This window comes from Zingiber officinale, chromosome 9B (genome assembly GCF_018446385.1).
Source record: "Zingiber officinale cultivar Zhangliang chromosome 9B, Zo_v1.1, whole genome shotgun sequence".
In the NCBI taxonomy this organism is placed as follows: domain Eukaryota; kingdom Viridiplantae; phylum Streptophyta; class Magnoliopsida; order Zingiberales; family Zingiberaceae; genus Zingiber; species Zingiber officinale.
In genome coordinates, this window is record NC_056003.1 from 63,943,370 (window position 1) to 64,015,458 (window position 72,089).

A 72,089-nucleotide genomic window follows, 5' to 3' on the forward strand; every position below is an offset into this window, starting at 1 on the left:
AAGTCACGGAATCACTGTAAAAGGAGTCACGAGATCACTATAAAAAATATCACAAGATCATTGTAAAAGTTATCGCAGAGTTGCCACAGAAGGTATCAAGAGGTCAGAAATAGACTTAGGTCTAGTAAGTCGGCTACACCTCCTTCGACTAGACTTGAAGGGGAGGCTAGTGATATGGGTTATGATAAATAGACCCTTTGCAGGTGAAGGAAAGGGGATAACAAGGACCGGGAAGGCAGAAAAAGGCGAGATGAGGGGCCGTCTAGAAAAGGTCTGACCAAGTAAGGGGGTCACTACATGTATGACAGACAAAGATCGATCGAACGTAATAGACCGACCGAACATATAAGTTCAACAGGCAAAGGTTGACCGAGGGAGGGTCGACCGGGAGAGAAGGCTTATATACGCTCGACTGATTAACTTTGACTGATAAGGCATGCCCGGTCGAGCTCCATAACCGATCGAGCATAGTGGATCTACGGAGCATATGAGACCGGCAGACGGAGCCCAACCGAATATATAAGACCGACCGAGTAAGTATGGTTGGCCGAGTATAAAGGATTGACCCAATGTAAAGAAGGTTTAACCTTACGTGTTTCGAGGCATGGTAGGGTCATTTGAGCATATGAGTTTGGTAAGTAAAGACCGATCGAACATGAGTGCTCGGTTGGGCATAAATAACCGACCGAGCATAGAGAGTTGGCAGAGCATAGAAGTTCTTAACCTTGCGCACAACAGACAAAGATCGGACGAACGTAATAGACCGACCAAGCATATGAGTTCGGTAAGCAAAGACCGGCCGAGTGTAAGAGACCGATCGAACGTAGAAGTACTTAGCATTAAGCTATCCTGAAGGCCTATACACGCCCGACTGGTTAAATCTCTATCGATAAGTTAGGATCGGTCATGCTCAATAGACCGGCCGAGCACAGAGGCATTTAGTAGCATACGATCGACTGAAGGAAGGACTACCAGACAATAGTGTTTGTATACGCCCGACTGGTTAATCTCGATCGATAAGGTGTAACCGATCGGGCTCAATAGACCAGCCGAGTATGAAAAGTAGATCAAGCATAAAGGTCTTCAACCTTGCACGGTTTCAGACATATTTATAATAGTAAAGTCCTGGTGAGGTATAAATAACCAATCGAGTAGAGAATACCGGTCGAGACTAGTACAAACAGAAGATATTCCTCATATATACAGAATGGGCTTATGTGACTAACCAAGTGTATGTAACAGGTAAACCATGACAATATGTGATCATATGACAACTTAATTAATTTGGCGACAAATAGCTTCTAGAAGTCTCCATAAGTATGCTAAACGACAAAGAAAGTACATCTAGGGTAAGAAAAAGATTGCTTAAACTATTATTGCAGTTTTGGCTTATGTCATCTCTTAACAAACTTTAACAAATCGAGGTTCACCTCATGACTGTGGAGGTTAGATGAGGTGGAATAAAAAGGAAAATCCTCTCCATTGGCCAGGTACGCACATATACGCATTGCATCAGAACAAAACCCTAATTTTCATCTTCTTCCACACTACTTCTTCTTCTCGCTAGAGACTAACTTGAGCGTTGGAGGGCCTAGCCAGGGATTCCCACCCCGGTCTTAGGTCACTAACGCTTTGTTGGTTGGTCTCATTGTGCGCAGGAAGAGGAGGTCATCCATTGGATTGCTAAGTCTTCACCGATCCATGAGGGTACCTCGCCGGAGTTCATTTTTGTGAGGTATTCTTCATAGATCCGCTTTGGTTTTCTCAGGTCTATCATTTCGCCTTTAGGCTCTCGTGAGGTTCGCTATGATTTTCTCGGATCCTCTCTTGTTCGTTGGTATCAGGGTCATTATTCACCATCGCTCATCATCGCTTAGCGCTTCATCTCGCAAGCTTTCAGATAGAATCAATAAGATAGATTGAATTCAACGCCTTAATTTTCCATCTCACCCAGTCTATGTTATCAACCATGTTATACCTATGGGTGATTGTGAGATGGTTAATTTAGTTTAACTTAAGGTTAATTAGATTTAAGATTAATTTGATTTAATTAGTTGATTTTAATTTGATTTAGATTTAGTTTAGATTTAATTAAGTTTTAGATTTAATTTAGATTAGATTATATTTAATTAATTTAGATTTAATTTATTTTTTAATTAATTTAGTTTTAATTTAATTTAGATTTAATTTAGTTTTAATTTAATTTAGATTACATTAAATTTAGATTAGATTTAATTTAGATTTTAATTAATTTAGATATAATTTAGTTTTAATTTAATTTAGATTTAATTTCATTAGTTTTGGTTTTACTAATTTTTATTTTAATCTAAATCCATCTCACCCTTTTTTCTATATTATCAATTAGGGAATCTTGTGAGTTTTGTGAGATGATTAATTTTAATCTTCAATTTAGATTAACGTCTAAGGATTAATTTACATTTGAGTTAGACTAAGATTAATAGTTAGTTAATTAAATATTCATTTCAATAATTGGCTTCCAAGCTATGGCGAGACATTAAGTCTTCTTAGATATTGGAACAGCAACCACTTCTACACAAAGTCTTTTAAAGAAATTCATAATTAATTTTCTTTCTGAGAGTCCTTAGTCTAACTAATCAAGTGTCGATCAAACCTAAGTCCTTATCTATCATAATCTAAGTATGTATAAGGAAAGTGTTAAATCAAATATCAAACAAATTTATTTAATAATAAAGATGATATTTCTATTGGATCCTCCTAAATTATATTCTCGATAAGGTCTACCAAGGTAGTGGATTTGATCCTTGGAGACCCAATATTGATCAAGTCTAACTTAGTTAACCAAGTTAGACTTGGGGACCCATGCTTGGACCATTTTACTATTTGTTCGATTAACAAGAGATAGGTAGGATTTAAATTTTTGTTTGGCCTTATACCCAAGTTCGGATCGGTTATATATGACCCTTTGTTTCCCAAGAATTAGGACAAGGTTCTTGTAATTAACTCAAAGTGAATCGTTCCAATGAGTCCCTAAGTTCCTTGACTTGAATTTTCAAGGTAGAATTTTCTTCCTCAAGTTATTGGACTTGAGTTAAAGTTCTATCTTAAAACGATTCAGTCAATGAGCTTGGGTTAGTCACTTCCTTGAAGGCTTTGACCTCCTCTTGGAGTGACTTGACTCGGAGGTTGGACTTAGCTAACTTTCTTGACAAATAGGAAATTAAGTTATGAGATCTTATTAAAGAGATACTTATATTGGTTTGAGAACCTTCTACACCGGATACAAATTAGTGGTTTCGCTCGGACTCAGCTTCCGATTTTATCTCAAACTCATATTCGACGACTTTCTCTTGGGCTGGAAGTACGAGGAGGCTAGTCTGTCTAAGATCTTCGTTAGAGTCTTCTAATGAAGATTCATCCCACGTTGCTTGCAGCGTCTTCTTTTTTCGTTGCTTCTTTGTTTCATTCTGGTTTGGACAATTTGCCTTGATATGTCCCTTTTTATTGTAAACATAGCAGATGACTTCAGACTTGACTTTTGGACTTGGTTGCATCGTCTTTGACTAGACCACCTTTTTTATCTCTCTTTTAGTTAATCTCTTCTTTTTCTTATATAGCTTTTGAACTAGGTTCATGAGTTCAGCAGTAATTTCATCATCTTCTTCTGATTTTGATTTGTCTTCAGACTCAAGTTTAATCAGCTACTTTTTCTTAGTCTCCTTTGTCTTACTTATACCTACAACCAGAAGTGTTCAATGATTAATGCTTATACCTAGTTGCTCTTTTAACGACTAGTCCATGAAGAATGACATCACTTTGATACTACTTGTTAGAACACTCCGGGAGTTAGAGAGGAGGGGATAATTAGCTCCAATTGCTTCGTTGATGATGATTTGTAGCAAAAAATTTAAAGCAATGTTAACACCCTTAATTTTAATTGGTATTCACATCTTTGAGGTGACTAATCCAATGATCAACTCTTCTCACTCATAGTACACCATGAAAGCCTCCTTCTAGGAGGTAGAGAAGCCTTGTACAAGTAAATACACAAGCAAATACAAGAAATACAACAAGAAATGTAATAAGAACAAAAATAAATAAATATAATAATGAACGACCTTTACTTTTGATCTCTTGTTGTTGTATATTGTCTTTTGATATTTATAAAGCGTAGCAATTATAATGTCTCATGAGCCAAGTTAAAATAATAATAATAATAATAATAAATAAAAACAAATAAATAAGTTTAAAAACATTAAGTAAGAAATTAATTCATAAAATTTTTTAGGGATTTTAAAGAATTTTTAAAATTTTAAATAAATTCGTATCACATGTTTTAAGTGAATAGATACGTTAAGTCGATGAAAATATGTTTGAACATCCAATTAAGTTATGGATATATAAACCTAAAGTTTAATAGTAAACCCTAACTCTTTAATTGCTTCGTCGCCCGCCCCTTGCCCGATTCTTCCCTCTGCCACTTCCCCTTTTGACGGCCCACCACCTCGTCGCCAGCGATTCAACACTGCCCCCTGCTGAAGCAGCCCGGAGCCAGCCGGCTGCTTCCTCGTGTGCACCCGACAACAGCAACAAGAAAAGGGAAAGGCAAGTAATTCCTTTATAGATACGGACCGGCGTTTTCGGTAGGCTAGCAGTAAGGTTTGGGGTGTTGATTTCCATTTTGTCCAGGGCTATGTGATTACGGTTAGGGTTTCGAAGATGTGGATGTTTTGCTTCTTGTTGTTTCCTTTGTTTTCCGATGGGTTTCCTTGCTTCCTTGTTGTTTCCGATGAACTTAGTTGGCGGCGATTTTAATTCCTGATTTCTCACATTGTCTGCTGCTGGATTGTTGTCTTTGAGTGAGTCTTGATGAGTTCTGGTTCTTGGTGTTGATATGCAAATAGGTTTTTGAATAGCTAATGGCTTCCTTGCATATGTTTTTTATTTACTGCTAGATACAGGTATGGGTTTGTTGCATTTGAGAGGGGGGTCTCTGTGAGTTCTGAACTTGGGTTTTGATGCATAATTTGGTCCTGTTCAGTTTTCATTCTTTTTTTTTTTCATTGTTAAGATTTGCTGCATTTGAATTTCTGCATTAGTAAAGACACAAGCCTTGTTGAGGGAGTTGGAAGTGAGCATTAGATGAGGTTCTGTTTTGTTCACGTTTTTGGTTGTGATGTTTGTATTTATGCTATATGATTCTGCTTTGTTTTGTTTGACAGTAGATGCAGATAGAGAGGATCTAGAATGGTTTTGCGATCGAATAGTGATTCATTTCCTGGGATTGGAATTTGCATGGTTTTAATAATTGCCTTTCATAGTTACTTAATGATACCTATAGTGTATGAGTACTGTTAGCAACACTAAATAGATCAACCAATGAATGACAGTAGAAAAGTGTTGCATGATTACTTGCGTGTTTAGACATGATTAAATAGAGTTTCTCGATATAACTAACTAAATGAACATGGGCATGAGTGGTGACAATATGGAATGAGTGCATTGGGATGAGCTCTGGGGAGGACCCTTCCAAATATGAATGATAAGGATATGTAGAATGGATATGATTAAATGTATTCTTTTTATTTTCCAAAGAGGTACCTCACAACTGGACATAAATAAAGACTGAAAGTATGAGCTTAATACATGTAAAAAGTTGCCACTATTGTTTCATGCTTACTTTAGTAAGTATATTGGAGAATTTCTTTTTTGTCCAGCGAGTATGCTATATTATGCTTAAGTTAACAGTACTTGATATATTCATGTATGCATGGTCTGTAATGATAGTTAAGTTTCCATGTCTTATATATATTGGAGAATTTTCCTTTCCAGCAAGCATGCTCCACCATGTTTAAGTCCACAGTACTGGATATCTTCATGTGTTCACGTCTTATAATTATTGACTCTGAATGTTACTTTATTTTATTGCACCAGTTTGTATCGATACAGGAAATATACTTGCTTGCTGGGTTGCGAACTCAATTTAGGAAATGCAGGTAAGGAGATTAGTACCCAATACCCAAGTTGTGAAGGGGGATGCGGAGGTGGGAGTAGCTGAGGAGCAATGCATGACACTATTTTTTTTTTTTTTTTAGATTTGATCGTTCAGTAGTATGAGTTGGAAACTTTGAGCTGTCTAGAGAGTTTTATGGATTTTCCATTTTAAAGAGACATGATGAGTTTTGAGGTCCATATGAAATAATTAGAAACAAATAGAATGTCTTCCTTTTGATGCATGATTTTAGCGTATTTGATGGGAAGGCCTTGAGTAAAGGTGTACGGGCTGTTTTAACAATACTTGTCTACAAGGAGTTTCAAAAACTGACAGTGATAAATAGACAAGAAGATGACCTCATTTGAATCTTCGAATGCCTTTATATCCCACGGATTAGGGTTCCCAATCGATTGACCTTATCCTCAATCGATTATCACGTTAGATCCAAGCACATTAAGCTGTTCAAACCTCTTAATGACTCTTTCTTCTCCCAATTGATTACCTAATCAATTAAGAGGCTTTAATCGATCACTTGATTGATTACGAAGCCCACAATGCGTGACAAAAAACTCCCCTCAATCGATTAGTCAATCGATTGAGGATGCTTTGGATCAATTGCCCAATCGATCGAGTGGCTTAATGTTCTTCATGAAAAACTCCTCCCAATCAATTGCTTAATCGATTGGAGAGTGTTGAATCTATTGGACAATCGATTCAGCACCTCTCTATGCTCGCGATTTAAGCTCTCAATTGATTACCTAATTGAATGAACTTTGGGCTAATCGATTACCCATGCCTCTATGCGAATGCACTCCCAATCAATCCATTGATTGATTGAACTTGGGTAATCGATTACCCATTTGATTGCCCCAACCCTAACTTACCTAATCCAAGTCTAAGATTTCATCTCCTAATATATGGTCAACTGTGACTTGTTGGAACTTTCCACCTCTTGCCAAATTTCTCATTAGACTTTAGATCATCCAGTGAGGTCCTCTTTGATATACTTGGAGTTTTCTCTTGTCCAATCGTAGTTAGGGCTTTTCTATTACCAACGTACAGTCCTCCTTGACCTACTTAGACTTTTCTTTGTCTAACTGTAGTTAAGATTTTCCTTTGTTAACGTGTAGTCCTCTTTGACCTACTTGGACTTTCCTTTGTCTAAGCGCAGTTAGGATTTTCTTTTGCCAATGTGTCGTCATCTTTAACTCACTTAGACTTTCTCTTACCTAACCGTAGTTAGTACTTTTCTTTACCAACGCATGATTCTCTTTAACCCACTTGGACTTTGTCTTACTTAATTTCCAGTTAGAACTTTACAGTCAAGTATACGGTCTTTCATGATTTATCGATTAACCTTGACCTACTTGACCTCTTACAAATGCTTTCCAAATATATTATTCAAATATCGAAACTCAAGCTCGAATACATTCTAATTTAGTCAAACTGATCAATTTTGATCCGAGGATATTTACAACAATAATCTTGTAACAAAATTCAAATTCTCTAAGTCCATTAATGAATTTTGATCAAAATTCATTGATAGATCTAGAGAGTTTCAATTAGACTCATTTTAATTCTTCTGGATTTTATCGTTCTTTAGAGTTCAAATATATCTTCTTTTTTTTATTATTTTTAAAGTGAAGTTGATTTTTAGAAATTAATACTATATAGTGTTAATTTTTAGAAATTAATACTACTACCGTGTTAATATAATTAAATTGTGATATTAATTTTTAAAACCAGCATCATATTTATTAGTGTTGGTAGGAAAACGAAAATAGAAAAGTTTAATGGAGGAAAAACGAAGAAAAAATGGTTAGGAGATCGAGAATAAAAAATTAATTTTGAAACGACATGGACCACACGTGACAGTTCATTTGACACAACGAGGCAGTAAGTGACAAATTGAAACGATCATTATAGAAATTGATTGGCAACGTCTCCAAATCCTTCCATCGCGCTATGTTTATCCGTGTCTGTGAAAGAGTGGATGCATCAACTCCGACTACACGTCGACGTCATCTACTTAGATTTGGAATCTTTTCTTGTCCGCATCGCATTAATTGCCGACAGAACATAGGGACAGCGAACAATTCAATTCAATGGCGTTACGTATTGGTTGGATGATTGGGTTCGGGTTCGGTGGCGGTGGCGATGGCGAGGTTCAGACTTCAGAGTGAATAGCAATAGCAATAACAATATCCGGTGTGAATGCCACCTATCGTACGTCCTTCCTTCCAGCCCTCGTTCACGCATCCTGCGTTCTCCTGTATTTTTCATGGATGACTCACCCCAGCTGCGACTCTTCTTTCTTCTACCACAAATAGCAACCACTCCATCCTTAGAAATAAAAGTAGCTACCAGGAAAGAAGAAGCAGACAAAAGCTGACTGCGTTGCTTCCCCTCCCAACTTACTACATTACGTACGCATCTTCCTGTTAACCACAAACAAATACCCTTCGATCTCTCGTCGCAGCTGGATGGAGGGAGGGAGTTAGGGAGGGAGAAGATGGCACCACCACCGCTTCTACAATTCCTGTTGTTGCTGTTGCTTTGCTGCGACCTTCAGCTCTGTGCCGCAGCCAATGTGTCGTACGATCACAGGGCTCTGGTCGTGGATGGCAGTCGGAGAGTGCTCATCTCCGGTTCCATTCACTACCCTCGCAGCACTCCTGAGGTCTCTCCCACCTCCCCGCCCTCTGTTTTTCACACTTTCACTAGTAAATAATAGTCTATTGCGATGCCTCTCCGGAATGAATACCGCAGATGTGGCCTGACCTCATCGACAAGTCCAAGGACGGCGGGCTCGACGTCATTGAGACCTACGTCTTCTGGAATCTCCATGAACCCGTCCAGGGCCAAGTCAAATCTTGCCTCTCACTCTTCCTACCAAATGTATGTTGATAAAATTATTTGTTTTGGCCTTCGTCACAGTATGATTTCGAGGGGAGGAAGGATTTGGTGAGGTTTGTGAAGACAGTAGCGTCGGCCGGCCTCTACGTTCACCTTCGGATAGGCCCTTACGTCTGCGCTGAATGGAATTATGGGTAAATTAAAATTTGGGTTCTTGATTTTCTCTTTTAGTGCCAATTTATTAGGCCTGGGGATTTTATTTAGTTGTTCATTTGATGCAGGGGATTTCCAGTTTGGTTGCATTTCATCCCTGGAATTAAGTTTAGGACCGACAATGAGCCCTTCAAGGTTTACTTGTCTCCCCATCAAATTCCAAAATTCTAGTGTGTATAGTTCATAATTTCTAAATCATGACTGCAGAGAGAGATGCAGCGGTTCACAGCGAAGATCGTCGATATGATGAAGCAGGAAAAATTGTATGCATCACAAGGCGGACCCATCATTTTATCCCAGGTAAATATTTAGAAAGTGAAACGAATGCAGGTTTCATTTCTGGAACAGGTATGGTTGATCATTGTAGCTGATTTGGTTCTCTTTTTGATGGTAGATTGAAAATGAATACGGAAACGTCGACGAACATTATGGTCCTGCAGCTAAAACATATATCAATTGGTCAGCATCAATGGCTACCTCTCTAGACACTGGTGTACCATGGGTGATGTGCCAACAATCTGATGCCCCTGATCCAATTGTGAGTTTCATGCTTGGGCTTGTGTTTTCTTAATTTTTCTTTATACTGATATTTCATCTACACTCCTTCGCCATATTCAGCCATACTTTCAAGTTTTCTATTGAAGATGTTACCGACTTGCATTATCTGTTGTATAGATCAACACTTGCAATGGATTTTACTGTGATCAGTTTACTCCAAACTCAAATCAGAAACCAAAAATTTGGACAGAGAATTGGAGTGGATGGTGAAGCATTTGGACTCCATTTTACGCTCAACTGTATATTGTTCAATGCCACAACCATGTTTTATATGTTTGCTTTCATTGTCGCTTTACTGTGGGATGGCAGGTTTCTTGACTTCGGTGGTAGAGTGCCATATAGACCTGTTGAAGATCTTGCATTTTCTGTAGCTAGATTCTTCCAACGTGGTGGTACCTTCCAAAACTACTACATGGTATATAACCTATACATAAACTGATTTTAACTTTTCCACTTGTTAAATAATTGCATTCTATAATTTTCACAACTCTTGAATAAAACAAGAGTAACATGGTGGATCTTGACTTTGCTAGTACCACGGAGGAACCAATTTTGGCCGTTCTTCAGGGGGACCATTTATTTCTACAAGCTATGATTATGATGCTCCTATTGATGAGTATGGTGAGCTTATGGTTTGGTCTAGATAGTTTATTGTCATTAACACTAATTGTAAAACTCTTGGTAATTTTGTGACCATTTCCAACTATTGTCCATCCTGGAATTAGCACTTATTAACCACTGAAATTAAATATCTTTGTCATGTTACACAATTTGATAATAATTCTTTTGATACACCTCTCAGGAATTGTTAGGCAACCTAAGTGGGGTCACCTTAGAGATTTACATAAAGCGATTAAGCTTTGTGAAAAAGCATTGATTGCAACTGATCCAACATACACTTCTCTTGGTCCAAACTTAGAGGTAAGCAATTATGCATATTATCCAACATCCTGTATTTAATACCATTTACTTTGTTTGTTCTTGCTCTCAACTTGTTGCCATCAAAGATTTTTTTTCTTGCTTAGGTTGAGATTCAAAATCATGTTAAGAAACATATGAAACAAAAGTTTTTAGTTTAATAGAGCTTAGTTAAGAAGGCTGAACAAATCCTATCGTGGTGTAATACAGGAAAAGAATGTAAAATGATGTCTTACTGTTTTTCTAACTAAATTAATGAAGGATCGAATCGACGTTGGGTTAATAGCGTTAAGATTTTTTTTTAAACAAATGAGCAGGTAGTAACTAAATTAATCAGAGTTAGCACAGTAAAAATAACAAATTAACTTAACTTGATCCAATCAAGTAAGACAAAGATAAAAATAATATCTAATAGTTTAAGCATGCAAACTGATCAACCAAGCTAGAAAAATATATATTCAACCGTTTTAAAAATTTATTCTTATTTCTAATTTCTCCTAGATGGAGAAACCTTGAAAAAAAGAAGAATCTAAAAGTTAAGCACAATAAAACAAATTAAGGTCGAAAGGAAATGAAGCGCAAGTCGCAGCACAGATGGTGAAAGATCACTCAAAGCACAAGAGCAAGAGTGAATTGTTTGTAGATTGGATGTCTTGAAACTCTACCTCGAAACTTCTTATATAGTCTCTCCCAGTCGATTGGGAGCCTCCTGGTCACCTGTGTAGGTGCTGATGTGGCTACAACTTCTATCCGGTAGATACGTTAACTTTAGTTTCCTGATCGCTTGTAGAAGGGTCAAATCTCATCTTGAGCCAACTAGTTCGGTTGCCGATAACTTCAACTTCTTGGTTGCCTGGCCGTAAACTTCAGTCACCCGAATCATACGATCACTTGGACCCTTTGAAATCCCTTTATTAAGAGTTAACACCAACCAGTTGCTCCTGGACTCCACCTAGTTGCTTGAAACCATCGAACATGTTACATGTAATGAGTATAATATAGAATATAAAGTTACTTACATTTACTTGACTAGATTTGATCTGTCTAGTTTGGTTTGCCAAGCAATCAACTTCTAGATGATTCCATATACTTGACTTGTGCTAAGCAATCAACTCCTAGCTAATTCCACACACTTAGACTTTTTGCCAAGGAATCAACCTCCAGCTGATTCCATACACTTGAACTTGATTCATCTAGCCTTTAGCTAGGAATTTGTCTTCCAAGCTTTAATCACTTGAACTTGATTCACCTAGCCTCCAATTAAGAATTTGTCTGCCAAATCGTGATTACTTAGACTTGATTCATCTAGTTCCCCGCTAGGAATTTTGTTTGCGAAGCGTTAATCACTTGGACTTGTTTTACCTAGCCTTTGGCTAGGAATTTTATCTGGTCTCTAACCAAGACTTGCTCATGTCTGATTTTCAACCAGGACTTTAGATGCCTAGATCTACTAGGACTTAGTCACTGCCTAGTTTACAACCATGACTTTAATTCCTGTCAAGTATTCTGAACTTGATACAAGTTAGATCACAACTAACTTAACTTTAATTTTAGTCATATATCAAAACCTTGGGTTACATATTATGCGCCCAATACCAATAATCTTTCCCTTTTTGATAATATGAAAATTAAATTAAAGTTAGTAATCAATAACAAAAATAATTTGGAATATTCAATGTATACAGAAAGATAGAGTTAGTGTAATCATACATGAATAATTGAAATAAGTGAATAAATAACTCCTAAGGAATTTAGAATTTAAAGTTTAAGACAATTTTATTTTTAATCCTTCACTTTCACAATTTTATTTTTAACCCTTTACTTTTCTCCCCTTTTTCATATATTAAATATGGGTTAACATGCAAATAAGCAATAAATAACAGAGGATGATGTATAAATTAGACCATATTCAAAATAATTTCCCAGTGGAATAAGGGTTGATTGTTGTTATTGTTATTGTTATTGTTATTGTTATTGTTATTGTTATTGTTATTGTTATTGTTATTGTTATTGTTATTGTTATTGTTATTGTTGTTGTTGTTGTTGTTGTGGAGTAGGTCATTTCAATTTGTTTAGACTGACGTAGTCTCCTTAATAACTACAACGAGCTGTCTGATACTAGTCAAAATAATTTCCAAGTAAAATTAAGTTAAAAACAAGAAGTAAAACGCAACTCAATAATCAAGTCAAACCAATAACTCAAGTATATAAAGATCAGACTTTAAGTAATGAATGCATGCCAAGTATAGACTTTTAAGTCAAGTCAAAGCACAAGTCAAAGTTAGACTCCAAGTCAATATACAAGACCACAAGGGTGGGTCAACCAAGTCAAAAGGATCATAGTCAAGTTGGTCAACCATTAAGCATAAAGTTAACTACTAGGTCAAATATACAGGTATGTTTAACTAGTAAATGCTTAAAGTAATGAACAAGAGTGCATAAGTTTAGAAGCATTTTGAATAGTTAGTTAAACTATCTTTAAGAAAATAAGCTTCAATGAAAGCAGATAAGGTCCATGACATGATTTTTAAGCAAATAAGCTTCAATGACATTAGATAGGTGATGAATTAATAAACTTGAATTTTAGTCAAGTAAGCTTAACAATTTTGAAATCACATGAAGTCTTAATCAAGTAGAATTGAAAATTAGTGGACTAAAGATATTTAGTAATCAAGTAGGACTTGCAAATATAGTAGTCAACATAAGTAACATTGAAAACATTCTCCAAGTCAATATAAAGGTTAAAAATAGTTAACTAAAAGTCACTACACGTCAATGCAAGATCATATAAGTCAAGTCTAAGAATTAATCAAGCATGTAAACATTAGACTTATAACAAGGCAAGACTTAATAACTTAGGTTTTAAATGATAATTAACTTAACATGACTTGAATGATTCATAGGCTTTCAAATGGTCATGTAGATATACGTAATTTAAGATCTAAGAAACATATGAATTTGAAGTAATCACTAAGTTAAAACATGACAAGATTTAATCAAGTAAGCTTAATAGTCATAATCACCATACAATATTTGTAAGCATAAACATGAGTATCAATTCAATTTGCACAAGTATTAGATGAGTAAACACTTAAGCATTATTATAAAGCAAGTCGACAAGTAATATAAGTGTTGATATGTGAGTGTTAAATGACCTTGAATAAGTGAATAATTAAGCAAGCTTTTAAGTGAGTAATTTAAATCTTTTAAATGAATTCTTATGTAAGAAGGGGAGCCTTGGCGCAACGGTAAAGTTGTTGCTTTGTGACCAAAAGGTCACGGGTTCGAATCCTGAAAACAGCCTCTTGCAAAAAGTAGAGTAAGGTTGCATACAATCCTTCTCTGGGACCCCGCATAGCGGGAGCTTTGTGCACTGGGCTGCCCTTAAATGCATTCTTATGTAAGTAATGAGATTAAGTAAAATCAAGTAGGTAAGTGGCTTTGAAATCAAACGAGTTCAAGTCAAAATAAAGTATGTAATCATGTATCTTGACAAATAAGCTAAGTATCAACATCTAAAGTTAAGTTTAACTTTAAATTCAAAATAAATCAACATCTAAAGCTAAGTCAAACTAGCTAAACCTAACAAGACCTAAATCTTAGTCTGAGTGAAACTCAAAGTTAGCTTATTTCTTTTCGTCCAGAAATTTCTATCTTCTTTTACGTAGCTAGAGTTAATATAAGTTGAATCCATATAATGAACATGATATTTGGGGATCCAATACGAATTATGTCTAGTCGATTATAACTTAATTTCTTATTTTGTCCAAAAGTATCCTCTTGTTGTGCCGTAAGACATTTGTATGAAGCATAAGCTAGGTTAAGTATGTGTATATCATTTTTCTTAACTCCTAATATGGTCAAGTTTGGTTCTTCAATGTACTTAGTTTAAAGACATTTTATTTTATAGCTAGTATCACACAACTTATTCATGCTAAGCAAATTAGACAAGAAATTTTCAACATACAATTTTTTCTCAATAAATAAATTCAAATTACCTTAGTCAATTACCTTTAACTTGCCTTGTTCGAATTCTGACTTGGGCTCGAGTTTTGTGCTTGCTGTCCGGCGCAGGGAGGACTCTCCTTGTGCTTGTTGTCTGGCGCTGTTGGAGGCTACTGTTGGTGTTGTGGCCGGTGGCAGGGCCTTGCGCCGACAGACAACCAGCGTTCATGATGTTTGGCGACAGCGGCGCGTGCGAGCAGAGAGGGCATTGCTCCCCTCTCTCACCTTCTCCAGTTTTGGCCGGACCTCGCTGATGCCAAGGTAGGACCACCGACGGGCGATGGTGTAATCGGCAAAGCAAGAGTCAGCAACCTCTTGTGGTCAGCAGCAGGGGACGAGAAGCCAAACGTGGTCGGCGGTGGAGGAAAGAAAAGATTAGGGATTCTCGATTTTCGTGCACGTCTTGTAAAGGAGAAGACGAAAAGAGATTTTAAAAAGCAAAGGAAAAGGAATAAAAGAAAATAAAAAGAAAAATTAATTTAAAATTAATTTAATTCTAAAAATAAATTTAATTCCAAATTAAATTTATTTCCTTATTCCATCCATATTTTATATAAAACTCCTATTGGGTGTGGATCAAATCCAAACTCATATCCATTAACTTGCAATCCATACCATTAGCCTTAAGTTTAGTTCAAAACCAAACCACTTGGTTCAATAACCAAATCTCTTTTACTTAACGAACCAAACCAATTTAGTTCATTAATTAAACTAAAGAGTACCTAACCTGTCTTCAAAAGACGTGGCCCAACCATGCTTCCGTTACGCTAATCTTTTTTCTATATTTGCCCTTCATTTGGTCCAACCAAACTCAATCTCTCTCGATCTGAGAATTCAATTTTCAAACTCATTTTAAGTCATTCGGATAAACTCATAGTGCGTGTGACCTTATAGGTTCTCGGTTATGTTAGCCGTCCATAATTAACCATTAATTATGGATCAATCATGAGTGACATCTAGTAGTGCATCATGATCCCCAATTGGCTAGAAAATCAAACGGTTGATTCCAGAATCACTTCTAAACCTTTCAGCAACTATAGTAAGTCTTGTCTCGTTCCTTTTACTCGTTTTATACCTACTTGGTTCATGGCATGATTTATGTGTTAGTCCCTACTAGGCTGACTACATCAAGCTAAGTAATACTTCCTCGCCCTGTAGATTCAAATTACTCATACATGTGTCCAAGAGTTTCGTATTCTTGACATGTGATATTTTGGCCAAAGACTTTTTAATAATAATCCTGACAAATGGTCATAGAGTATACAATTTCTTGTAAGGAGTAGTGAATCTTTTTTGGCTATCCAAATACCTTCGGACATTTTGACTTATATCCAATCATCTTTGGTCCACATCTCCAAGGAGACACTTTGCTTAAGATGTCAAAGTATAAATCTCTATGACTAAGGTGACTTGAATACCTCAAATTGAAGGAAACTTATACTCGAGCTGCAGTAAGAACTTTATAGGCATATCCATATATGCAGAGAACCATATGAAGCCAGTCACTCTAATAAACTAGTTATCATAACTAGCATCCACATTTAACTCTTGACATCATAATATCTCTAACTAGTGAGTAAGTGTTGCTTGGTTGGATCAAGGAGTATAACCTGTGCTAGTCTCACAGAATTGATGATATCCGAACTCATCAATTCAACAACTAGGGATTATTTCAATACATTTACAATTATACAAGTAGAAATGTTCACTAGTTGTGATCCAATTACAAGTTCTCTTATGCTATGAATCATATTGCGAATATTCTGTAAATGAGTTTAAGATCTAATCATACACATAGGGAATGCACACTCAAATAGTGAATTTCATTTATCCAATAAATGATAAAATATCTATGGCGATTGCTTTAGGACACCTTTCAAATATAACATACTCCCACTTGGCCTAATGCCAATCGCTACAATATCCAATACCACAAGCCTCTACATAACTCTCAAACTAGTTTTGAGTTAGAGGTTTCTTCAAAGGATCCGCTAGGTTCCTTTCGGTTGGAATTTTTCTTGATTTGTATTTCATTCCTCCTTATGAACTGTCTGATCAAATAATAACGACGAATCACATGTTTAGATCGTTGATGAGACCTGATTTCTTTAGCCTGGTCAATGACCTCATTGTTGTTGCAGTAAACTGGTACTGGAACTTTATCCAAGTTCAGTAACGAACTTCACAATATAAACCAATTTCATTGTTGTTTCAAAAACTATAATGTATTCTACCTCAGTGGTAGAATATGTAACAGTTTCTTACTTGGAACCTTTCCAACTAATTGTGCTTCTATTTTAAGGTGAATATGTGTCTAGACTGGGACCTGGAATCAACCTTGTCCATCTGGAATTTGGTACCAGTAAACTCATGTATAATCATATCACGCCCTCTATAATCATGAACAAATCCTTTGTGCTTAAGGATTGCCTTGACATCCATCCAACAATCTATGCCTAGATTTGATTGATATCTGCTCGTGACACTCAGAACGTACGATATACCGGGCCACATACATAACATAGCATACATGGTTGATCCTATAGCTGCCGCATATGGGATCTAAATCATGTGAATCCTTTTGTCTTGTGTGCTCGGGCACATAGACTTCGAAAGGCAAATCCTTTGTCACATGGGAAGACAACTTTTCTTGAATTTTTCCTTGCTAAACCATTTTAGTACTTTATAGATGTATGTAGAGTGTGAAAGACTAAGCAACCTATCTGATCTATCTATATAGATCTTAATCTCAAGGATATAGGTTGTTTCTCTTATGTCTTTCATGGAGAATGTTTTGGATAACAAAACTTTAACTGACTTTAAAATAGGCACTTCGTTTCCTTTAAGTAATGTGTTGTCAACATATAACACAAGGAACTTGATTAAACTCTCATTAACCTTCATATACACTGGTTCGTTTGGATCTTGTGAGAAATCAAACTCTCATCCATGGCGATTTTCTTCTTGAAAATCTACTTGCACCCAATAGGTACTATACCTTCGGGTGGATTCACTAAGTTCGAAATTTGGTTTTTAAACATAGAATACATTTCCGATTTCATGGTTTTCAAACCATAAGACCCTTTTTGAACTATTCTGAACTTCTTCAGAATCAGTAGGTTCATCATCCTCAATAAATAACATCTCTCGATTCTCTCGAGAATTAGACGTATCCTACTAGATCTACGAAGAGGTGGTGTATCAACAGGTTTGACTGTTACCTCATCCCAATGAGTAATCAGCTGTGGTTCTTGAATAGGCATCTCTATGTCTATTGGAGTCACTTGAACTACTATTAGTTCAACCTTACTCCCATTGTTTTACTATAAGAGAGATTCTTTTTTTAGAAATATAGCATGCCTTGAAACGAACATATTTTATTCCAAGGGATGATAAAATTGGTAACCCCTAATTTTCTTAGGGTAGTCAATAAATAGACACTTATCAGATTTAACATCCAACTTATCTGATATAGTCCTCTTTAAATAACAAGGAAAACCCCATATCTTTAAATAAGATAAATGAGGGCATGTACTAGTCCATTTCAAATGGAGTAATAGAGATTGCCTAAGTCAGGACTCTATTTAACAAGTAAACAACTGTCTTGACTGTGTAACCCCAAAAAACTTTTGAAAGACTTGCATGATTCATCATTAGCCTAACCATGTTCAACAATGTTTGGTCTTTCTTACACATCATTGTGATGTGGCGTGTGAGGCGGAGTCCATTTAAATAACATTCCATTGTTTTTGAGATAATCTTGAAACTCTTGACTTAAGTATTCATTAGGTCAAAGTAATTTAATACCTTTGTCAAAATGTTTCTATACTTTATTTCTGAATTCTTTGAACCTTTCAAAGGCCTCAAATTTGTACTTCAATAAATACTCATACCTAAATCGTGAGTGATCATTGATGAAGGTGGTGAAGTAGCTATAACCTCCTAGTTCATGAGTTGACATGGGCCACATACATCAGTATGTATAAGGGCCAATGTGTCATTCTTTCGTTTACATTTTCCTATAAAAGGTAACTTAGTCATCTTGCCTTTTAAGTATGAAGCATATGTATTATATGAATCAAATTCAAATGATTCTAGAATATTACACTTGTGTAATTCGGACATACGTTTCTTACTTATCGTCTACTATTCTTTTAGCCCACTTATGTCATTACATATATCTAAGGTACACCTGGTATCCAATAATCAAGTGTTTAAAGAAATAGTATTCAATCTCGAAGATATTTGAAGGAGATAGGGCATCAAATGTCTTTATCTTCTTTATGGACTCAAGATAAATCTTGCCATGTTTTCTCTAATGTTCCATCTTACAATAATGGTAAGGTAACATGGATCCTTTAGAGCCAGTTCTTCCTTTTTGGTCTTGAGAACAATTCTCAAGTTGTGCAGCCAATCCAAGAAGTTCGGCCTTGTCAATTTGGTTGTTTACAAAGTTGAGCGCAAATTCAAAGAAAACATGCTTATTCTAATAAACTAGAAATACACAATCAAGCAAATATGAGAGATATGATTTATAACAGAAATGTAAACCATTTACACATGTATATGGATTCCCACTGATTGAATTCAAAAGCCCTTACTTTGAATTCAGAAGATCATAGGTTTTCTCCAAGTGGTTTGATATCCACTATAGATAAAAACAACCTTACTTTGGCTAACAAATCATTCTTGGTTATAGTAGTAGGTATTACATATACCAATTATGTATTGCATATACATAACTATCACATTATGTTATCAATCATTGAATATTCACATAAACATCGGGTTGTTAACATATTAATATGTATACATCAAATGTATATCATCCAATTTGACCTCTATCCATCTTGACCTTGGCTTTAGCATAACAAATCAAAGTTTCAAGTTAAAACAAATCAATTGGCTGAATTCATAGTGGGTATTATAGATATATAGAACGCTACTCTTAATTATTCCTAATCAAACATTAATATACAAGGACAATATTAATGCCCTGAGACTAGCATGTAGGTTAACGGATGACTTAATCTCACAAGTCATGGACATGAGATATGAGGTTGACACATGGTTATATATTAGAGAATATGTACTGAATTGACCGCCATGAGAATGTTTCATGGATCGTTATATGAGTGTCATAAATATTCTCACTATTGGTATGAATAGTCCTTAGACCTGAAGTCACTACGGTTCTCTACATAAGGAGTTGTGTACTTTGATATCGTCAAACGTCGCCTGTAACAAGGTGGGCTATAAAGTCGATCACTGGGTATGCAATGAGTTATTGAGGGATGTGAGTGATGTAGATAAGATCTATCCCTTCCATATAACGGAAGTGATATCTGTGGGCCCTTGATTAGTAGGACACAAGAATGCATGACCATGCTCAAATGAGTCAATATGAGATATTGAATTTATTTATTTTGAGTGTATCTACTTGAAGATCAAGAAACACAAAGATTGATAAGAGGATGACATGGTCTATGCCTCATTGATCGATCTAGATATCAAGGATAGAGGGACTGAATCATACAAGATAATAGCTACGGACAGGTTAGGTCGGATCTTGACTTTCTCGTCACTTGGGTAGCAATGATGCATTGATAGATGCCACCCATTGTTTATGTATCTAAAATGTTGATTTGGATACATTGTCAACGTTACGAGAGTCTATTGGGTCACACACAAAGAACATGTTGGTTTGGAGATGGATATTTTAGTTTGACTAAAATACTGAAGATCTTAAGATTAATGGGTTAATCTAAAGTGTTGATGTCATCCTTGTAATGATTGACATTAGTGCTAATGGGAGATTGTTAGTAATATCCTTAAGAGCCAATTATGAGATGATTAGGCTTATTGAGTTATTAGGTTAATGGTTAATCCAATATAATAATCTAACCTATTAAGAGGAAAACAAAGAGAAGTTTAATCCGAATTAGACTCATTGAGTTAGACTTAATTAGATCCAATTACTGGATTGAGTCTAATGTGAATTAGATTCATTGAGTCAATTTGGATTGATGTCCATGGAGTCAATTGGGATTGATATGGTTTAATGAGTTAGACTCATTGGGTGAACTTGAATTTATCAAGGAAGAGGAAAGGTCAATTTTGACTTGACCAAAAGGGAAAAGGAAAGGTCAATTTGACTTGACCAAAAGACTCTTCATAACAGATGACTAAGAGTCAATTCATGAAGAAGATCAAGAGGTAAAAGGGAGATCAAGAGCCAAATGGACTTTTGGTATTCCATGGGAGTACAAAAGGAGGAATTTTAGTCATTAATTGTAAGAAAGTTCATTTTTTATCTTCTTCTCCTTCCTCCTCTTCTTCCTCTTGGCTGATCCTTCCTCATGGCCGAATCACCTTGTGTGGCTAGCACCACAAAGTTGGTTCTTCTCCAGATCGAGAGTTCATGAGACGAACAGAACATGTTCGTGTGGATACTGTAGAGGCGCGGACACTTGATCGCGCTGAGATTTGAATCCAAAGAAAGGTTGCTGTCGGGATTGCGAAGGACATGCATCAAAGGTATATAACTATCATGAAACTTAGTATAGGATGCTTGTTTATTCTTCCCAATGCATGAATCCTCTTGATAAGGAACTAAATGTTTTTCGCTGCGCTTTCGCGTGTTTAGCGCCCTAGTTCCTTACAAAGACGCCTTCCATCTCCTAGAAGGCACCTCGGATATTATTCACCTGAGGTCTTTTGTGCTATTCTTGCCATACAAAGCGTGTTAGTCCAATAAACCAAATAATAACCTACAAGATAAGTGTTAGCACAATAATGTTAAGTAGTAATTAGATCCTGTCTCCCTGAAACCAAGATCTAGTAAAAGGTCCCAGTTTAGGGATCCGAAATGGACCTCAACTGGGCCGACGTCTGTTGTCCCTCAATCGAGGCGCGTCCTCATCGAGTCACTCTCCTCTAGTGACTTACCTTTACTTAACAACTTGTAGTCGGTTGACTAGCCTCATAACCCACCAGGTCTTCATGTCAGTTGTCAAGTTCGCAGACCCAACTGGACTTTTGTCGATTGTCAGGTCCCGTAGACCCAACCAGATTTCCCGCTAGATATTAGGTCGGCCCGTTGGCCTATCTAGACTTCGCACCAGCTATTCGGTCTCGTAAACCTAGCTAGATTTCAGCTTGCTGTCAGGTCCTTTAGACCCGTCAACTCCTGCACACTTGGTAAAGTACTTAAATCACAAAGACATCTAACTTAGCTCACTTATCATTCATCAAAACCCGAGTTAGACCGTTAGTGCAAACTACACCAATAATCTCCCTTTTTTTGATGAAATGACAATCTAGGTTAAAGTTAGGAAAAATATGCAAAAACATATATAAAATGATTTAAGAGAAGTCTAAAGTAAGACAGTTAGTTTTGTTCTCTTGATCATTTTTAGGGTTATTTTTCTGATTCTTCTTATAATATTTGGATTTCTAACTTAAACCCTAACCTTCAAAAATTCATAAAAAAAAATTACAAAGAGAGAAAAAATGTTGTAAGTCTTGCAAAGTAAGCATGGAAAGTAATAAGACCTTAGCAAAATAAGTACAAAATTTTCAGGTTTATCGGAGGGAGAATAAAATGCACTTAATTTTAAAATAAGTCTAACAAAGTTTTTAACAAGTTTTGAAAGCTAACTTTTGCAAAATAACTATTAAGATTTTAAAATTTAAGTAGCTTCCATGATATTTTCAAAGTAATTGTTAAAATAATTGTTCAGGTTTTAAAAATGACCTGGTTTTTCAAAACTATCAAAATTATGTGTTTTTCAAGAAAAATAATTTTCCCCCAAAATGCTTTTTCAATACTTTAAAATAACCTTAAAACATGAATTTTAAGCATAAATTTTGAATTATACAAAATATTTTTGAAACAAGAATTTTTAACTTAGAAATATTTTCAAAGTAATTTTAAACAAGAATGTGTAAATTAGAAAGATTTTCAAAAGCTTTAAGTAAAGATTTCCAAAACAATTTTCAAACCGTTTTCAAACACAGCTTTCAATTTCAAAAATAAAATTTTAGGAAGTTTCAGAATACATTTTTGAAATTATGCTTCAATTATTCTCCCCTTGAACTTGACATTATTCATTCAAAGACCATAGATTTTTCAAAAATGCTTGTAAGTTTTCAAAACAAAACACAATTTTTATTTTCAATAGTAAAAAATAAAAAAAAAAAATTGTTTGAAAGTATTCTCCCCCTGAACTTGATATTTTTTAAGAAAAATAGTCATATAGAAATTGTCCTTAAATGTCTAATCAATAGGCACTAACTAACTATCAGAAGATAACAGTGTTCACTTGGTTAGTCAAGTTAAATACATGTATCCAGTTAGTATTTGACTAAGATGTATTACTTAACTTGATCACATAATTTGATATTTCTCGCCTAGACTTGTGTTGATGCACAGATATAAACATCTAAAGTCCAGGCAATTAGCCTATGCATCTCACTCCGTTCTAAATTTTTGAATACACAATCAAGGTAGTCCTAGTGTACTTGTGAGATACTCAAATCCTAGTTCTAGGAACATGCTTTCTATGGATTTGATCTAATCTAAGACTTAGAAAATAAAAGTCTATGGAATTGTCAATTTTAAAAGTCTATGGAATTGGAAAATTTTTAGAAAATAAAAGTAAGAAAATTTCCCTAGAATTTGTAAATTATTTGGAAATTATTTTGAAAATAGCTGGCATAGTCTATGAAACACATTCCTAATTGTCGACATAAATTGCTAAATTTATTTTCAGGGAGTGGTTTAGTAAATATGTCAACTAAGTTTGACTTGGGCTAAATATAATTGAGTTCTCCTTTAGTGACATGATCTATGATAAAGTGGTGCATAATTCCAATGTATTTAGTTCTTGAATGATGCACTGGATTTTTTTGTTAAATTGATTGAGCTAATATTATTAATTAACACTTTTGTGTTTTTAAAGTTTAGATTGAAGTCTTTTAAGGTGTGCATCATCCATAGTAGTTGTGCAACACATTCTTCTATTATTGTCATATATTTTGCCTCAGTAGTAGATAGCGCAATACGGTGTTGCTTTCTACTAAACCATCCAAGTAGTTAACAACCACCACTTGTACTTTTCCTATCTAGTTTACAGCCGGCATAATCTGAGTCAGAGTACCCTATAAGTTCAAAATTGGTTATTTTAGGGTACCACATTCCTACGTTGGACGTACCTTTTAAGTATCTAAAGATTCTTTTAACATTCACTTGTGATTCCTTGACATAAGTTTGGTATCTAGTGCACATACTGACTGTAAATAGAATATCAGGTCGACTGCCTGTTGGGTATAGTAGGCTTCCTATGACATTTCTGTAGTATTTGAGGTCATAGGTTTTCTATTTGGGTCACTGTCTAGGGTTACATTGGTGGCCATTGGAGTTTTAATATCTTTAGAGTTTTTCATTCCAAATTTCTTGAGTAATTCAAGTGTATATGATAAATATAGTTTTCTTCATTTGTTTGTTTGATTTATAGACTAGGAAGAATGTTAATTGTCCGACTAGACTTATTTCAAATTCTTGTTCCATCAACGTTATAAATTCTTGTAGAAGTTTTGAGTTAGTTGACTCAAATATTATATCATCTACATAGATTTGAGCTATACAGGAATCTTGATCAATTGTTTTTACAAAGAGAGTTGGGTATACTTGACCTTGTTTGAATCTTTTTGAGATTAAGTATGTAGTCAACCTTTCATACCAAGCTTTAGGAGCACATGATTAGTGTGTTCTAAGTTCTCAAATTCTGGGAGTTGACCTACATATACCTCTTCTTTAATTAATCCGTTGAGAAAGACCGACTTTACATCCATTTGATATAATTTGAAACCCTTATGGGTCGTATAGCTTAACAACATTTTAATTGATTCAAGTCTGACAACAGGGGCATAGGTTTCATCGTAGTCAAGTCCCTCAATCTAGCTGAATCCTTTTGCTACTAATCTGGCCTTGTTTCTAACAACTTTCCCCTTTTCATTTAGTTTGTTTCTAAAGATCCATTTCGTTTCTATTACCTTTTTATGTTATGGTAATGGAACTGTTAGATCTCATACTTCATTTCTTTCAAATTGGGCCCGTTCCTCTTGCATGGCTAAGATCCAATCTGGGTCACTTAATGATTCTATTATCTTGGGTTCGATGTTAGAAATTAAGGCAATTTGGCTTAGGTTTTTTAAGGCTGACCTAGTTTGGACTCTTGGTCTTGGTCAGCAATTATTTGTTCAAGCGGATGGTTTGGGTTAACCATTATGGTTCTAGTTAGTTCATTTTCTTATAGTTGATGTTCTTCTTCGTGTTCTTGACTCAGGTTTTCACTTGGTCCCCCTTGACTAGTGCCACCTCTAATAAAATCATTGATTGAATTTGAGTTTGTTCTAAGTTAATGGTAAATTTTTCAAACTTTACATTTGTGGTTTCTTCAATTTTGTATTTTTGTTATATTCTGTAACCTCTATTATTTAATGAGTACCCTATAAAATTTCATTTTCTACTTTTGAGGTAAATTTTTCTAAGTATTCTCTTGTATTTAGTATGTAAGTTGGGCATCCAAACACTTTAAAGTATTTGATATTGAGTATTTTATTATAGTACAGTTCAAATGAAGTCTTATTGTAGTTCTATTTTGTACATAGTAGACTGTACTAACAACTTCTGCCCAAAAGTATTTAGGAAGTTGATATTCATTTAGCATTGTTCGTGAGACTTCAAGTAGGCTTCTATTCTTTCTTTCAATTATTCCATTTTGTTGGGGTGTTTTAAGCACAAAAATTCGTGATAGTAGCCATTTTCTAGACAAAATATATCGAAATTATAATTCTTAAATTCACCTCCGTTATCACTTCTAATTCGTGTGATTTTTTGGTCTTTTTCATTTTTAGTTTGTTTGCAAAAGTTACTGAAGACTTCAAATGTTTCGTCTTTATTTTTTAGAAATTTTATCCAGGTGAATTTTTAGTAATCATCTATTATTGCTAGATAGTAAAGACCACCACTTATTGATTTGATTCCATGGGAGTCCAATAGGTCTAGGTGCAACAATTCTAGTATTGAATTTGTTGGAGTTTGATTTGTTGATTTATTTTGTTTCCCTTGTTGACAAGCATTACAGATAGTTGAGTCTAAGTTAGATAGTTTTGGTAAGCCTCTAACTAAGCTATTTAATTTTGTTAGGTTTTAAAGTTTGTGTGAGACATTCTTCTATGCCATAACCAGGTTTCTTCTTTCTGTGTCAAGTGACACTTAATTGAAGAGATGATTAGGTTAATTGCATAGATATTTTCCTTCTTAAACCCTTTTAGTTTTATGTTAGGGTTATCTATGTGCTTAATTAAGCGTTCAGAAGATAGAAATCTAACTTTATATCTTGAATGACACAACTGGCTGATACTAAGCAAATTATATTTAAAATTATCAACAAGTAATACTTTTTTAATAATAAAGTCAGTTTTGAGTTCGATATCACCTATTCTAATTATCTTAAGTTTGTTGTTGTTTCCAAAGACAACCGTTCTTAAGCTTTTGTACGTGAGTTGAGTGAATTTGGTATGGTCCCTAGGCATGTGTTTGGAATAATCACTATCCAATATCCACTTAGTTTCCTACAAAAGGTGGAAGTCATTATTAATTTAATTCATTTTGATTCAATTCAGTTTTTTAATTTTAATTTAACTTAAGTTTAATTTTTATTTTTATTTTGAATTTTAACTTTAATTTAATTTTGGATCCTTAATCATCTCACCCGATTTATATTTTCAATCAGGGAATCTTATAATTTTGTGAGATGAGTTAGGTTGAATTTTAGGATTGGATTTAACTTTGGGTTCAACAAATAGACATTATTTAGATAAACTTCTAAGTTGTGGTAAGTCACCTGGATATCATTAGAGTAACCACGCCTTCGAAATTTTTCAAATAGTCCTATCCACTGAACTTAATATAAACCTCTGGTCTAACCAGTTAGGATTCGTATGAGGTAACTTCAGTTAATTCCATTAAGTCAAATATACCAGGTCGAAGACATATCTTTCTAGACATGCATAGGCAAAGTTTCCCTAACCTACTATCATCAAAACTTTACCATTACTGTTTTTCAAGTTAAACTTTTGTCTCTCTTTAGACTAGTCCTAATTACCCTCTTGGGTAAGTGTCCTAATTACCCTCTTGGGTAAGTTATTGATTTTAGAGGTGCCAAATAGTTTGGAGCCTCCCCTGAATTATTAGACTTGAGTTTTAAATTTTAGGTTTGAGTCAATTTGCTTTATAATTATAATAGACTTGGTTATAGTTTGAGTTTAGATTAATTTTATTTTTATTTAATTTAGGTTTAGTTGTTGCTTTGGTTAACAACACTGAATTTAGCTTAGAAGGTTTGATTTTTGAGATTAGGGTTGATTTATTTGGTTTTAGATAGTGTATTTAGTTTTAGGTACGTAGTATTGATTGATTTCTATTTGCGTGGTTAAGTACGCTTTCGGAACCTAGACTTTGGTTTGATTTTTATGTTGATTGACTAAAGATACAAATGTTTTGTTGGTTGAGCTGAACTTGTATCCGAGTCCGAACTTATTATACACAACTTTTTATAATCTAAGTATCATATCAAGATACTTAGATCTAGTTGTGAATTTTTCTAGTAGTTGTTTTAGTTCAAGTACTTCGTTTTTCAATCTGGAATTGTCCTCCTCAAGTTGTGCAACTTGAGTTGGGATTGCATGTTGAATCGACTCATTTGTTGAGTTTGAATTTAGTTGTTCATTAAGTACTTTATTTTCTTTGCTTAGTTTGTTTATTTGATTTTCAGATACAGTCAATTTCCTATGTAAGCATGTAATAATTTTAAAAAACTTTTTGTTTAAGATAGACTGTACCTCATTGGAACCTTTGGAAACGAGTGTAGATTCGTGGTTCGATTCGGGTTTGGACTCGTCTTCCGATTCACTTTCTGATCCTGGTCCGTATGCTATCAGTGCGAGGTAATTGGTTTGCCTCGGTTTATCGTCGTCCGATTCCTCCGCGGATGATTCATCCCAAGTTGTTTCGAGGACTTTCTTCTTTTTGAAATTTGGACAGTTGTTTTTGTAATGTCTCTTCTTATTGCATCCAAAGCACGTGACGTTGATCTTCTGCAGGTGCTTTTTGGTGAAGTTCTTCTTTCTCCTGGTGAACATCTTTTTTACCAGGTTCACTAGGTATTCTTCATTGTCTGAGTCAGGGTCAAACTCAACTTCAGGTTCTGGTTTAGTTCTGGATTTTTCTTTTGATGTTCTTGCAATAAGAGCAATACCTTTCTCGGGTTTGGCGTTAGTCTGTTCGTGTAGCTCTAATTCACAGAAAAGTTCATCTAATTTTAGTTTAGATAAATTCCTCGAGATTTTGTAGGCATCCACGATGGATACCCACAATGCATTTCGAGGGAAGACGTTTAGAGCATACCTTATCAGATCTCGGTTCTCCATCTGATGGCCGATTGTGTCGAGCTCGTTGAGGATGTCTTTTATCGTCACTTTCTCCTTCTTGCATTTTGATGTTAAATAATTTATTTAATAGTAGTTTCTTTTTGTTATCTTTGCGTCATTGGCCCCCTCGTGTAGTTCTATGAGCTTGTCCCATAGTTCCTTTGTGTTTTTGTGTGGGCTGACGCGGTTTAGTTCTTCCTTTGTTAGTCCACACTATATTGTGTTAAGGGTCTGGAAGTCGATTTGAGCCTTTTTCTTCATCTCAGATTCTAATTTTTCGTGTCCATGGGAATTCCGGTGTTGTGGTCAACTGGCGCCTTGTATCCTTTGGTGACGCTGAACTACTGGTCGAAGTCGGTCTTTAGGTACATTTCTATCCACTTCTTCCAATATGAGAAATCATCCCCGTTGAATAGGAGCGGATGAATAGTAAATATCCTTCATTTTGGGCCATTTATCACTGAAATAGAGAACTAGAGGAAGGTACCAAGGATTTTGTGTTACTTGATCTTGGATTAGCAGAGTTTAAGAAAATAAAAAGGATATCAAGGAACTCGAGTGGTGTTGCACTACGAGTAAAAACCGAACGAGAAAAAATTATTTAAAGAGGTAAATTTTTACCAATTCAAATAGAATACAAAAAACTGAAATCCAAAGAATAAAGCAACTCCCCTTGGCTTGATTGGTGGTTGTACCAATTCAGAGCAAAACCTTGGCTCTGATATCACTTGTTGGATCGAGTCGCATGTGAGAGAGGGGGGGGGGGGGGGGGAATCATGTGGTTTTGAAAAACTTGTCTTTTTCGTTTTTAAAACAAAGTACGCTGTGGAAAAGAAGTAGACAGAAATGAAAGAAGCACAAACATAAGGATTTTTTACTTGGTTTAGAGCTTTCGGCGACTCTTACTCCAAGACCTAGGTCTTTCGGACCTATCGATGGGTAATCCACTAAATATCTCTTCCGGAACTACCGAAAAAGGGGATCGAGTACAAAAGACAGGACAGTGTAACAGCCTACACTTCCCTTTTTAAACAGTAATATAAAGAATGCAACACTGTTTAAATTTACCAATACTTTAGAGTGCCCTTGTGTGTTCCTGTCGATCTGCTGAATTGATTGGATGACTTGGAAGCACAGCTTGGTGGCAGACAGAATTCTTTGAAGTAGCAGTAGGAAGTCGAAGCAGTCGAAAGTCCAATCGGAAGCGCAGAAGTTCGTATGAGTGATTGATATCATGACTTGGGCGAGCACTCCTTTTATTGAGCATGGAAGGCGCCTTTAAAGGCCTTGAAGGAACTTCCAATGTGGCAAGTCTGATTCCGAACAGCCCGGTCCTTAACTTTGACGAAATCTGAACTTTATCCTGCGGAAAGCACCTTTAAAGTACCGAAGACGTCTTCCATGAGTAGTCCTAAGGTGTCTTCCAATGCTTGAAGGCACCTTCCATCTCCTAGAAGGCGTCTCGGGTACTGTTCACCCGAAACTTTTTGTGCTCTTCTTGTCTTGCAAAGCGTGTTAGTATAATAAACCAAATAATAACCTTAGGATAATTGTTAGCACAATAATACTGAGTAGTAATTAGATCATGTCTCCCTGAGATCAGGATCTAGTAAAAGGTCTCAGTTTAGGGATCCGAAATGGACCTAAACTGGGCCGACGCCTACTGTCCCTCAATCGGGACGCGTCCTCATCGAGTCATTCTCCTCTAGTGACTTACCTTTATTTACCAACTTGTAGTTACTAGCCTCATGACCTATCAGGTCTTCATGCCAGTTGTTAGGTCCGTAGATCTAACTGGACTTTTGGCGGTTGTTAGGTCCCGCAGACCCAACCGGACTTCTCGCTAGAGATCAGGTCGGTCCGTTGAGCTATTTGAACTTCGCACCAGCTATCCAGTCCCACGGACCTAGCTAGATTTCAGCCTAGTGTCAAGTCCTTCAGATCCGTCAACTCCTGCACACTTAGTAAAGTACTTAGATCACAAAGACATCTAACTTAACTCACTTGTCATTTTTCAAAATCGAAATTAGACCGTTAGTGCAAATTGCACTATAATTTCCACTTGTCTAGCCTTAGATGCAATGTAACTTGTTGAGACTTCCTTCAATGTAACCCCTATTAGGCTTCACCATCTGCTAACACCTAATGGACTTTCTTTCCACTTGTCAATTATTGAACTATCCACCATGAAGTAAGTTTGATCAAAACTACTCCAAGGTGGTGCATTTTTGACCAAAGTTGCTCCACTTTGAAGATTCACTGTTCTAGGGGCACTAACAACTTTGACAAAAGTTTCACCACCTTGGAGCACCTTTGACTAAATCTACCCCAAGTTGGTGTAGCTTTGGTTAAAGCTGCTACAAGGTGGAGTGCAGATGGGTATTTAGGTATCAAATTATGGTGAGGTGTTGTTTTAATAAATTGTAAAAGAGGAACACCCTTTTGACGATATGGATAAAAGGACGTTGTTTTGGTTTTCTGCCTAAATTGTTTATCATTGTCAAAATGCTCTCCATTCATTTCAAATTGTATCCCTGTCCACTAACGTTATTACACTATCTAACAAAATAATGATGCTGAGTTTCCTCAGTTCTATTAAATGATATAATGAAAATAAGACAAAATAATTGGAGTTTAAAAATTTAGGATACCTTTTGACTTTCTTGAAGCTCTAGGAAGCATTTTAAAAAAGAAAATAAATTTTTGGGGGATGAAAATTCCACAAATAATTGTGGGTAAAGACAAAGTTGAGTGCATTTGATTTTCTTCCTTCAATTTGTCTTAAATCAATTACATTATTTAATTGTCAGGTCAAGCTTCATGATCAAGAAACATCAGATAGACTTAATTTTTGGGCGTCTGAATGAGCATCGATAGACACTAATTTATGTCTCAAATGAATTAAGAAGATCAAAGATTCAAACTTAGATAGTAAGACTAGGAAAAAAAACATGAAGTTTGCCCACTACAAAGGCTGTTCAATTTCATGTTCAGTCACCCTCTTTTTTTCTCCTAATTCTAGAAAAATATGAACTTTCTTTTTATATTATGTTGTTGTGTTGATGCAAATAATTTTGTTACATTTTATTTCCCTTAATTACTTTTTTCCTACTATTTGATTGAAAGTGATCATTCGTCTCTATTTTTGGTTGAGTTCGTGGTATAATTCCGCGTGGAGTGTTGTGGGATGAAGTGGGCTTATAAGCTTAGAAGTGCACTATTATCAACTTGTGAGTTTTAATGGGACACTTCTGTTATGTAGATGAGTCATTACTTATTATGACACTTATTTACTCCCATATGGAGAGCTGTATGTAGGCTGAAGAAAAGGGTTATAGGTTTAGATGACTACTAAATTGTGCTTAAGCATTTGAGTTATTAGCTATGTATAACAAAGGTAATGTTTCAATTTACTAATTTGATTATTCATTACTAAATCAAATTGCTTCGACAACAAATGCAATATCCTGATTTCAATCTCCTATTTAACGAGAACCAATCAAATCTATCTCTGCATATCCAATATTAAGATCTATCTTGATACAATTTCACCCTAATGTATTGAAGAATTATATAGAATAATAAATGATTATAATCCAAATTAGTTTGTTAAATCAAGAAATATGTGAATTATTGCAGAAGTATTTTAAAATCTGAAGTTGGTGGTCATGAAATTTGGATGAAAATGTTGTCTAATCACTAGGAATCTAGAATTTGAGATTGCCAAGGGAGACTACATTATGATTGTTTCCTATTGTTTTCACAAAGTTCAAGATTATAGAGTCCCACACCCAAGCATTTTATTAGCTACTACATGCTAAGCTAGACATGGGGCATGAAGTCAACTCGAAATTCAAATATATTGTTGTCCATATTTGTATTAATTATATATATAATAAATAGGTACCAACTAGTTAAACAAATATGTAGGTAGACCACCAGATTAAAATATCAATTTGTTGGATAACTTTAGTAATTAATCTAATTTGTATAACAAAGTACAAAAAAAAATACAAGAATGGAATCCACATGAAGACTAACATGTGACTTTGCCAACTTGTACAATAGTCATGTTAGGAAGTTTTTCTACAAAGTTGACTTAATCTGAATTGAACCCTACCCAAGCTTCCCTATGTGTTTTGGGCTTTCAGTTGACCACACTTAGGCAAAATTTACAAATATGTATTGGTTAGCAAAAACATGTTTCATTATCTTATTTCATTCATCAAGATGGTGGAATTTTGAGTAATCTTTGGCATTTTATAGCTTGCCATAGAGTTGACTGGCAAAATAAGATATATGTAGCCAGAACCAAAATAGTTTGGATTCAGGGCTTATTGTCATGGTGGCTATCTTTGATGTTCTAAAATCATTTTGCGCATGTAAATTTTACAATTCTCATACTATGATGGAAATAAGTGGTCATATTAACCTTAGCGGGATCTCCTTTCTGTTTCATTATGTTTCATTCGTTACTATTATTTTATATATATTTTTCCCATTTTACTAAAACGTTGCATACTTTAGGCTCATGTTTATAAGACATCCTCTGGGACCTGTGCAGCATTTCTTGCTAATGTAAATTCCAACTCTGATGCGATTGTTACTTTTTATGGTAAAACATACCATTTAGCAGCATGGTCTGTGAGTGTTCTTCCTGACTGCGAAAATGTTGTTTTCAATACTGCACAGGTAAAACTATCTTTAATTCTTAAATTGTAAAATTTTCTAAATTATCAAATTTTACCTTTAAGCATTAAATTTCATGATCTTGAACCATTTATTGATTTCAAAGTCTTAACCTTGCTTCAATATACCTAGAAAATTTAACCTTGCTTGATATCTACGATATTTTGGTCTATATTTAGTAAAAAATGATCCAAATTCCTTTCAATATTTCCTTTTCTTGTGCAAGGACATGAAGTATATAATTAGATGTAGAAAAATAACTTTGGAGAAAATTGGGATTTTATGCCAGAAATACATAGGCCAAATCCTCTACCTATCCATATTTTAAAAATGTTTATTGCTGAAATGAACATCTTTTTGGGCTCATTTTTTTTTATCGAGTAGACAAGGATATGTGGACCCTTGACATGACGGTAAGGTTTACATGAACACTTTGTTTTTATGTAGTGTGATGCAAAGACTGTTGTTTCCAAAACTATGCACTGGTAGAACATTCACTCTTCAATAATTCATTCTAGTTAGATGATGAAATCATGCTCAACCATTACTTGTTGTATCTTTATTTGGTTAATATGAGGTTTGATTCTATCGGGTGGAGATGATTAATAATTATTCTTTGTTAAATAAGACTTCATTTTGTATTCTTGCAAATTCTAAATCTCCTTTTTTTTTTTTGTTTTGAATACAAATTCACCAAAAAATATTTGTTCAGATGATAGGCATAAGCAAAATATCCTACTTGATCAATTGCAAATTTAGTATTTGCAAGCTTATATTGCAAGTCCTGGATAACCGTGCTATTTTCGGTATTAGCAAAATAATTCACATGAAAAAAAAACAATATGGCTGAAGTTATCATTAATATTAGACTAATAGGTTGTGTTGAAATTATAAACATGTATTCCGTTTGGTAGCTAGAACTTGCCGCATGGTTTATAACTTTAAGATGTTTATAGGTTGTAGCTATATACCACTATAGTAGCACGCATCTTGCATATCTTCAGGAAATTAGTCCAAGCCGCACAAAGCAGAAATATTTTGCAAATTAGTAAAGATAAGGATCCGATTTGAGGCATGTACGATACCTTCATTTTTCCCTTTCGTTGGCAATTTCCAACAATGTTGACCTAATATATGTTAGTTGCCTAGCACGAGGATGGATACTATGATACCACTTGATTAGGGAACCTGGTAAATTCCAATCCTTTAAGATTATTGTTAGAATATATAGTCCATATTTTCAAGATAAAATTTAGTGGAGGGGTAATACATGTAGCAACTATTTAATTCTCTAATCATCTCGAGTTCTTTCCTCACTTCAACACAGTGTAAGAGTTATGGATTTTTTCTTCCTGCAAAATTGTGGCCTTTCTAGTTGGAAACTACTCTTGTGAAAAATAAATTGTCATTATCTTTGTTAAATTTCTCATCAAGGACTTGTCATCTACTTAGTGTAACAAATTGGCATATTGATAATGATGATCCAATTTAAAGTTGGTTTAAAAGAAAGTCTCACATTTTCTATCGGTAATTAGTTATTATGATATTAATTAATTCAACATTGCATCTTCTTTATGAGCATGTTGAACAATGTTAATGTGTGTTCATGAGTATGAAAGATATATCTATACAAGAAAGTCAAATAAAGGATGCAAAATTTGGTCAAAGCTAACTCTCAACTTTCAAATTCCACAAGCACACATGATTGCAATTTGCAATGTGTACATCACACCCATCTTTATGTATTAGAATGTCTCAAGGAATAAAAAACAGAAGAAAAATGGAAAAAACCATATATGACCTGAAGCTTAAATGAAAATAATCCAATTTTAAATTTAGGAATGTTCATAACTTGGACCATGCTACCATTCAACTCACTAAATCCATTGTATGGTAGAACACTAGAACTCTATAATTGTTGTATTGGCTTCCATTTTAGGTACTCCTGTATTGGAATACAATTCTTGCTCGCATTCAAAGCTATCACTAAATTACCAAGTATTATCTCCAGTACACCTATAATGGTTGTAGACTATTCTGATGCTTGTCTATCAAACTCCTGCCGTTGAACATTACATCTTCTCTATTTTTTTTTTTTTTGTATATTGAGGATCTCCTTAAAAGTCCATACAACTTGGGGGGCCTTTGGGCATTTGCTAATGTTTGAATGATGATAGAAAAATTAAATTGAAAAGTTGCTTCGTTAATAGTGACATTGCTCCAAGTCAAAAACATGAATCAAAATCTTGATGTTTCATCTTAAAGAGCCAAGACAACTTATGCCCATTGAGATGCAGAACAACAATAAAACATACTAGCATCATTTAGCAATGGAGACTTGATATTAGGATATATTAAACCTTAATCAAAAGCATGGTTTTAAATCTCATACAATGCCAAGGGAAATAGTCATAATGTATTGTTCTGATAAATTACAAAACTTGATACTACTTAGCACAAAGACAGCATCTGCTATGCCATTGTATCAATCATGTTGATGAGTATTATTTCATGTCAACATGACATCTCTTGTCATTCTAAAATTGAGATAATCTTATTATTTTTTTCTTCATAGTTGTCTCCATAGATGATAATGCCAAAATTGTAGCATTCCAGATGGAAAGCAAACATTGAATAATTGTCTTAGTTTTTTCTTCTTCACCTCATTCCTCCTTCCACCTCTAATTTACCACCAAAACCATACATCGGAATATTGACATAGGCAAAGATCGAGTCCGAGATTTTGAACCCCGATCAAAAGATCAACGTCATGGAATTTTATTTCATAAGACTATCAAACTTGCATAATTTTAGGGACAGAAGAGATTGAAGGTTCAAATTTGTACAAAACAGCTTCAATTGTCAAAAAAGACTTAGTTAGCTTTTTTACTGATTTGTATGAATTGTAGTGCCCTATATATTTGAATAGTTGAAGATCGGTGAACCAATGATAAATGAACTCTCATGGTACTTTCTAGATTGCACGGTCTTGACCCAATTATTTGATTAGTTACTGCACCAATGACAGATAATTTCTCAAGCTACTCTTTCAGAGACCAAATATGTAAAGACTTATAGTCAGGAATCAGATCAACCCATATTTACCTCTGAAATAACTGAGTCAGGATGGAAATATGTCCAAGAACCTGTGGGTATCTCGAAGACCAGTGCTTTTAAAAGAGAAGGATTACTTGAGCAGATAAATACTACTGGTGATGTCAGTGATTACCTCTGGTATTCGATAAGGTATTAGGTATCTCTGTTTCTGTATATTCAATCTATCTCTGCATCATTGGTGATTTAGTGTTGTAATCATAGTTAAATCTCTCTCATACATGTTTTACAGTGTCAATATAACTGGAAATGAACCATTTCTTTTCAATGAAACTCAATCTATACTACATGTGGAATCTCTTGGCCATGTCCTCCATGCTTTTGTTAATGGGCAGTCAACAGGTTATTTGCATTTTGACTTTCTGTATCTCTCATTTTCCCTGATAGTGATGCCTAATTAACCATATTTGTTGAATTTTTGCACAGGTAGTGGGATAGGCAACAGTGATAATGTAAACGTTTTCCTGGAGACAACAGTATCACTTGTCCCAGGAAAGAACATTATTGATCTTTTGAGTGTGACAGTTGGTCTTCAGGTAGTCACAGTTCACATCATTTTTGTTCTGTTCATTTGATGTATTTATTTCACTGATATGATTGGATCATGAACTCCCTATCATGAAAGATCTAGATACAGTTACCATAGTTTTGGAACTTTTGCTCACTTATGAACCTAACCTCTTGAGCTACAAGGTTTTATATGCCAGAATCAGTAAAGAACCATCTAATATACAAGCTTTTGTAATTGAGAGGATCATATATGATATAATTTGGTGATCTATTGTCACAGTAAAAGCAAGTTCTGTGCTTTATTATAGGATAACATATAAATGTTTCTCAGTCAAGGATTATTGAATTGGTATTTAGTGTTTTTTCTTTCTAAAGTTGGATTTATATTTTGTTTTTGTTTCGTTTGAAATTTCTCTCTAGAACTATGGTCCATTTTTTGACCTATCGGGTGCTGGAGTAACTGGTCCTGTGCTGTTGAAGGGCCAAAGCGGCAGGATAGATCTATCTTCAAACTTGTGGACATATCAGGTATCTTCTCTTTGTTATGTTACTGGGAAAACTCAAGTCCAAAGCATTTTGTAAACTTATAATACTTAATTGATGTGAAAACATAAATTAGGATGTATACTTTTATTTCATTGCACCATTGTACCATTCTATTCAGATTGGACTTCGAGGCGAAGATTTGGGCTTGTCTGATTCATCAATATGGATTTCACAAGATGTCTTGCCGAAGAATTCGCCTTTGATATGGTACATGGTCAGTCCTTGAGTTCTCTTTTTGCCTTTGTACATTCTCTTCAAATTTATTTTTCTCTACAAAATCACTGGCAATGATTGCTCGGAGAAATGAGACACCGAAGTGGTTGGAAGAAGGATGAAGAAAACTGCCATCTCAAGTATTTTTTCAGTAAACCTGTCTACCTAGCATAATAACTATCATCTTTATAATTGTACATAATTCTCGGATAAGGGAAACCTAATTGTTCTTAGTAAGAACTATTGATTGGACAGGGACACTAGGTTCTATCCTTTAAGAAATATGAGATGAAAATAAAGAATAAGGATGATCACTATGAGAGAATTAACCTGAAAATGCTTCAATGCAAAAAAAAAAAAAAAAAAAAAACCTATTCTAGAGACAATAAAAGAACTAATTTATTATAGAGATGAAACAAAGGAGTTGTTAAAGTGGCCTATGAATTGATTGTTTTTTGTAGGATTGTATTACTAGTAACATTTCCTCATTGTTGAACAATAATGACTTATCTGATTTAAGGATAACCATGTTAAGTGTATTTTCCATAAGTCATCTCCAACAAAATTTTCCTTGCAGACTGACTTTGATGCCCCTGCTGGGAATGATCCTGTTGCAATAGAGTTTACCGGTATGAGAAAGGGTATGGCATGGGTAAATGGAGAAAGCATTGGGCGGTATTGGCCAGCATATCTTGCCCCACAAACTGGCTGCTCGTTGTGCAACTATAGAGGCGCTTACAGTTCTGACAAGTGCTTAAAGAACTGTGGAAAGCCGTCTCAAACACTGTACAATTGCATTATATTAACTACAGCATCTTTTTTTTTTCAGCATCATGTATTTATACTCTTATGAACAGATATCATGTTCCTCGTTCGTTCATTCAACCCGGCAAAAATAAACTTATTCTCTTCGAGGAAATGGGTGGTGATCCGACGAAGATATCTTTCACTACGAGGCAAACAACAAGCCTTTGTGGATACATTTCCGAATCTCATCCAGCACCAGTGGATGCTTGGAATACTGCAAAGAACCAGGTACCAGTGCTCCATCTTGAATGTCCCTATTCTAGGCAGGTCATTTCTTCAGTAAAATTTGCAAGCTTTGGCACTCCATCCGGCACTTGCGGGAGGTACGAGCATGGCAAATGCAGAGGTTCATCAGCTCTTGCTATTGTTCAGGAGGTACCGTTCCTGCAACCGCTCAATGTTCTCGCTAGAAATGAACTGTTTTGATTATCAGCTAACAGTTGATGTAATGGTTTTAGGCATGCGTTGGTGCGAAGAGCTGTGATGTGGAGGTATCAACTAAGTTATTTGGCGATCCATGTGCAAATGTTAGCAAGAGCCTTGCAGTCGAAGCTGCGTGCTCTTGATGGAATGAGAAGCTAAGGCTGCGCATTCAATTAATCCGAGTGGCGGGAATAAAATGTACAGAAGATGGAAGCAAAAGGACAGCTGATGAAAACTACATAAGTTTAGAAATTGGACGATAAACTTTCAATATATTATGTTATTGAAACTAATTTGTACTTTGTAGCTTGAAATTGAGAGATATCAAACAACAATTCCAATAAACTATTTTAATTATGCATATAACAAAAGTAAACTTAAAGCAAAGTTATGTAAAATAGTGATTATATTTGTTATATTATATAGAGTTGAATATTGGATTATGATTTGAGTATATGAGTAGAACATGAGAGTTATGGAAATTAGGATTCGTGTAAGAATTAACAGATTCAATAGTCTGTAGGGTAATCATTATCCTGTCCGATGTCAATTGACTTATGTGTTAGTTAGAGTTCTAGAGCCAATCATTTGATGATTGTTGTATAGTTTCATTGTATCATATTCTTGTATATAAATAAAGGTATTTATTTTTTGGTTATTATACTTACTTGTATTGGTGTCAAATAACTAAGTATAATAGCGTCCTTGAGTAGAATGTTCTTACCTATATCAATCGGTTAGTTGAATCGATAGTGAGATGATATAGGGAACACTACTCTTAATCATTCCTAGTCGAGTATTAACATTCAGGGACAATGTTAATGCGACGAGACTAGCATGTAGGTCAACTCGATGACTTGATCTCACAAGTCATGGATATGGAGATATCAAGTTGACACATGAGTATGCATTAGAGAATATATACTGAATGACCCGCCATGAGAAAGTATCATGGATCGTTATATGAGTGTCATATACTTTCTCATGTGGCTATTAGTATAACTACTAGTCCTTGGATCTGAAGTCACCATGGTTCCCTACATAAGGAGTTACGTACTTTGACTTCGTCAAATGTCACCCATAACTGGGTGGATTATAAAGGCGATTACTGGGTATGTAACAAACAATGCAGAGGGATGTGAGTGATGTAGATGGGATCTATCCCTCTTATATGACGGGAGCGACATCGATATTCTTGATAGAGTGAGACCACTAAGTGCATGGTCATGCCCAAATGAATCAATATAAGATATTGAGCTCATTTGATTGAGTGAGTCTACTTGGAGTTCAAGATTTAGATTGATTAGAGGATGACACGGTCTATGCCTCATATTGATCAATCTAGATGTCTAGGATAAAAGGACAATGTCATATTTTGTGAGGAGTCACAATTAGTAGTTACAAGGTGATGTTGGATCTCAACATTCTTGTAACTTGGGTAGTAATGATGTGTTGCTAGATATCGCTCATTACTTATGCTTCTAAATGGGTTTAGAAGCATTGCCAACGTTACAAGAACCTATAGGGTCACATATAAAAGACAATTAGATGGAGATTAGGTTCAACCAAGAGGATTAGATTCATGTGATGAATCAAATTGGATTAAGAGTAATCTTAATTGAACTAATTGAGTTGGACTCAATTTGATTCATGTGTTCAATGAGTCTAATTTAGATTATGACTCATTGAATCAATTTAATTAAATGAATTAGATTCATTATATTAAATTGGCTTGAATCAAATGGTTGGATTTGATCAACCATGAGAGTTATAATGTCAAGTTTGACTTGACTTGAGAGGAAAATGAAAAGTCAAGTTTGACTTGACTATATGCCACCTCATTTGTGAGTTGGCATTAAGTGGCCAATAATGGTGTTACACATCATTAAGTTTAGCACATGTGTGTGTCACCTCATGGAGGTTACAAATCTCCTCTTTAATGGCCACATTAAATGAGAAAGGAGGTTACGCTCCTTAATGTGGCCGGCCACTTATTGTGGAGTGAATGAATTCATTTTTTTTTCATTCAAGCCAATTCATTCCATCCTCTTCCTCCTCTCATTTTCTCCTCTCCCTCTCCTCCTCCTTGGCCGAACCACCTAAGGTGCTAGAACACCTTTGTTTGGTCTTCTCCACCTAGTTTGTTCGTGTGAATACGCATAGAGGATCGTACACTTGACGATCTCGAGATCCGGCGAACCTTTGGACGAGCGGGATTGCGAAGGGCATCGCATCAAGGGTAAAATCTCTCAACCATGTAGTTCTAGTGTAGATCTAGATGTAAGAAACTCGTACACGTAAAATTTTGTTTTATTTTACTTTGCACGGATCCGGTGGCATGGGAATCGGGGTTTCCGCAACGCGAGAAAACGGTTTTTGCGGCTTGAAAATCCCAACAGTGGTATCAGAGCCACGTGCGAAGTCTTGTATGAGTTTAATTTGTATTTTTATGAAAAATAGCAGATCTGTAAGTTTCTGTGAAATTTCTAATTTTATAGTTTTTATGGGTAATTTTCTCGTAGAAGCGAAGCACAAGTGTTTAGACACTTGTAGGTTTCGACTACCGAGAAGATTTTTCCGAAACGGCAAGGTTTCGCCCCAAAATGTTTTGGGACAGCGGGCTAAGGCACTGTAGGATTGCTAAGGAACACTCGCGATGGTTATATCACGGGTAGGGGTACTGCCCCTAACCCCGCAAGGGGATTCGTTCTGCGATTGCGCCCGAAAACCGCTAATCAGGACCGCCAGGAATTCTTTACTCATAAAAATTGTAAAATAGTATTAAAATTATAGAAAATTATGAAAATTACATAATTTAGAATTATGTATAATTTGTGATGGTCATGGCCCCAAAAGACCCAATTTGATTGGAATATTTGTGTTGTAATTCATAATACGGCCTGCGTGCCGTCATGTGATTGTGCGTGTTGTATTTGATTCGTGACCTGCGTGTCGTGTCTTCCTTCATTTATATTCTTGTTGTAAATAGTTTAGACTCGAATGTAACTCAAGTTTCATCCTTTTGTAATGTACAAAATGAGCCGGTGGATGGTCCACTCGAGACGGAGCTACGAGGAGGGCGCGAGCAACACAAGGTGGTTAAAAGGAGGAGCTTGAAGAAGCTGTTGACCCTAGGTTGACCATCCGATCTTCTCATTGGCTTGAGAAGATCGTAGTAGGGCCATGACTAATCACAAATAGTATAATTAATTTCTTGTGTGTGTGTATTTGATGCATGCTAGTAAAGTAGTTAATTAGTGCCTCAACGATTCGATTCGATCAATCGCGTACATGATGCACCCTAACGATTAGATTAGATCTAAATCGAGTATATGATGCACATTGTTGATTAGATTAGATCTAAATCACGTCAACTCTAATGCCTACCATGCCGTGATACCTATCACTATCTCGATCGCATGTTGTTGTTGAATCTGCCAAAGTAAAGCAACGTATACTATCTTGGTAGGGTACGGAGGGACAATTTTGGTCCCGCCTATCAACGCATGGGTGAGTACAACTCAATTAGATTAAGTAACTAGTTAACTCAATTGGATCGAGTTTAACTATAGGCATTTTCCAATTGTTGGTAGATAGGACAAAATCATGTTTATATTAACTCTTGGGCGTATTAGCCAAAGCTAACTCGAGTTTTAATATAAATGCGGATCTTGATCCTATAAACAAGAGTTGCATAGAGATGTAATTGGTAAATTAGTTACCTACTGATCATACTAAGTCATGGGCGATTTACCCAAAGCTAACTCAAGGCATAGTATGATGTGGATCTTGTCCCATATGAATTATAGAATTCAGTGGGAGCATCATTTAATTAAAAGGCCTAATTAAGTGATTATTAGAATATGATGTTTATTTATTTTCTGCATTTTTCTGTTGTAGATTACCATGACGTCAAACACGAACACCTTCTCTCTGCGTTCTGTCCTTGGCAAGGACAAGCTCAACGGAGCAAATTTCCTAGACTGGTATAGGAATCTGAGAATAGTTCTCACCCAAGAACATAAACTGTACGTTCTAGAGTAGCCCATTCCGGAGGCTCCTCCTGCCAATGCCACGCGAGCAGACAAAGATGCTTATAAGAAGCATCAAGATGACGCATTAGATGTATCATGTCTAATGCTCGCAACCATGAACTCTGAGCTTCAGAAGCAACACGAGTTGATGGGTGCTTATGATATGGTTGAACATCTTCGTCAATTGTATCAAGGACAAGCAGGGCACTGGAAGAGGAACTGCACAGGATACCTGGAAGATCTTAAGAAGAAGAGAAATAAGATTTCTACTTCAGGTATAAATGTTATAGAAGTCAATCTCTCTATTTCTTCATCGTGGGTATTAGATACCGGATGTGCTTCTCACATTTGTACTAATGTACAAGCGCTGAGAAATAACAGAGCATTGACGAAGGGCGAGATAGACCTACGAGTAGGCAATGGAGCACGGGTTGCTGCTGTTGCTGTAGGAACTTACTATCTATCTCTACCCTCTGGGCTTGTAATAGAATTAGATGAATGTTGTTATGTGCCTACCTTGACTAAAAACATTATATCAGTTTCTTGTTTGGACAAGAAAGAGTTTTCATTTATAATAAAGAACAAATGTTGTTCAGTTTATTTAAATGATATGTTCTATTGTAGTGCACCTCTGATGAACGGACTCTATATTCTAGACCTTGAGAGCCCTATCTATAACATAAGTACCAAGAGGTTCAAGTCAAATGACATGAACCAAACCTATCTCTGGCACTGTCGCTTAGGTCATATAAATGACAAACGCTTATCCCAGCTCCATAAAGATGGTTTGCTGGACTCATTTGATTTTGAATCATATGAGAGGTGCGAGTCATGCCTATTAGGCAAGATGACCAAGACTCCCTTTAGTGGACATAGTGAGAGAGCGACTGACTTGTTAGGTCTTATACATACTGATGTATGTGACTCTTTCAATATCGCTGCTAGAGGAGGTTATAGGTACTTCATTACATTTACTGATAACTTCAGTAGATATGGTTATGTGTACTTGATGACACATAAGTCTGAATCCTTTGAAAAGTTCAAAGAATTCAAGAATGAAGTACAAAACCAGCTTGGCAAGAGTATTAAGATACTTCGATCAGATCGAGGTGGGGAATACCTTAGTCATGAGTTTCGTGACTATCTAGCTGAGTGGGATTCTATCCCAACTCACTCCTCCTGGAACACCACAGTGGAATGGTGTATCTGAAAGGAGGAATCGTACCCTATTAGATATGGTACGGTCTATGATGAGTCACACAGATCTTCCTACATTCCTTTGGGGCTATGCTCTAGATACGACAACTTTTATTCTCAACCGAGTTCCATCTAAGGCTGTAATAAAGACACCATATAGGATATGGACTGAGAGAGATGCCCAGGTGTCTTTTATGAGGATTTGGGGTTGTGAGGCTTACGTTCGACATCAAGTCTCGAACAAATTGGGACCCAAATCCGACAAGTGCTATTTTATTGGATATCCCAAGGAAACGAAGGGATATTACTTCTACATTCCCAGTCAACACAAGATAGTTGTGGCTAAGACTGGGGTTTTTCTAGAAAGAGATTTTGTTTCTAGAAAGACTAGTGGGAGTACGTTCGATCTTGAAGAAGTTAAAGATGTGAACAATAGCACTGAAGCCTCGATGGAAGTTGAACTAGAACCACAAAGTGTTGTGGATGATGTTGTTCCACAAGGAGTTGAGGAACCACAACCAGTTCAAGTAGACATACCTCTTCGCAGGTCTGATAGGGTACGTCATCAGCCTGAGAGATACTCATTTCTCTTGTCTGACCATGATGACGTTGTGATCATAGAGGATGAGCCCACCTCCTATCAGGAAGCTGTGATGAGACCAGATTCCGAGAAATGGCTAGAGGCCATGAGATCCGAGATGGAATCCATGTACACTAATCAAGTATGGACTTTGGTTGATCCACTTGAGGGTGTAAAACCCATAGGGTGTAAGTGGGTCTTTAAGAGAAAGACTGACATGGATGGACTTATCTATAAGGGTCGCTTGGTAGCTAAAGGTTTCAAGAAGATTCATGGTATTGACTATGATGAAACATTTTCTCCAGTAGCGATGTTTAAATCCATTCGGATCATGTTTTCTATTGCAGCATACCATGACTATGAGATATGGCAGATGGATGTCAAAATCGCGTTTCTGAATGGAAACCTGCTCGAGGATGTGTACATGACACAACCTGAGGGTTTTGTAGATCCACAGCATACTGGCAGAGTATGCAAGCTGCATAGGTCCATTTATGGACTAAAGCAAGCTTCTCGGAGCTGGAATCTTCAATTCGATGATGCAATCAAACAGTTTAGTTTCATCAAGAATGAAGATGAACATTGTGTCTACAAGAAGGTTGTAAGGAACATAGTTGTCTTCCTCATATTGTATGTGGATGACATACTGCTCATTGGGAAAGACATCCTTTGCTACAGTCTGTCAATACTTGGCTAGGGACTTGTTTCTTAATAAAAGACTTAGGTGAGACATCCCGCATTCTAGGGATACAGATCTATAGAGATAAATCTAAGAGATCGCTTGGCCTAAGTCAGAGTACATACATTGACAAGGTACTCCTTCGGTTTGCCATGCAGAACTCCAAGAAGGGATTTCTGCCGATGTCACATGGCGTGAGTCTTTCGAAGACTCAAGGTCCCTCTTCTAGAGAGGAGAGAGACCGCATGGATCAGATCCCTTATGCTTCAGCCATAGGATCTATCATGTACGCCATGCTATGCACTCGTCCTGATGTCTCGTATGCTTTGAGCATGACGAGCAGATACCAGTCAGATCCAGGTAAAAGTCACTGGATAGCGGTCAAGAATATTCCTAAGTACTTAAGAAGGACTAAAGAATATTTTTTGATATATGGAGGCGATGACGAGCTAGCTGTAAAGGGTTACAGTGATGCTAGCTTCCAGACCGACCAGGATGATTATCGATCGCAGGCAGGATTCGTGTTTTGCATTAATGGTGGTGCTATGAGCTGGAAGAGTTCGAAGCAGGACACAGTCGCTGATTCTACAACAGAGGCCGAGTATATTGCTGCATCAGAGGCAGCAAAGGAGGCAGTTTGAATCCGCAAGTTCATCACTGAACTTGGGGTGGTTCCTAGCATTGCTGACCCTATTGAGCTTATTATGACAACAATGGAGCAATTGCACAGGCTAAGGAACCTCGCTCACACCAGCGGACCAAACACATACTACAGCGCTTCCATCTTATTCGAGAGATTATCGAGAGAGGAGATGTGAAGATTCACAGAGTACCCACTGAGGCTAACATCGCAGATCCCTTGACCAAGGCTTTGGCACAGAGAAAGCATGATGGTCACACTAGGTCATTAGGCCTTAGAGCCTATACTGATTGGCACTAGTGCTAGTGGGAGATTGTTAGTTAGAGCCCTAGAATCAATCATTTGATGATTGTTATATGGACTCATTGTATCATATTCTTGTATATAAATAAAGACATTTGTTTTTTGGTTATTATAATTACTTATATTGGTGTCAAATAACTAAGTATAATAGCGTCCTTGAGTAGAAGGTTCTTACCTATATCAATCGGTTAGTTGAATCGATAGTGAGATGATATAGGGAACACTACTCTTAATCATTCCTAGTCGAGTATTAACATTCAGGGACAATGTTAATGCGATGAGACTAGCATGTAGATCAACTTGATGACTTGATCTCACAAGTCATGGATATGGAGATATCAAGTTGACACATGGGTATGCATTAGAGAATGTATATTGAATGGCTCGCCATGAGAAAGTATCATGGATCGTTATATGAGTGTCATATACTTTCTCATGTGGCTATTAGTATGACTACTAGTCCTTGGACCTGAAGTCACCATGGTTCCCTACATAAGGAGTTACGTACTTTGACTTCGTCAAACGTCACCCGTAACTGGGTGGACTATAAAGGCGATTACTGGGTATGTAACGAATTATGTAGAGGGATGTGAGTGATGTAGATGGGATCTATCCCTCCTATATGACGGGAGAGACATCGATATTCTTGATAGAGTGAGACCACTAAGTGCATGTCCATGCCCAAATGAGTCAATATAAGATATTGAGCTCATTTGATTGAGTGAGTCTACTTGGAGTTCAAGATTTAGATTGATTAGAGGATGACACGGTCTATGCCTCATATTGATCAATCTAGATGTCTAGGATAGAAGGACAATGTCATATTTTGTGAGGAGTCACAATTAGTAGTCACAAGGTAATGTTGGATTTCAACATTCTTGTAACTTGGGTAGTAATGATGTGTTGCTAGATATTGCTCATTGCTTATGCTTCTAAATGAGTTTAGAAGCATTGCCAACGTTACAAGAACCTATAGGGTCACACATAAAGGACAATTAGATGGAGATTAGGTTCATATGATGAACCAAAAGGATTAGATTCATGTGATGAATCAAATTGGATTAAGAGTAATCTTAATTGAACTAATTGAGTTGGACTCAATTTGATTCATGTGTTTAATGAGTCTAATTTAGATTATGACTCATTGAATCAATTTAATTAAATGAATTAGATCCATTATATTAAATTGGCTTGAATCAAATGGTTGGATTTGATCAACCATGGGAGTTATAATGTCAAGTTTGACTTGACTTGAGAGGAAAATGAAAAGTCAAGTTTGACTTGACTATATGCCACCTCATTTGTGAGTTGACATTAAGTGGCCAATAATGGTGTTACACATCATTAAGTTTAGCACATGTGTGTGCCACCTCATGGAGGTTACAAATCTCCTCTTTAATGGCCACATTAAATGAGAAAGGAGGTTACACTCCTTAATGTGGCCGACCACTTATTGTGGAGTGAATGAATTCATTTTTTTCATTCAAGCCAATTCATTCCATCCTCTTCCTCCTCTCATTTTCTCCTCTCTCTCTCCTCCTCCTTGGCCGAACCACCTAAGGTGCTAGCACACCTTTGTTTGGTCTTCTCCACCTAGTTTGTTCGTGTGGATACGCATAGAGGATCGTACACTTGACGATCTCGAGATCCGGCGAACCTTTGGACGAGCGGGATTGCGAAGGGCATCGCATCAAGGGTAAAATCTCTCAACCATGTAGTTCTAGTGTAGATCTAGATGTAAGAAACTCGTACACGTAAAATTTTATTTTATTTTACTTCGCACGGATCCGTTGGCATGGGAATCGGGGTTTTCGCAACGCGAGAAAACGGTTTTTGCGGCCCGAAAATCCCAACAATATGTATGGTTATGGTCGTGATTATGGTCATGATAGATAGGTTTCGGCTAAGAAAATCTCGTGTCGTGATTATAGCATCGAAGACAAGATACTTGATTTACAAAGACAAGTCACAGATTCTAGTGGCGTAAGATCTTGAAGATTGTGAGGTACGTGGTCGAAGTTGTGATAGACAGATTTTGGCTGAGCAAGTCTCACACTGTGATCGTACTGTCCGAGATCTTAAGGTTGTAAGTTCTCTTATCCTAATTTTGGTTTCATTTTCAAAAACTCATATCACAATCGTGGTCAGTTCCGGGAGCGCGATGGTCTAGAGGATCGATATAGATACATCGATTTTTGAGTTGATCTATCTAAATTTTTTTTCATGTTACAAGCGAAAGGATTCGCTGATTGACTGTTACGCTACCACAAGTGCATAATTGTCGTTAAGTAATAAAAATAACGATTCTACAAGAACTGCTGATTAAGCACTACTTAACTTCGCACAATGAATTAGCTAGACAATCAAGAGGTGGTTCGCAAACACTAGGAAGAGAGAGATTCTCTAGGAAGAGAGAGATTGAGAGAAGAGAGAGAGAAGGAAAGAGAGAGCACAAGTGAGTGAGGAGAAATAAAGAGGTTAGTTTTGGAGGTGAGAGATGCTAGCATTTTAATTTCATTATGATGCTAATTAATGCCCCTATGCATTATTTATATACCTAACTCCATGCTTACATTCTTATAGGACTTTTAATTAAAGTTCGACATAACCCCACGCAGGTCACACCTAAGTTCTAACGCCATTAGGTAAATAAGTAATTCTAGAAAGCCTAGTTAAAGGGATACCCTAGGGCCACCCGGTCAAATAATCTCTAAAGTTAACCTATTTACTTTCTAACGGTAGATTAATGCAAGTAGATGTAATCCAGAAAGTTTCCTCAATCGTCACGATCCGGATCAGGTTGTTATATTACATATTACACAAATCACTTACTGATCCCGTCTGGAAGCTGAGTCGGATGAAGGCGGGGCTTGGTGTACTGGAAGTTGACGGAAAGTCGCTGAAGGGTTGGATCTACCTGGTACCTCCCTAGAAAGGTTCGCACGGGCGGCTGACGAAGAAAGATGACCAAGACGATGACGTTGTTGCTTTGCGCACACTCAGACGAGCCCACGAGTCGTTAAAGACTAGAAACCAGGGGAAAAGTCCCTAGGTCAGGCCCTCCGACACTCAAGTCAAGTCCTTTTCCCCAGAAAACAGAGAGAAAGGACGAAAAGTAAAGACTAGTGAGAAATGACGAGTGAGAGTACCTGCATAAGGGACAAAGCATCCCTTTTTATACTACAACGGATGTCTCTGGGACCTAGCGAGTGTCAGGGAATGTCGGCTACCAGGCTTTGTCTGGCGGTGATTGACATGTGGCTCTTCCTGATAGGCTGGCGGCAAAACCGAAAGCGTAGCGAGCCCCGACTGTTAGCATATTTCCTGACACCTTGATTGTTCTCTGACATTCTCTGACAAGCGGTTACGATTCCTTGCTTGTTTGTCCTGTAGTGCCTAAACACTAGGTCTGCATCCTGACCTGCTTCGATCTACTACTATCCATGGCTTGTACGTTCCGATCCACCCGACCTGTCTGTTTCCTGACATGCATTTGTCTACTGTCATCCATGGATTGCACGTTCTGATCTGCCCAACCTGTTTGTTTCCTTACCTCCATTTGTCTACTGTAATCCATGGCTTGCACGTTCGAACCTGCACGCCAGGTCTGTTTCCCGATCTGCTTCCGTTTACCATTATCCTTGGCTTGTACGTCCCGACCTGCATGTTAGGTCTGTTTCCCGACCTGCTTCTGTTCACAGTTATCCTTAGCTTGTATGTCCCGACCTGTACGCTAGGTCTGCGTCCAGACCTGCGTCTGCCTACCGTTATCCATGGCTTCCATTCCCCACCGGTATGCCAGGTCTGCGTCCAGACCCTGCTTCTGTTTACCTTTATCCTTGGTTTGTACGTCCCGACCTGTGCGACATGTTTGCTCCCGACCTGCTTCTGTTTACTATTATCCTTGGCTTGTATGTCCCGACCTATACGCTAGGTCTGCGTCCAAACCTGCTTCTGCTTACCGTTATCCATGGATTGTATATCCCAACCTGTACGACAGGTCTGCGTCCAGACTTGCTTCTGTTTACCTTTATCCTTGGCTTGTACGTCCCGACCTGTGCGCCAGGTCTGTTCCCAACCTGCTTCTGTTTACTGTTATCCTTGGCTTGTATGTCCTGACCTGTACGCCAGGTCTGCGTCCAGACCTGCTTCTGCTTACCGTTATCCATGGCTTGTATGCCCCAACCTGTACGACAGGTCTGCGTCCAGACCTGCTTCTATTTACCTTTATCCTTGGCATGTACATCCCGACCTGTGCGCTAGGTCTGTTTATTCTACGCCCAAGACCTTCTTTCCTTTACCTTTCCTTTACTTTTACTTGGCTTGTGGGCTTAATCCTCAAATGTACCTGGCCCATGGGTCTTGTCTTTGACCACTATCAGGGCTGGCCCTTGTCCGACTTATACTCCTGTCCTTTGACCGCCCCGTCAGCTGAGACTTTGACCCTGGCCATGTAATCTTGACTTCTGACCAGCTACGGAGGCTAGACTTTTGACCTCCAAGTAAGTCTGACTTCTGACCTCCACGTAAGCTTGACTCATGACCTCCACGTAATCTTGACTTCTGACCTCCACGTAAGCTTTGTTGGTGCAATTTCCAGTAGGTCAAGGTTGACCTAATTGACCAAGCGTAAACCTTGGTCATGGTTTCGATGTTTGACAATACAGAAAGACATGTAGACATGGACAATGCAGGTGCAGTTGTCCATGCGGAGAGATACTGATCAGGGTCTGATCAGGTTGGATGAAGAAGAGTCAAGTAGGTCAAGGTTGACCGGATACTTGACTGGGAAGTCCTAACTGGGATGTTAGGCAGACGGGAAAGTCCTGGTGAGTGAAGCCAGGCAGTTTGGAAAGTCCTGGTGAGTGAAGCCAGGCAGTTAGGAAATCCTGGTGAGTGAAGCCAGGTGAAAATCCTAGTGAGTGAAGCTAGGTGAAAGTGAAAGTCCTGGTGAGTGAAGTCAGGCAGTTGGAGAAAGTCCTGGTGAGTGAAGCTAGGCAGTTGGGAAAGACCTGGTGAGTGAAGCCAGGCAGGGGAAAGACCTAGTGAGTGAAGCTAGGCAGTTTGGAAGTCCTGGTGAGTGAAGCCAGGCAAGGAAAATCCAGATGGGTCAAGGTTGACCAGACATCTGGTGAAAAGTCCAAGCAGGGAGCTTGGCACGGGAAAAGTCCAAGTATGGAGACTTGGCACGGAGAAGACCAAGTTGGAGACTTGGCACGGAAAGTCGGAGAGGGCTCGGTAACTCGTTCTCCGGATTGTGGTCAGAGAGGGCTCGGTAGCTCGTTCTCTGGACTGGACGAAGTCGGAGAGGGCTCGGTAGCTCGTTCTCCGGACTAGGTCAAGAGAGGGCTCGGTAGCTCGTTCTCAGGACCATTTAGGGTTTAGGGCTGGAGCTCTAAGCCTGGATCGGTCTGGTGACCGATCCAGCGATACGCCTGAGTATCAGATCGGTCTGGTGACCGATCAGATAACGAACAGAAGGGTTATGTAAGTCATCTGATCGGTCTGGAGACCGATCAGCAGGGAGTCTGATCGGTCTCCACGATCGATCAGAGACGCAACCACCTCTCTTACAGAGAGGTGGGATCGGTTCGGGGACCGATCAGACTGGGGCCTGATCGGTCACCAGGACCGATCAGAGGTGCCCTGGACCGATCAGGCTTCAGCCTGATCGGTCCAGAACTATCCGTTGGCTCACAACGGCTAGTCTTCTGTCTTCTGTTCTTCGCAGGTGCAGTGCAGGATATAAAAGGAGATCGAGGGCTTCTACAGGACTCCTTCTTCTTCCTCTCTGTTTCTTCTTGCTGCTGCAAGTTCTTCTGCGAGCTTTGCTGAGCTCTTCGTTACTGAAGCTTTTGGTGAGCTTCCACTCGGCTGGGACCAACTGATCAGTTGTTGTTGCTGTTGTGGTTGGATCTGAGAAGCTGCTGCTTCATCCAGTCGACGAGAAGGCAAGATTGTTTGTTTTTACATTCATATTGTTGCTTCTTCTTGTGTATTCTTGTACTCCTACTCTTGCTGGTGCAAGAAAGATTGTGGCGAGGTTTCTCCACCCAGAAGGAGTATATTTATTAGCCGTTTCTCCGGGGACTCATCCACCGACGGATTGATAGGGCTCGTCCACCTTACGGACACGCCGAGGAGTAGGAGTATCATCTCCGAACCTCGTTACAGTTCGAGTTTGAGGTTTGATCTTTCCTTTTTGCGTTTCTATTTAGTTATTTCCGCTGCGCTAACCTTGATTTGTAGAAAGAAACGAACGATTTGGGGGCGGCTATTCACACCCCCCCTCTCTAGCCGCGATCATCGGTCCTAACAAGTGGTATCAGAGCGAGGTCGCTCTTCGCCGGATTAACACCCGAGGGAGCACAAGCTAGAGATGGACCAACTCGGAGAGGACATCACGATTCCACCCTTCTACGATCGCGACGACTTCGCGTTTTGGAAGGTAAGAATGAAGTACTTTCTTATGACTAACTTTGAAAATTGGAGTTGTGTTCAATTAGGTTTCAAGCCTCCGATGGACAAGAAAGGAGAAACCCTAGAGAAGAAGGAGTGGACCACGGAACAAGTCCACCAATCCCTAGTCAACGATGAGGTATTGAAAATTTTTGAATTTTCTTTACCTAATGATGTTTTGTGTAGGATAGGTGGATATAACGATGCCAAGGAGTTGTGGAACGACTTGGCAAAGTTCCATGAGGGGAACTCCACTTCAAGCCATGAAGAGGAGTCAAGTGAGCCAAGGAGTTCACTTCATGGAGGAATGGATTTAGAAGTTGAGGGCCACTCAACATCTAAAGAAGAAGAGGAGGAGAGTTCTTCTTCAAGTTCGGAGCAAGAAGAAGAAGCTTCTATCTCCGGAAGGGATGAAGAAGAGAGCTCACATCCATCCTCAACTCTAGGTAACTCAAGCCATTTAGTTTCTAGCAAATTACACATAATGTGCTTTGAGTGTAGGGAATTTGGACATTACAAGAGTAAATATCCAAAGAGGGTTAGAAAGACTCCACCGGCGCCAAAGATCAAGGAAGCCGGAGTCCCGATACGCAAGAGCAAGGAGCACGTGGTGTGCTTCCAATGCAAGCGAAGGGGACATTATCGGAGCCAATGTCCGAGGGGGAGGAAATCTCACAAGGACAAGAGACCGAGCACATCGATAGGGGGAGCTAAGGCAAACCCTAAGGTAATCTCTAAGGCATATTATTGCAATAATAATAAGACACATACTAGTAGCCTTATTGCTATTGTTAATAATGGTAAGCATGATAACATTAGAAATCGATACACATGCTTAGGTGCCAAACATGTGAGCCTAGATAAGGATAACACTAGGAAAGCCAACCCTAGAATTAATCCATCTAAGGCTAAGGAAAACCTAGGTAGGAATCCCAAATCAACTAGACACATGCCTAGGAATGCCTCAAAGAAAAATGACAAATCAAGTCTTGAGGTATTAAAGAAGGAAAATCAAGTCTTGAGGTCAAGACTTGACACTTTAGAAAAGACCCTTAAAAATTTAGAGAAGTCAACTCTAGGGTCTAAGGGTCAAAAACCCAAGTCCAAGGACATGAAAGGTTTGGGTCACAAACCTAAGTCCCAAATGGTCAAGCCCACTTATCACAATGTTCCATTCGATTATGGAACAAAATCTAGGGCTAGGAAGACCATCACCAAGGTCACAAGGGGAGTCACCCCTAGAGTTGATCTTGATGAGTCCCAAATGACCAAGGCTTCAAAGCCTAGGAGGGTCATTAGAAGGGTTGCTAGGGAAGTCATCCCTAGTGAATACTTAGTGAACCCAATGAGCTCAAATAGGTATTGGGTTCTAGATGAGTTAGGGTGTGCCAACCTTACTTGAATAGGTAGTTAACCTAATCATGGCAAAAGGTGGCACTTTAGGAATTTTCAAGGTGTAATCAAGCCTTGAAAATGAAATGGAAAATTATTCCTAAGGTGATTAGGATGTGCCAATCTCATTTGAGGAGTTTTCTAGAGTCAATCTAGTTGGCACATAGTGATCTAAAAGTCTTGAGGATATGATTTTAGGTCTATTACACTTAGGAATATAGAATTTATGGAAAAATGATCAAAATTATCAAAAATGGCAACTAAGGCTAGAATGAGGTATTTTCTATACCTTTATATGCTATTTTCCATGTATTGTTTGCCATATGCCATGTCATGACATCATATTTAATTTATGATCATTTGAAATGTCATGATAATGCTTAGGTTAGTTAAATGTCATGATTTATTTAAGTTTCTTACTTTATGCCATGACATCATGACATTGGCACATGTTATTATGTATGATATCATTTTATGCCATGTCATCATTTCTTGCATTTATAATCAATGAAATTGATTTAAGGTTAAAAATACAATTTGATATGGAGATCAAATTGATGTTTAGAAAATGCATGAGACCTTAGCCTAAGATAACCTAAACCCATATCTCGCATCAAAATTGACTTGGATGTGTTTGATACACCATAGATGTGTGTGAGATATTAGGATGATGAGTTAGGATCAAGGTGCATAGTTCTTGTGCCTAGATGAGCCTAATTCGAAATTGGGGATCATAGGGAAAGCTTATGTACAAGTCATGTACATTTAGCCCAAAGATTGTGGTCCTAAATTAAAGGGTTTAAAATCATTTCAAAATTGATTTGAAAAACCTTGATGAAGCTTTTCTAGTAATAGTCTTCATCATTGAACAAGTTGATACAAAGATAACTTAACTTTGAGCTATTTCAAAGTCTTTTGAACTTTGTATCAAGATTGAAAAATGGAAGTTATTTTCATAGAAAACTATTTTTCCTTGATAGTATATGTTATGAGGAATGTATCCTCAAAGTTTTATAATTTCTGGAATTTTCTGGAATTTTGTAGGGGTTTTTGAATTTTGGAAGGAAATTCAGAAACTGATATCAGAGGTTGTGGACCGATCAGAAGGGAGTCTGATCGGTCCAGGAAGTTGTGGATCGGTCACTGTGACCGATCCAGGGAAGACCTGATCGGTCTGGTGACTGATCAGGGCGTGCCTGTTTCGACTGTGCTGTCTGAAATTTCTGAAATTTCAGCAATGAAGTTGGTGTTTTGGATTTCTAAAGGGTTGAAACTCTCCAAGACATTGTTGGTGCAATGGTCAAGGGGGAGTTGATCTTTAGGGGGAGTTTTACCTATTAGTTAAGGGGGAGTTGACTTTTAGGGGGAGTTTTTACTCCTAAAAACTTGAGTGATATGGGATTATCACTAAGTTAATTGTTGGACCTTAGTATCAAGGGGGAAATTAAGGGTTTCAATAAAATGTATGAGAATTTCATTAGGAAGAAACTCTTAACCTTGATTTACTCCTTTTGATGTGTATCAAAAAGGGGGAGAGAATGTCTAGAGAATGTTCAAGGAAGAACATTGGAGTTAGTGGGAGAGTTTGTTGATCACAACAAATGAAGTTGTGAACAACGATAACTTACTCTTCAAGGGGAGAGTTTGTTGATGTGTGCCAATAGGGGGAGAATGAAGGGTTTAAGTTAGGCCTTCATTATCTAAGAAGGAGGTTGCCTTCTTAGAAGGAGAATGTAAGGTTGTAACTTATGTTTCATTACCTAGTGGCATGAAGAAAGTTGAGGCTATTGGATTAGCCTAACTTAAAGGTATTGTCAAACATCAAAAAGGGGGAGATTGTTGGTGCAATTTCTAGTAGGTCAAGGTTGACCTAGTTGACCAAGAGTAAACCTTGGTCATGGTTTCGATGTTTGACAATACAGAAAGACATGTAGACATGGACAATGCAGGTGCAGTTGTCCATGCGGAGAGATACTGATCAGGGTCTGATCAGGTTGGATGAAGAAGAGTCAAGTAGGTCAAGGTTGACCGGATACTTGACTGGGAAGTCCTAACTGGGATGTTAGGCAGACGGGAAAGTCCTGTGAGTGAAGCCAGGCAGTTCGGAAAGTCCTGGTGAGTGAAGCCAGGCAGTTAGGAAATCTTGGTGAGTGAAGCCAGGTGAAAATCCTAGTGAGTGAAGCTAGGTGAAAGGGAAAGTCAGTGAGTGAAGCCAAGGCGGTTGGAGAAAGTCACAGTGAGTGAAGCTAGGCGGTTGGGAAAGACACGTGAAGCCAGGCGAGGGAAAGACCTAGTGAGTGAAGCTAGGCGGTTTGAAAGTCACGGTGAGTGAAGCCGGGCAAGGAAAATCCAGATGGGTCAAGGTTGACGGACATCAGTGAAAAGTCCAAGCGAGGAGCTTGGCACGGGAAAAGTCAAGTATGGAGACTTGGCGAGAAGACCAAGTTGGAGACTTGGCACGGAAAGTCGGAGAGGGCTCGGTAGCTCGTTCTCGGGACTAGGTCAAGAGAGGGCTCGGTAGCTTGGCATATGGAGTCGGAGAGGGCTCGGTGGTTCCTGAGCGGTCTGGTGACCGAGCAGATTCCACTCAGTAGCATACTGTGGAGTTCCTGATCGGTCCACAGACCGATCAGGCAACGATAAGAAGCGAAGAAAGAAGCTCCTGATCGGTCTAGGGACCGATCAGGAGTATGCCTGATCGGTCTCCACGATCGATCAAAGACGACCACTCTCTTACGAGAGGTGGGAGAGGTGGGATCGGTCCGGGGACCGATCAGGTCAGGGCCTGATCGGTCCGCAGACCGATCAGGGATTCGATCGAGAACTATCCGTTGGCTCACAACGGCTAGTCTTCTGTCTTCTGTTCTTCGCAGGTGCAGTGCAGGATATAAAAGGAGATCGAGGGCTTCTACAGGACTCCTTCTTCTTCCTCTCTGTTTCTTCTTGCTTCTGCAAGTTCTTCTGCGAGCTTTGTTGAGCTCTTCGTTACTGAAGCTTTTGGTGAGCTTCCACTCGGCTGGGACCAACTGATCAATTGCTGTTGCTGTTGTGGTTGGATCCGAGAAGCTGCTGCTTCATCCAGTCGACGAGAAGGCAAGATTGTTTGTTTTTACATTCATATTGTTGCTTCTTCTTGTGTATTCTTGTACTCCTACTCTTGCTGGTGCAAGAAAGATTGTGGCGAGGTTTCTCCACCCAGAAGGAGTATATTTATTAACCGGTTCTCCGGGGACTCATCCACCGACGGATTGATAGGGCTCGTCCACCTTACGGACACGCCGAGGAGTAGGAGTATCATCTCCGAACCTCGTTACATCGTCAAGTTCGAGTTTGAGGTTTGATCTTTCCTTTTTGCGTTTCTATTTAGTTATTTCCGCTGCGCTAACCTTGATTTGTAGAAAGAAATGAACGATTTGGGGCGGCTATTCACACCCCCCCTCTCTAGCCGCGATCATCGGTCCTAACAAGCTTGACGTCTGACCTCCACGTAAGCTTGACTCCTGATCTCCACGTAAGCTTGACTCCTGACCTCTACGTAAGCTTGACTTCTGACCTCCACGTAAGCTTGACTCCAGACCTCCACGTAAGCTTGACTTCTGACCATCCCGTGGTCTCGACTTCTAACCACATCATCTTACTGACCCCACAAACATGCACCGTATCACAAGCCTCCCCCTCAAGTCTAGTCGAAGGAGGCTCTAGTCCGACTGACTAGACCCATGTCCTTGAGTTACCTAACCTGGCTCTTGCGATTTTCGCCGACCTGTCTTCCATCTGTCTTCTGCAAAGTTTCCCTCCGTCCTGGGAGACGAACGGGCTCCTACGTGCATGCTGACTTCTCAACTTCCGAGCGTACTCTTTTCCCATAAATGTCACACGGTTCTCCAAGCGTCGTCTCAAATTCCAATGAAATCCCTTCACCTTCTCCTCCCTTATAAAAGGTCCGAGCATCTAATGCTTCAAGCTATCCTCTTGCTAATACAATATCTTGTCTTCATGGACCCTACGATAGAACCTAACGAACTTGCTTCTTTACTTCGGCAAACTTCCCATCTGCTGGAGTTATCGGCTCAAAAAGAGGAAGCCTCGCTTCAGCAAATTGCCGCTCTGACGGAGTTACTGGCTCAAAAAGAAGAAATCCTGCTAGAGATGACTACGGGCAGAGATCTTCAAGTGTCCCTTACGCATGAAATGGAAAGCCTCTGGCTGGCCGCCAAATCCAGAACCTGGGCTGAAGTTGCTCTCAAGCTGAAAGCTCAATCTGATTTCCAGAGCCAAGTCCATTATATTATTTACTTGAAAATGAAACATGAGGATGAGGTGACTCTTCTGAGAGAGGAAGGACGGATCAAAGATGAGACTATTGGGCAGCTGAAGCGTACCATCGATCTCATTACAGAAGATCTAATTAAAGTCCGAGCTCATCTAACTAGAAAGGATCAAGCCTCTGGCTCTGGTAGCCATGTAAACTCTTGAAAAATGTACTTCCGATTTAACGGAATAAAACTTGTTTTCTGTGTTCCATTCATGGTGTAGCCCTACCCTCTATGTCTCGAGTATCATCATGTTTTTATAGAACACCTGCGTTTGTCTAATATTTCTAGCAAAAATAGCAGTAATAAAAATAGCTTGCTTACCCCATTTTACCTCATAACATATGGGCCTTTGGCCAAAGCCAATGAGACGCTTGAGGATATGCCTGCGAGATTTCATATTTAACAAGAACCTTTGAATACCGCTTACTGACCAGTCCGACACGATAACTTGGCTTGCTGCATGGTGTGTCGGTGAATATAAGACATACTGACCGAGAAAATCATTGCCCCAACCAAGAAGGTCGTTGGTCCTGAGAGCATGCTCACTTATAACTCGTGTTGAGGCAAGAGTCTGGGACCCGACCTGGAAGGTCGTTGGGCGTGAGAGCCTTGCTCACTTATAACTCGCATTAGGGCGAGAGTCTGGGACAGCCGACCTGTAAGGTCGTTGGGCGTGAGAGCCTTGCTCACTTATAACTCGCACTGGGGCGAGAGTCTGGGATAGCTGACCGGTAAGGTTGTTGGGCGTGAGAGCCTTGCTCACTTATAACTCGCACTGGGGCGAGAGTCTGGGATAGCTGACCGGTAAGGTTGTTGGGCGTGAGAGCCTTGCTCAGTTATAACTCGCACTAGGGCGAGAGTCTAGGACAGCCGACCGGTAAGGTCGTTGGGCGTGAGAGCCTTGCTCACTTATAACTCGCATTGGGGCGAGAGTCTGGGACCCGACCTGGAAGGTGATTTCCCATCCAGGATAGATATTGCCGACCTGTGGGTGATTCCCCGACCAGGCATTACCCGAAGAGATTACTTCCACTTTGTCCGCAATTAAGAAATATACTATATCAGATGTATTGTGAGGAAACCATATTAAAATCTTACTCAGTCCTGGCCTTGCCCCATTCGAATTTCTTTCCCGCCACTTTTCTTCGCCGCTTCCCGAGAAAATAGCGTGGTAAGCGTTTTCGTACACCCGCTTTATCTCATGATTTCCTTATCACGTCTATCATTAATACGCTTCATAGGAGCTCGACACCTGTCCCGCACCTTTATTGCTTACGTCGTATGACGCCGCCGACTCTACTCCTTTTTGTACACGACCTCCCAGAAAAGCCTGTCGTTCTATGATCGGACGGCTTTGGGTGCTTTACCCAAAAATATACTCGACGCATCTTTTCGATATTCCCTAGGAAAACCCTCTTTATAAGCCCTAAAGGCAGTCCGTCGTCGTTGCTTTGAGCGTTTCGACTGCCTTTGTCTTCTTGTTGCTTCGCCGTCTCCGGTGCATCGACCCTTCCCTTCCTAGACTCTTCCCGCCTGGTGCTCTTCTTCTTCTTGACTGACCTCTTCTCCAACCTCCCTCACCTCGATAATGGCTGACGGTAAGGCCACCCTTTGGTACTCGTACTTCATTTCTGACATAGATGATCATGACCTATCTGTGATTCGGTCTGATCTGCGACTTACCAATTCTTATGAACTTAGAGTTCCTACACCCTATGAACACCCCACAAACCCTCCTGAGGGCTTCATGACTGTTTTTAGAGACTAGATTTTAGGAGGCCTTCGATTTCCTATACCTACCTTTATCTCTTCCCTGAGCCGCTACTTTGGCATTTGCCCTTCTCAATTTGCTCCCAACTTTTTTAGAGCGGTATGTGGCACAGTCATCCTATGTCGCATATACCAAATTCTCCTAACCGTTCAGCTCTTCCATCATTTTTATTCTTTCAAACGCTTGGAACCAGGAGTGTTTATGGTATAGGCTAGGCCTGGCTTTAAGTTCTTTTCTGACATGCCCTCTTCTAATAAGGGGTGGAAGTCGCGCTTCTTCTTTATTAGATTACCTACATCTTCACCCTTGGTCGAACCGACCCCTTGGCGCCCTGATATTCCCTCCAACCTTCCTGTACATCACAATCAGCCTTCCTGCGATGCCGCTTCAGAAAAACTTCAAGGAGTGGGCGTTCGCTAGTCTATACTACTACTGGAAGGCTTTTTATATTTGTTCGGGCTCATCCCAGTTCAAGCAGATATAGGGGCTCCGTTAGATAAGAACCCGTTTTCCTCTTTGCTATTCTTCACTGACTGAGGTATCTCTCTTTCACTTTGCAGAGGCTGCCATGCTCCGGGCTTATTCTTCAGATATAAAACGCCAATCTTTCGCCATTCTGAAAACTATCAGTGCGGAACTTAAGCAGGGCCTAGCGGCCTCTTCCCGGTTTGCCCCTTCTGCCTCGCAGTCCGCCCCTTCTGCCTCTCAGCTTGCCCCACCTGCACCGGCCCAGGAGGCAGCTTCCTCGGCTCTTCCCCTGGACGTGGTTCCTGTAGAAGACCTGGCCACTATAGAGCAGGTCGAGGAGGAGCGAGCCGCGTCTCCCCCGCCAGCCAAACGTCTATGGCTCCAGCGCAAGAGGAAGAGGGTTACTCCAACAACTCCAGCGTCACCCCCGCTTCCTTCCAGCCATAGTCCATCAACCGCCTATCAATCTTCGGAGGCCAAGACCGCTACCCCCGACCGGGAGACAACTTTGGGATCTGAGGTTCCCATTCTGTCGCCTCAAATATCAGCCCCGACCCCCGGTAGGGCTATAACTCCCGATCAGGCCTCTCTTCCCGCTCAGGCCTCCTCTCCCGTGCAGCTACCCCTTCCTTTAATGGACCAGCCCGGGAGTTCTACAACTCAATCTACCTCCCTTCCGTTAGCTGCTCCGGCCTCTACTTCTCAATCTCGGAGGAAAATTCGCAAGAAGTATGCCTTTACTAACTCTTGGTGCCTGCCTTCCTCCACAGGGTCAGACGCCGCCGAAGAAACTGTTGAAGGGGCTCCTTCCCCTATTGCCCTGGTTGAACTACAGGGCGATTTAGCGGCGTCCTGGCGATCAGGCAATCGGAAGTTTTAGAAGAATCCCCCAATGGAGGGGCTAGATCAAGTTGCTTGCCAGATAGTTTCCGTAAGTTCTCTTGTATCAAGGCTCCTTTGCCGGAATCTTTTATAATTTTTCTTCCTATATCTAACACAGGTCTGTTCCGCCAATTTGAGCGCCATTCAATACGCCTCTCGCTTGCAAAAGGAGAATGAAGTGCTAAAGACTCATCTTCAGGAGTTGGAGCTGCCGCTAACTCCCCGAGATCCCCTCAACCCGACCCCTGGGGATTTAGCGAGTTATCTCCGACTGATTGGGGAGTCTGCAGAGTCCGCCCGCAACATTTCCAATGCGGCTTTTGACAAAATTAAGACTTTGGAAGTGGCTCTGAGGACAAGAGAGTCCAAATTAGCTTCTGAGGCAGAGAGGCGTTGCTCGTTGGTAGCGGAGCTGGATGAAAAGGATGCCCGGTTGGTGAGTCTGTAGGAAACCCGGGAGGCTCTTCAGAAGACTTTAACTGATGTCCAAGGTCAACTGGCCTCCAGTTTAGATCGGGAGAAGGCCCTTTACAGCCAGTGGGAGGCCAGCCAAGTGACCCTTAAATCAATGCAGGCCGACCTTTTGAAAGCTCAAGAGAATGTTTCCTAGGGTCAACAAGATTTGACTTTGGCCCGAGCTGATGCGGAGAAGGCCAGAGCTGATATGGAGAAGGCCCGGGTAGAGTTGACAGATTACCAAGCGGGAGAAGTGGGTCGTCTAAGAGCCTACAGGAGAGCCTACGTCACCTCCCCCTTCTTCTTGAAGAAGATTGGAGGTCTGATGAATCTCATGCTGTGCTGTGGTGCGGCCGGCGGGGCTCGGCAAATGTTTGAGTAGGATCTGCTTCGCGCTGCTCCTTCAGAAGATTTTTTAGACACCACCCGCCTAATGAACGAGCTCCCGGACGGATCACTGCCTTCCTTCAAAGATGATGACGATTTATTCCTCCTACCTGAGCCTCCTGCTGACGCTGCGCCTTGCCCCCCTGAGCCTCCAGCTAATGATGATCCTTGAGATGGCACTATGTAGTGCATGTTAATGTAAAAATGTAGCTGTCAAACTCTCGCTCAAACAATCTGCTTAAAATTTTAGATTTGTCTTCACTTTGACGTGTTTAGCCTTCTTATGATATAACTTGACCGCTGGCTTTTGATTTTCTCTTATAGTATATTAACCATCTTATAGTATGTTCGCCCTCTTATCAGTTGCCTCGTGTATTTTTCGACCGATACGACCCGTGACCCTGCAAATGTGTGATTTGGCCTTCTAGCTTGTCTTATTGGATCCCGGTCGGGAATCCCTTTTTTACGCCAACTTGTTTTCCTTGCCTTTTTCCACTGACCACTCAACTTAGCTTAACAAAGCGCCCTGGTTTGTGCTGATATCCTGACCGCTTAGCTTGCCTTTCTCTAATGACCGCCCTGGCTTAGCCATACCCCCTGGTCTATTCTTTTCCCCATAATCCAGGTCAGGCTAACTTCAGACCGGGAAATTGAGGGTTAAGCCCAGACCGAGAAAGCGAGGACACTTTTCCATAACTGTTGTCTTTTCCCGAGATCCATCTCCTCGTACTTCATGCCAGTACTTTCCAAAAATACCCTTGGGCGTTATTTTCAAAGAAGATCCGTCGGTTCTCTTTGTTCCCGCCAATTATTGTGCACTGGTGGATGATGTCTGACCAAATTGCCCCTTTGCCCAGCGGCTATAAATAATCTCCTCTAGCTTTGCTTCCAGCCTTTGCACGTCTTCTTCTTCCTTCCGCTAGAATCAAGTATCACTCCCAAATCTCTGCTTTTGCGTCGATAGCTTCCCTCTTGATCTCTTCTCCTTTTCTTTCTTTTATCATGGCGTCCCATTCTTTTCTGTCTTCTTTGGCGGCAGTGTACTACCCTGGCTTATCCACTTTTGACGAACTGGATCGGGATGACCTGCGCTATACCTACGGAGTCGGAGATAACGCGCATGTGATCATCCCCACCGGGATACACTGATTTTTTGATCCTCCCAATGGATATTGCACTTTCTTTAAAGAGCAATTTGTGGCCGGCCTTCGTCTTCCTCTCCATCCCTTCTTTTCGGACGTATGCCGCCACTTCAAGATTCCTCTAAGACAATTGATGCCGAATTCTATAAGGCTCCTCTGTGGCTTCGTGGTACTCTGCAACGTTTGCGAGTTGTCCTGGTCCGTCCATTTGTTCCATTGCTTTTTCACCCTCCGGCAATAGGAAGAAGGCACCTTCCGCTTCCAGCCTCGTCTTCGGACTGCTTTTTTCTCCCCCCTGCCTCCTTCTGACCCAAGCTGGAGGAACAAATTTTTCTTCATCCAATTTCCTCAGGAGGTGGAGTGGCCAATGCGATGGCAATCTTCACTTCCCCCGAGCCCGCCCCTGGAGGATTTTCATCTCGATACCTCCTATATAGAGGCTTTGTCTCGCTTAGCGGGCTGGCAATTGAACTTAACCCGCCTATTGTCCGAGGAGTTGCTTTTCTACTTCCGTCTGAGCTATCTTACTCCGGATACGCCTCAATCCCTGGGTAAGCTTCCCTTTTAGTTCTGTTTCTATTTCATAAGCATTTTGTTTTTCCTATTGCAACTTACTCCCCACTTTATCCTGTGCAGTTGAAGTCTTAACTCGTGCCTCAGAGGTTTAGCCTCTTCCTTTGAGTGACATGGAAATCATGAGGTGTGGTCAAGTTATTTTGCAAAGAAGATCGCTCCCCTATTCGTCTTCGACCTCAGTCGGTGGGGCTTCCCCGGCAAATCCTCGACCCCGACCTGCTCACCGATGGTCTTCTAGTGTCCGACCTGGCCCCTTGGCTCGCCCTACTCGCCCCCGGATTGCGCGTCCATCTCGATCGACCGCCCCTGTTCGCCCTCGGGGCCCGCCTACTGCTCAGCCCTTCACCCCGACTCCCCTTCAGTCAGTTGATCCCTCTCGACCAACTTATATCCTCGGACGTGGTCTCGGCCGAAGATTAGCCAATGTAACATATGCCAGCCCTGCCTTTAGAGAAGCTTCTCAAGCCGCTTGATGGGCCCGTTCTATGAATGATCGTGCAGATCGAAATGCCCCCTCTCCTTCTAGGCGCAGGGCTCGGCTACCATCTGAAGATTCTGACTCGGATGATCAGCCGTTGACTCAAAGACTTCGTCCTCGAGCCCCTCCTTCGGTGCCAGACTCGGGCCCTTCCGCTATCCCTTCTCCTTCACCTCCGGTTGCAACTGCCTCTCCTCCTTCGCCTCGAATCGCGACCCCGACTCATGTCTGGAGCCAAGCAGATGTTCGGCCTAATCCCTCCATAGTTCCGGCTGAGCCTCCGCCAGCTCAACCTTCTCCGCCAGCTTAACCTTCTACCTCGCAGCAGCATCAGAGTACCGAGGCCAGTCCATCATATCGTCCTTCCCCAATTACCTCACCGCCAGAGCCATCTACCGTGCCCCCTTCGGCTCCTTCTGTGTCAACCGCTGGACCCTCTAGATCAGCTGCAGGGCCTTCTGGATAAGCTGCAGGGCCCTCACAACCTCCACCACCTGTCCCTCAATTTTATCGTACCACTTCTCCTTCTGAGGTTGGGCTGCAGTCACAGCACGATATTTCCACTAGCTTCTTGATAATGAAAGGTCGTTTAGCCACCTTGTGGGGAGAAAGCATGCATCAAATGGAACTCTTACCGCCCCCTGCCCAGATGGAGAGATTCTCTGAGCTATATATCAAGGTCAGCTTCCATGACTGCTTAATGCAACTATTATCTTCCTCATTTTTATCAGATGTTCTTCCTATGTCCCAAGCCTGTGCAGAGTCTTTGGCAATAAACCAATCCTTCCATGCTGTTAACCATCAAAATAAGATGCTGCAGGACAAGGTAACCGAACTGGAGCTTCAGTTGAATAACCCGGCGCAGGCTAGTCACGCCCTGAGAACTGAAGTAAAAGATCTAACCAAAAGGAAGAATAATATGGAAGTATCCTTGGCGATATCTAACCACGAGCTCAAAGGTCTCAAGGAAGAAAAAAGCCAAGTTGAAGTCATGCACCAGCAACTTATGGACCAACAAGCTTTGGAGCATCAACGAGTTATGGATCAATTGACTCAGAAGTTGCATGCTGCTGAAACTTTAGCGCAGGAGCAAGATAAGAAACTAAAATCCCATTCGGCCCAATTAACTTCTCAAGCAGCAGAACTACTGGTCTCCCGCACTGAACTGGCTCAAGCCCGGGCTACTGCTGAAGGCGTATCTACAACCCTGGCTATTTATAAGGAGGGAGAGAATAACCACTGTCAACAGAGCCGCGCTTTGTACCTGTGCTCCCAAGAATTTTGTACACAAGCAGGGTAGCGTTTCTCCACGTCTGTTATCTATGGGGCGGCCGGGGCTCTGTGCCAACTTTATGAACAGGGCTACTTGAACTCAGCTCCTCCTCCTGAATTTTTAGATCATGACCGGATCCTTAAAGAGATCCCAGATGAAATTTTTGCTCCTTTCAAGTGATCCTTCTTGACTACTTGTGTGTAATGACTTAACAATTTCTTATGAATTACTTCACTATTTTTCCGCTTGTACTAAGGTTTATCTTTTGCTAAAATTGCTTAGTTTGCCACAAGAAATATTAGGACATACAATTTCCGCTTCCGTATCCCCTCATTGCTCTATCCGATTTGCTTTTTCCCCGGTCTGTTAATTAGGTGACAACTCGGCTTACAGTTCGACTTACTCTTCTTTGTATGCTCCTTCAGACTCTGTAAGGTCGCAAGTAGTTAGCGCTCCATGGTCGATCTAACTTCTTGCCCCGATCATCTTGTAAGTAATAAGCTCCGGACGATAATTTTTTGATGACTTTGTAAGGCCCGTCTGATGTGCGTAGATTATATACTCTTTTATGCATGTTTTTACGCACATTTACATACTTTGAGCATGCTTGATCTATGCATTTTTATACTTCCAGCTTTCCTTTTAGCATATTTACTCTTTTGGTTCGGAGATCTGCTTTTTGTGCATTTTCTGTACACAGGAGTCGATTTGGTGAAGAATCTACATCCTTGGGCAAGCATTGGAGGAAACAAAAGGAGAGAGCACCGGGCCGTGTACCTCACACGGCCCTGCACTGGTATGGAGCTCGGGCCGTGTGGAGTTTGGCACCAACAGAAGTGGAGAATGACATGGCCGTGTGAACTTCACACGACCGTGTCAAGATTTGAAGCCAACTAGAGCAGAAGCCTTACATGGCCGTGTGGATCTACACGGCCGTCTGAGGTTTCCAGAGACTAAGCAGGCTGTGGCCGTGTGAACCACACGGCCGTGCAGTTTTGGCAGAGAAGGAACTGGACATGGCCGTGTGAATCTCACACGGCCGTGTCACGGGGCCGTGTGGCGCCCGATTCCCTCCTCTATTTAAACCCTCCTTCATGAATTGAAAGGGGATCTCTCCCCCTTTGGGAGAAGGCAAGATTTAGTGGTTTCCTCCCATTCTTGGGAGGATTTCTGGGCGATTCAAGGGGAGTTCTTGGCGATTCCGGCTCCGGAGCGAGGATTGGATCCGAAGACGAAGTTTCTTCGTAGATAAGTTTTCTCTTTCCCCCTTTTCTTGGTTTCTTGGATTGGGGATTTAAGGAATGCTTGTATTCTCTATTTCTTCGGGTTTTCTTCCTCGATTCATGGAGTAGATCTTGTATTCTAGGATGAAGGGAGTATTTGTATGATGGATTGATGTAATCTCTTATGGATTTGCCATTCTCTTGTTTCAATGACATTATCTTGCTTGTATCAATTAGATCTTGAACGATTAAAGATGATTCGTGCTTATTTCTCATTCTTGATTAATTGTTTGAATTTCTTATGGACTTTGTAAAGATAAACTCTCACTCGATCATCCGAGGGATCCACGTGACAGGTGCAAGCCCGTGTAAGGACGTTTGAGAGACAATCTTGAAGAGGAAATAGGAATATTCAAGAGAGTAGGATGGATTTTGTGATTAGTTTCTTGTATCTTGATAGATTGATAAGTCGTGGGCTTTTACGTTGATATCCGAGGAAGGCATAATAATAGGTGCACTTCTGTGTAAGGACAACATAGGTTCATGTCTAATTAATCCTATTTAGATACATTTCTCAGTCCTTAGCCGGTTGTCTATTGCAAGAGAGAACCGACAACTTTCTACATGTTTGGCAATTGAGGGATAAGAATTGGTGAACCATTTACATTCGAGAAATCCTACAAAGAAACCGAAACTCCTAGAATCTCCCTTTATCATAACCCAAAACACTAAACTCTTGTTTGTTGATCTTTAAGATTAGATTTGTTTACCTTACTTTGCTTTTGAAACGATTGGATAGTTGTTTGGCTAATTCGCATTGAGACATTTCTAGTGCTTATTCCAGTCCCTGTGGATACGATAATCTTTTATATTACTTGCGATATTTCCGTACACTTGCGGAGAGCGAACAAGTTTTTGGCGCCGTTGCGGGGGACTGCGCTATAACATTAGGAATTATCAATTGAGTTAGACTAAACATAACATTTGTTTTCCTTTCATATTGCATAGTTGTAACTAATCATTAGATTTCTGTTTTTACCTTCTTGTATAACTTTCACTTCTTGTTAGTTCTTTTTGTACAAATTCAATTCTGCATTTTTGATTCTTTTATTTTTCTTTTTTTTGAATTGTCATTTGCTATCTTGTTCTTGTGTATGCGAAGATCTAACTTTGCAGGGGAATTCTTTCCTTTTGACCCTGAAATTGATAGAACTTTCTATAAAAGAAGAATTCTGCAAAGGCGAATCGAAGAACAAGAATATCTAAACATGGTGTGCAAGTCACTAGGAGATTATGGAGCTCCGTAGTCTGCAAAGCAAATGGGAGCAATTGTTTACCCTAACATACAAGCAAGAAATTTTATACTCAAACCATCTTTTATTTCCATGGTTCAGAAAACTCAGTTTGGAGGATTGGAGATTGAAAATCCTTATTCCCATTTGATGGAGTTTTACAGATATTGTTGTACTTTGAAATATGAAGAAGTTTCATCTGATATTATTCAGTTGCTTGCTTTTCCTTTTAGTCTGAAGGGTGCTGCAAAAAGATGGTACAATTCTCTAAAGTCTCAAAGTATCAGAACATGGGATGAGTTAGAGCAAAAATTCCTTGACCAATATTTCCCTCCAAGGAAAACTACTTATTTGAGAAGTCAAATTTTAAATTTTAAGCAATTGGACGGAGAAAAATTATATCAAGCTTAGGAAAGATATTCTTTTCTTCTGCAGTTATGTCCACATCATGGAATTGAGAAATGGTTAATTATGCATTTGTTCTATGTTGGGCTTTCTTTCTCAAATAAGAATCAACTGGATTTAGCATCTGGAGGATCATTTTTGAAAAAAAGTCTAGAAGAAACTTTTGAGATAGTTGGCAGAATTACGCAAAATTCCAATGATTGGGCAGAGCAAGATAGTTCATTCTTGACAATGGATATCATTAGAGAAAAGGATGATGTTGAAAAAGAGCTTATCTTGAATCAAAGTGATTTCCAAACATTATTTCCTTGGTGTTGTGCATCATTATTAAAAATGTTTGGCGAAAAAGCATTTTCAACAGAAAAGGGGGTATGTCTTGGTGATCATAAGGAGGAAGATCTGTCTTTAGACAATGAAGAGTTGTTAGAAGAAAGCTTGGCTGAGGAGGAAACTATGTTGATAGAACAAGAGCCAGTTTTTCCAGAAATAGTACCACCTCAACTTGAACTTAAACCACTACCCCCAAATCTTAAGTATGAATTTCTTGGGCCGAATTCTACTTATCCAGTTATAATTAATGCTCAGTTAAATGAGTTTGAAACAAAGAGACTGTTGGATGAGTTAAGGTTGCATAGAAAGGCCATTGGATATACAATAGATGATATAAAAGGGATTAGTCCATCTCTTTGTATGCATAAAATTTTACTTGAAGAGGGGTACAAGAACTCAATTGAGCATCAAAGGAGACTAAATCCAAATTTAAAAGAGGTAGTAAAGAAGGAAGTGATTAAACTACTTGATGTAGGGATTATTTACCCAATTTCGGATAGTGAATGGGTGAGTCCTGTCCACAAAAAAGGAGGAATGACTGTTATCAAGAATGAAGAAGATAAGCTAATTTCAACACGAACAGTGACGGGGTGGCGAATGTGCATTGATTATCGGAAGTTGAATAAAGAAACAAGGAAGGATCATTTCCCTTTACCATTTATTGATGAAATGCTTGAAAGATTGGCTAAACATTCTTACTTTTGTTACTTGGACGGATATTCTGGATTTTTTCAAATTCCGATTCATCCTCAAGACCAGGAGAAGACTACTTTTACTTGTCCTTATGGTACCTTTGCCTATCGTCGGATGCCATTTGGGCTTTGTAATGCTCCAACCACTTTTCAGAGGTGCATGATGGCAGTTTTTTCAGATTTAATAGAAAAAATTATGGAGGTGTTCATGGATGACTTCTCAGTTTATGGGAATGACTTTGATTCTTGTTTGTCAAATCTTTCTACTGTTTTAAAAAGGTGTGAAGATACAAACCTAGTGTTGAACTGGGAAAAATGTCATTTTATGGTTAAGGAAGGAATAGTTTTGGGGCATAAAATTTCAGAGCGTGGTATTGAGGTAGATCCAGCAAAAGTGGAAGTAATAGACAAATTACTCCCACCCATCAATATAAAAGGAGTTAGGAGTTTTTTAGGACATGCTGGCTTCTATAGACGCTTTATTAAGGACTTTTCAAAGATTTCGAAGCCATTAACTAATCTGTTGATTAAAGATGTTGAGTTTTGTTTTGATAGCGAATGTATTGAAGCCTTTAATAAAATCAAGAGTGCTCTTACAACAGCTCCAGTCATTCAAGCACCTGATTGGGATCTTCCTTTTGAAATAATGTGTGATGCTAGTGATTTTGCTGTAGGAGCAGTTTTGGGACAGCGAAGAAATAAGATTTTGCACGCGATCCATTATGCAAGTAAAACACTTGATGCAGCCCAAGTAAACTATTCTACTACAGAAAAAGAATTATTGCCAGTGGTATTTGCTATTGATAAATTTAGATCTTATCTAGTGGGATCAAGAGTAATAGTATATACTGATCATGCAGCTATCCGGTATCTACTTGGAAAGAAGGACGCTAAACCTAGGTTAATCAGGTGGATTTTACTTTTGCAAGAGTTCAACCTTGAGATTAGGGATAAGAAAGGAGCTGAAAATGTAGTAGCGAATCATTTGTCTAGAATATCTCAAAAGTCAGAAAATGAGGTGGATGTTGATTTGCCTATTGATGACATATTCCCGGATGAACACTTACTAGCCTTATCAAGTGTGAAAACTCCTTGGTACGCAGATTTTGTGAATTTCCTTGCTAGTGGAGTGTTACCTCCGGATTTTTCTCATCAACAAAGGAAAAAGTTTTTTTCAGAAGTTAAGAACTATGTTTGGGATGAACCTCTCCTGTACAAGAAATGTAATGATGTGATTTATCGAAGATGTATACCTGAAGAAGAGGTTAGAGATATCTTGTTTCATTGCCATTCTTCGTCCTATGGAGGACATTTGGGTAGTTCAAAAATGATTACGAAAATTCTTCAAGCAGGATTTTATTGGCCAACCTTATTCAAGGATGCTAAGTTGTTTGTTCAATCTTGTGACCAATGTCAGAGAACTGGGAATATAACTAGAAGAAATGAAACGATGTTAAATTACATTCTTGAGGTTGAGTTATTTGATGTTTGGGGAATTGATTTCATGGGACCTTTCCCTCTTTCATATGGGAATAGGTATATTCTTGTTGCAGTAGATTATGTGTCCAAATGGGTAGAAGCTGTGGCATCTCCTACGTGCGATGCAAGAACAGTTATCAAATTATTTAGGAGTATTATCTTTCCAAGATTTGGGGTGCCGAGGGCAGTCATTAGTGATGGAGGATCACATTTTATAGAGAAACAGTTTGAAAACTTACTTAGAAGATATGGAGTGAAGCATAAAGTAGCAACACCTTATCATCCTCAAACTAATGGGCAAGCTGAGATATCTAATCGGGAAATTAAGTCCATATTGGAAAAGACTGTATCTACTTCAAGGAAGGATTGGGCGTTGAAACTAGATGATGCTTTATGGGCATATCGAACTACTTATAAAACTCCTATTGGGATGACCCCATTTCGATTAGTTTATGGTAAGCCCTGCCATCTTCCAGTTGAACTAGAACATAAGACTTATTGGGCAATTGCAAATTTGAATATACATTTAAAAGAAGCAGGGGAGAAAAGGAAGCTTCAGTTGAACGAACTTGATGAATTAAGGATGGATGCATATGAGCATGCTAAATCTTACAAAGAAAGGACAAAGAAATGGCACGATCAACACATTCTTCGTGAAGACTTTAATGTGGGAGATTTGGTTTTGTTGTTCAATTCAAAATTAAAACTTTTTCCTGGGAAGCTTAAGTCAAGGTGGACGGGTCCATATGAGGTAAAGAAGGTTTATCCTTTTGGAGCTGTAGATATTTGGAACAAAGATTTTGGGATAATTAAGGTAAATGGTCAACGACTGAAAAAATATATTCACGGCACGAAAATAGAAGAGGTACAAAGGTTGTATTTTTCTGAACCTCGCCCTCCAGATTGAATTCTTTTAGCTAGTATAAATTCATTTTGTTGCTTTTTACTTGTTTTTGATTTTGTTTTCAGGTTAGGTGCAAAACAGAGTCAGGCCGTGTGCTATACACGACCAGGCAAAGGTTGCAGAGAAGGGAAGTGCTTGGACCGTGTCATCCAGACACGGCCGTGTGGGATCTCCCGAGGAGAAAAAGGTATAGGCCGTGTCCTAGACACGACCGTGTAAAGAATCCCGAGAGGAAAGATGAAGAGGCCGTGTCCCAGACACGGTCGTGCGAAGAAACCCGTGAAAGAAGAGGTTTAGGCCGTGTCTCAGACACGGCCCGTGTCTGGAATCCAGAGAAGAAAGGGAAGGGGGCCGTGCCACAGACACAGCCGTGCGATGAGAAATGACCATGGCCATGTGATATCACAC

At 39.0% G+C, this 72,089-nt stretch overlaps 1 protein-coding gene across 4 annotated transcripts; it reads left to right on the forward strand.

Annotated features, from left to right (window-relative positions):
- Nucleotides 1-8,103: 8,103 nt before the first annotated feature.
- Nucleotides 8,104-38,739, forward strand: LOC122024823 (beta-galactosidase 6-like). Of its 4 annotated transcripts, XM_042583536.1 has the most exons (19): nt 8,122-8,654; nt 8,744-8,839; nt 8,912-9,024; nt 9,112-9,178; nt 9,251-9,343; nt 9,438-9,581; nt 9,719-9,807; nt 9,911-10,016; nt 10,135-10,222; nt 10,404-10,522; nt 32,549-32,713; nt 35,739-35,956; nt 36,057-36,166; nt 36,251-36,360; nt 36,755-36,862; nt 36,999-37,094; nt 37,671-37,879; nt 37,951-38,275; nt 38,359-38,739. In XM_042583536.1, exons 1-19 carry the CDS (start codon nt 8,487-8,489, stop codon nt 38,464-38,466), a joined length of 2,532 nt encoding a protein of 843 aa, XP_042439470.1. In that variant the 5' UTR covers nt 8,122-8,486; the 3' UTR covers nt 38,467-38,739. The 4 variants fall into 4 exon arrangements, with proteins under 4 accessions (XP_042439473.1, XP_042439474.1, XP_042439471.1 ...); XM_042583537.1 differs by lacking the exon at nt 32,549-32,713 and having other exon boundaries at nt 8,119-8,654; XM_042583539.1 differs by lacking the exons at nt 37,671-37,879; nt 37,951-38,275; nt 38,359-38,739 and adding an exon at nt 37,166-37,413 and having other exon boundaries at nt 8,104-8,654; nt 36,999-37,087.
- The last annotated feature ends 33,350 nt before the right edge of the window (nt 38,740-72,089 follow it).

Excerpts from the sequence above, each read along its gene's own strand:
- LOC122024823 (XM_042583536.1), top strand. The coding sequence starts at position 8,487 with ATGGCACCACCACCGCTTCTACAATTCCTGTTGTTGCTGTTGCTTTGC. Across the intron at positions 8,655-8,743 it reads ACCCTCGCAGCACTCCTGAG|ATGTGGCCTGACCTCATCGA; the intron begins GTCTCTCCCACC and ends TGAATACCGCAG. Across the intron at positions 10,017-10,134 it reads CCTTCCAAAACTACTACATG|TACCACGGAGGAACCAATTT; the intron begins GTATATAACCTA and ends TGACTTTGCTAG.